At 39.9% G+C, this 70,707-nt stretch overlaps 5 protein-coding genes and 1 non-coding gene across 10 annotated transcripts; 3 read left to right on the top strand and 3 right to left on the bottom strand.

The window, feature by feature from the left end:
- Positions 1–3,602: 3,602 nt before the first annotated feature.
- On the bottom strand, positions 3,603–8,031 carry mettl9 (methyltransferase like 9). Of its 2 annotated transcripts, XM_053640345.1 has the most exons (6): positions 7,910–8,031; positions 7,630–7,791; positions 7,255–7,445; positions 5,091–5,300; positions 4,640–4,824; positions 3,603–4,544 (listed from the first exon to the last, which is right to left on the bottom strand). In XM_053640345.1, the coding sequence occupies exons 2-6, from the start codon at positions 7,789–7,791 to the stop codon at positions 4,336–4,338; spliced, it is 957 nt and encodes a 318-aa protein (XP_053496320.1). In that variant the 5' UTR covers positions 7,910–8,031; the 3' UTR covers positions 3,603–4,335. The 2 variants fall into 2 exon arrangements, with proteins under 2 accessions (XP_053496320.1, XP_053496319.1); XM_053640344.1 differs by lacking the exon at positions 7,910–8,031 and having other exon boundaries at positions 7,630–7,806.
- A 51-nt stretch (positions 8,032–8,082) lies between these two features.
- On the top strand, positions 8,083–14,470 carry cdr2b (cerebellar degeneration-related protein 2b). Its single transcript, XM_053640406.1, has 6 exons — positions 8,083–8,878; positions 10,521–10,915; positions 11,518–11,630; positions 12,292–12,441; positions 12,816–12,820; positions 13,530–14,470. The coding sequence occupies exons 2-6, from the start codon at positions 10,834–10,836 to the stop codon at positions 14,275–14,277; spliced, it is 1,098 nt and encodes a 365-aa protein (XP_053496381.1). The 5' UTR covers positions 8,083–8,878; positions 10,521–10,833; the 3' UTR covers positions 14,278–14,470.
- Positions 14,471–17,887: 3,417 nt separating this feature from the next.
- polr3e (polymerase (RNA) III (DNA directed) polypeptide E) lies at positions 17,888–38,007 on the bottom strand. 2 transcript variants are annotated; one of them, XM_053640099.1, is made up of 21 exons: positions 37,759–38,007; positions 34,781–34,890; positions 34,623–34,673; positions 34,426–34,503; positions 34,205–34,320; positions 34,018–34,100; positions 33,808–33,915; positions 32,838–32,887; positions 32,593–32,712; positions 31,895–31,980; positions 30,417–30,461; positions 30,238–30,329; positions 30,034–30,154; positions 29,767–29,848; positions 29,581–29,640; positions 28,511–28,668; positions 28,332–28,393; positions 27,719–28,203; positions 20,974–21,051; positions 20,660–20,785; positions 17,888–20,389 (listed from the first exon to the last, which is right to left on the bottom strand). In XM_053640099.1, exons 2-21 carry the CDS (start codon positions 34,817–34,819, stop codon positions 20,333–20,335), a joined length of 2,097 nt encoding a protein of 698 aa, XP_053496074.1. In that variant the 5' UTR covers positions 34,820–34,890; positions 37,759–38,007; the 3' UTR covers positions 17,888–20,332. The 2 variants fall into 2 exon arrangements, with proteins under 2 accessions (XP_053496074.1, XP_053496075.1); XM_053640100.1 differs by having other exon boundaries at positions 34,781–34,887; positions 37,759–37,827.
- A 3,095-nt stretch (positions 38,008–41,102) lies between these two features.
- Positions 41,103–47,739, top strand: LOC128617014 (uncharacterized). Its single transcript, XM_053639950.1, has 9 exons — positions 41,103–41,244; positions 41,865–42,017; positions 42,250–42,402; positions 42,642–42,794; positions 43,004–43,156; positions 43,387–43,539; positions 43,779–43,910; positions 44,002–44,062; positions 45,970–47,739. Exons 1-9 carry the CDS (start codon positions 41,242–41,244, stop codon positions 45,987–45,989), a joined length of 981 nt encoding a protein of 326 aa, XP_053495925.1. The 5' UTR covers positions 41,103–41,241; the 3' UTR covers positions 45,990–47,739.
- A 1,276-nt stretch (positions 47,740–49,015) lies between these two features.
- eef2k (eukaryotic elongation factor 2 kinase) lies at positions 49,016–65,852 on the bottom strand. 3 transcript variants are annotated; one of them, XM_053639947.1, is made up of 19 exons: positions 65,593–65,852; positions 64,929–65,186; positions 64,155–64,220; positions 63,095–63,195; positions 62,028–62,088; positions 61,884–61,921; positions 61,375–61,546; positions 61,119–61,268; positions 60,884–61,016; positions 60,082–60,209; positions 59,460–59,658; positions 59,224–59,279; positions 59,047–59,127; positions 57,978–58,034; positions 56,657–56,791; positions 54,975–55,163; positions 54,737–54,861; positions 54,335–54,513; positions 49,016–50,033 (listed from the first exon to the last, which is right to left on the bottom strand). In XM_053639947.1, the coding sequence occupies exons 2-19, from the start codon at positions 65,169–65,171 to the stop codon at positions 49,924–49,926; spliced, it is 2,223 nt and encodes a 740-aa protein (XP_053495922.1). In that variant the 5' UTR covers positions 65,172–65,186; positions 65,593–65,852; the 3' UTR covers positions 49,016–49,923. The 3 variants fall into 3 exon arrangements, with proteins under 3 accessions (XP_053495922.1, XP_053495923.1, XP_053495924.1); XM_053639948.1 differs by having other exon boundaries at positions 59,460–59,655; XM_053639949.1 differs by lacking the exon at positions 57,978–58,034.
- A 4,218-nt stretch (positions 65,853–70,070) lies between these two features.
- trnal-uag (transfer RNA leucine (anticodon UAG)) lies at positions 70,071–70,152 on the top strand. The gene has a single exon. It is a non-coding gene; the product is annotated as a tRNA-Leu (tRNA).
- Positions 70,153–70,707: the final 555 nt, after the last annotated feature.

Raw genomic sequence — 70,707 nt, 5'->3', positions numbered from 1 at the left:
CTCAAAAGTCACAATACCTGGACATATTGATCATATTTCTCCTTTTTTTCCCCTTAGTACAGTTTTTTTTTTTTTTTTAGAAATGCAATTGTGAGATTTGACCATAAACGTGCTCCACTTTAGTTCAGATGTTTAGAGTAAACTAAATCTGATGGTTTTCTGTCCCAACAAGTACACTTTCACTGCAATTTACTGAGAAATGGTCAAAAGAAATTGAAGATAAAAAACAATATCATGCAAGTCTTAACACCACCTCCATCATAGCAAATTTGTCCATAATAGCAGGGGGAACACATCCTGACAGCTGAGAATGGTACTGTCAGATACTGTTCAATAAGAATGAAAGCTTATAAAGATGTGGCCTTTAAGAATGCGCGTTTTTTCACGCGGTATCACGCGATTCGTCACATGTGATCACGTGGTATACTGCAGGCACGGCTCTAAAAATTTTAATTCATTTGTTGTGCTTCACATAATAACCACCAGGTGGCGCATGGAACGACATACTATAGCTTAACACAGTACAATGTAAATGGAATATGTTGTCAAATGGTTCACAAAACAATACTACGTTTCTCATCAAAATTTATGATAAACCTAATTTAAACAAGGGTCTAATTATACAAGATTCTGTAAAATATAAAGTGAGCGTGATCGAGTCTCTTAGTACAGGTACAAGAACTATAGTTTTTAAGGTAAGCAGGTTTTGTATGTGTGCCAGGTTACTATACTAGCTAACGGGGTTCGAGCATCAGTTCAACTAACTGTTTTTTAAATTAGTGGGGGGGGGGGGTTCATTGAGGTATCATTGAAAGAATTCCATGTGAACAACAATCAGAAAGATTCAGGTGATGGACTATTAGCAGGTTATTGTCATTCATTTGTATAATTCCAACAATTATTACATTTTTTCCACTATTTAACTGTCTTTTTATTTTAAGGATCTAATAAATTGCATATATATAACATGATTTTATTTACAACTGTCATGTTTGCCAACTCACTACTGCAGCAGGACCAAGCCAAAGTTTAACTAGCTTACCGTATGGATTATTTAACGACTAACTGAAGTGTGATGGCTAGACCAGTGGTTTTCAAAGTGGGGGCCGCTAGGGGGCACCTCAAAAATTTGGTGTACCCATCCCTCCCACTAGTATGTTTTCTCTTTCTCACTCTCAGACAACCACACACACACACAATCAATTCCTAATGTAATGTAAAGATGTAAGATGTAATTATTAATTAAAAAAAGGGGGGATATATTCAGAAGTCTGTATTTTTAATGTGTTTTAAAGACATCTTGCAAAAGGGGGGCCTCAGTCAAATGTTAATGCCATTTGGGGGGGCTTGCCCTGGAAAAGTTTGGGAACCCCTGGGCTAGACGACTGGGTTGGAGCATCTCCAAAACAGCATGTAATGTGGGCTGTTCCCGGTATGCAGAGGTCAGTACCTACAAAAAGTGGTCCAAGGAAGAACAACCGGTGAACCGGTGACAGGGTCGTGGGTGCCCAAGGCTCACTGATGCACATGGGGAGTGAAGGCTTGTCCGTCTGGTCCAAGAGCTACTGTAGTACCGATTGCTGAAAAAGTTAATGCTGTCTGACAAAAAGATGCCAGAACACAGTGCATCGCAGCTTGCTGCACGAGGCTGCTTAGCTGCAGACCGGTCAGAGTGCTCATGCTGACCCCACCACCGAAAGCACCTACAATGGGCATGTGAGTATCAGAACTGGACCATGGGGCAATGGAAGAAGGTGGCCTTGTCTGATGAATTACGTTTTCTTGTACAACACGTGGACAGCTGACAAATTAAAGGAAAAAACTATAGGAGGTGTTTATTTATTTTTGCTAGCATGGTTTGTGTCCACTTATATGAAAAGGTCACTACAAATTAATAGAGTTATTCCTACTGAACACCTTCATCCTGTGATGAAACATTTCTATCCTGAGGAGAGTTGGTCTCTTCCGTAGTAACAGCATCCCAATCCACAGGGCACGAGCACTCAGTGTTCCCAGGATAGTCTGGATACACAGTGACCCAGATCAAGATAAAGCTAAGAGCTAGACGTGTCACATTGGCATAAGTACTCACCTCCCTTGGACCTGTCCGCATTTTGTAGTGTTTAACCTGCAACTCATATGGACATATTTGGGATTATATGTCAAGAATATACAGGAATTAATCCTAATTTTAAAGTGGGAGGAAATATCAATATAATCTGCAAAATAAAACTCCATTACGTATTCAACCCATTGCTGTGAAACCATTGAATTAGTTCTGGTGCAACCAGTTGCTATTGGAAGTCACATAATTAGCTAAATGGAGGTAATGTGTGTGCAATGAATCGGTCCCATTATTCACCATAAATAGACCTTTCCCTGTAATGGAATTTCAGCTTTGATTTCCATCTAGATGTGTTCAACAACTTGGCACCATTTGTTTGAACGTACCCATTTTTCAAGTGATCAAAAATAACAGAACATTGGACTGACGTGTTTCTTCTTGCCCGGGTGTGCACTGTTAGATTGATTGTTTAAATTAATAAATAGCTCTGAATGTCTACTCTTGTTATGAGTTCTAGGTTTCACCTGTGAAGGCTGCATTTGTTATTAAAAAAGATAAACCAACATGAAGACCAGAGAGCTGTCTATAGGAGAAAAGCAAGCCATTTTGAACAAAAGAGAGAAAATCAATCAGAGCCATTGCACAAGCATTGGGCATAGCCAACACAACTATTTGGAATGTCCTGAAAAGAAAGAAACCACTGGTGTACTAACAACCAGACATGGAACAGGTCAGCTAAGGAAACAGCAGCAGTTCTTGACAATCATTGTGAGAGCTGTGAAGAAAAACCCAAAAAACAACAGTTAGTGACATCAACAGCCTCCACGGGGCAGGGGTGAAGGTCTCACAATCCACCATTCGAAGAAGATGAATATAGAGGCTATACCACAAGATGCAAACCACTCAGCAGCAGTAAGAATCAGAAAGCCAGATTGGAATTCGAAAGAAATACAGAGATGCGATGCACAAAGTCCTGAAATCAATATCAATCTCTACCACAGTGATGGACAGGCCAAAGTGTGGAGAAAGAAATGATCTGCTCATGAACCAAAAGATGCAAGCTCATCCAGTCAAGCACGGTGGAGGTAGTGTCATGGCTTGGGCTTGCACGGCGGCTTCTGGTACGTGCTCGCTAATCTTTATTGATGATGTAACTCATGACGGTAGCATGTTCTAAACTGTTCAACACATCCACATATAAATATCAGGAAATAAATGCTGAAATTCTGATCCATCATCTCACATTCTTCTTTTGATCTCAAACCCAATTATCTTCAGTGCATAGCAAAAATGAAAGAATTGGTCTTGCCGTTCCAGTATTTTCAGAGGGGACTGTACCCAAGTAAACAGTATCGTGAAGACCAACAAGCGATCAACAAGTTCAGGAAAAGTTTTGGAAAAATCAGTCAGGATTCAGTTATATTTAAAAAAAATATATATACATATATCCCAAACGCTGAACATCCTGCGCAAAACCATAAATTCATTATTAAAAATGGATTTAAAATGTCACAACCATGATTAGAAGAGGCCGTCCACCAAAAGTCAGTTGTGAGGTAACTCTCCTTATCAAGACATTGACTTTTGGTGGAATATTCTGCAAGCAGTATTGATTTTTTTTTTTTTTTTTGGGTGGTTCAGGTTCGGATGGATACTTGTGCAAGCCACTTTATGCGAGTCATTTTTTGAGTTTATAAATGTTAAGAGAATATTCAGGAACTATATGGTTTGCCATGCGTTTTTTTTTTTTTTTATTGAAAATACTTCAGACAATACATTATGAACAGGCCTGCCATCATTATTAAATACAGGAGCACCAGTCCAGCACTTGGCTGGAAATTAATATGAATATGAAGTCTGTGTAAACAAATCCTAAAAACTGTGCATCAGTCATACTGTATTGTTCAAATGAGGTCTGGACATAGCTTACCGATCCTTCATCAGAAACACCAGGTAAGTATGCAGGGTAGGCACAACAGGTCAAGTGACCTGGATATCTTTACAAATCTGAGCGTCAAAGTCAGTTCTTAATGTAGCAGTTAATTAATTATTGATCATTTAAAATGTTTTACCAATAAGTCGTATGCTAAACACCAAAATAACATGTAAAGAAAAGTCCTTGCCATGGCTTTAATATCCTCATAATACAATAGAGAAATGTTTAGAATTTTAATTCAGTATACTGTAAAGGATTTATACGCAGATATGATTCTATAAACCTCCAGATGGCCACTTTAGTGAATTCAAGTTTGAATTAGTTAATTAGGATCTCATTCCTGAGGCTTCAGTACAAACACTGCATCATCTAATACATAATAATCCTGGTGCATGTCTCCCTCACATAAATATGGCAGGCGTGTCACTACCTCCACCTCAAGTCCTACACTGTGGAATATGTCATCAGACAGGTTTTTAACTTGCTCCTCCCAAGTCGTGCCTTTCAAGCGGATGTGCTCTGCAGGACGCACCCATCTTCCTCCTAAGCACAAGTGTGGGAATTATTTGTCAGGTCCTGCTGACATACTTTAAAATAGAGCATTTAAAGAAAAAACAGAGAGAGAACAAGGATCGTACTTATTTCAACATAAGGCTGAAAGGGTAGAACTACTGCAAGGATCAGCCTTCCTGTGACAGGTACCAGAGACTTCTTGATGTCCCTGAGCAGCTGGAAAGGTTGGTCACATCGGTCCAAGAGGTTCAGACAGCTGATAATGTCATACTGGAAACCTGTCTTTGGCCACTCATCAATTTCCAACAACCTGACAAAAGAAAAAAAAGATTTCATTTGAATTTTTGCCTCATCTTTAAATGTTAATAGGAGCCTGGATTTAACATGTTTGTCTAGATCACTCATTTGTAATGTATCTGTATCCCTAACGGTTTTCAGAGAAGAAAGGAAAGTTCTCCACATTAATGATCTTAGGTTCACCTGTTTTTAGCCAGACGTCTTTTGTCTTAATGATAATAAATGACAAGTCATCTGCCAACATCAAATCTAAAATGTAAGGGTAGAAGTTAAGCGCACCGGTAGTTCTTTTTTTGGAGCTGCCATCTCATTGGAGGGGACACCTCAGTGGCATAAACCTCTTCAAAATGAGAGCCCATCACTTCAGTGACGCCTCCATCCCCAGCTCCGAGATCCAGTAGTCTTTCTCCTCTCCAGTCCGGACTGATTTGGAGAAGCTGGCGAAATTGGTCCTGTGAGAAAACAAACATGGAGCCTCGGCCCAGAAACCTATTAATAGGCAACAAATAAATAAGTGTCGTTACAACAGTAATGACAACTGTACTTATACCTGTTATAAAGCTGATGTATATAGCCTAAGGTTTACCTACAGTTGCAATCAAAATGATTCGACCCGCATTGTAAATCAGGTTTATTGTCAAAATGTACAGACTTTCAGCTGTTTGCGATGAACAAATCAAACAAAAGCAACTGAAATAGCTCAACACAACGAACGCTTCAAGCGTTTTCCCCAAATTCAATTGAAAATGCAACTTATAATGACTTCTCCAATTTCAAAATTATTCAACCCCTTCATGGCAAGCATCTTCAGTATTTAGTAGAGCACCCTGCAGAGCCAGACACCAGCTTCCTGAGGAATCTTATCCCATTCCTCATGAGCAATGGCCTCCAGTTCAGTAATATTCTTGGGTTTGCGTGCTGCAACCGCCTTCTTCAAATCCCACCAGAGATTTTCTATGGGGTTGAAGTCAGGTGACTGTGATGACCCTGTAGAATCTTCCAGGACTTCCTCTGCAACCAAGCCTTGGTGGAATTTGAGGAATGCTTGGGATCATTGTCCTGTTGGAAGGTCCAGTGATGCCCAAGCTTCAGCTTCATCACAGATGGCATGATGTTTTCTCCTGGATTTCCTGAAAATTCAATGAATCCATCTTGCCTTCCACACGCTGCAGGTTTCCAGTGCCAGAGGATGCAAAGCAGCCCCAGAGCATCACCGAGCCACCACCATGCTTGACTGTGGTCAGAGTGTTCTTTCTTCATTCTTCTTTCTCCAGACATACCGCTGATCCATCGTGCCAAAAAGTTCCAGTTTTATTTCATCGCTCCACAAAACAGACTCCCTAAACTTCTGTGGATTATTTATATGGTTTTGAGCTGACTTTTCTTGTGCTTTTGGGACAGAAGTGGTGAACATCTTGGAGCCTTACTGTGCTCACTGAAACCTCAGTGCCTGTTGCCACAAAATCTTGCTGCAGGTCTTTTGTAGTCACCTGAGGGTTTTTCACAACCTGCCTTCTCAGAAATCTGGTTGCAGGTGTTGATAGCTATCTTTTTCTGCCCCGTCCAAGTACTTCATATGTTTTCTACCCCTAGCCAGTTCAGGTATTTCATGTGTTCCAGCTCAAGCACACCTGCTGCAACTAATGAAGCCCTTGATTAGTTGTATCAGGTGTGCTTGAGACAACACCTGTTTTGCATATTTGTGCTGTTGTGAGGGATTCTATTCAGGGGGTTGAATCATTTTGAACCTGGAGAAGTCATTATAATTTGCATTTTCAGTTGAATTTGGGGAAACCACTTGAAGCATTCGTTGTGTTGAACTATTTCAATTGCTTTTGTTTGATTTGTTCATTTCAAACAGCTGAAAGTCTGTACATTTTGACAATAAACCTGATTTACAATGGGGGTCGAATCATTTTGACTGCAACTGTATATTATATATATTATATATATATATATATATATATATATATATATATATATATATATATATATATAAAAAGGAGGGTTCAATAAGAAATCTCTAATAACTACAGGGTGTCCCAAAAGTCTCCATATATAAGAGAAGTGAACACTTTTCAGCCAAATGTTATCGGATTTTTTTCACACTTAGTTAATATTATATATATTTTCATATAGCCTTTAAGGATGCCTTTGAAAAAGAAAAGAAGAACGTATTGAAATCATTCTCATGGCTGGATCGGGAAGCTGTCGCAAGGTTGCGACAGACTTTAACAGGAAACGTGGCGATCACATCGCACATGACACTGTCGCCAAACTTTTTAACAAATTCAGAAAGAAGTGTATGAAGTGTTGCCGACCAACCGAGAAGGGGACGTCCACGAACATCCAGTGACGAAGACAACAATGTGGTTCTAGCAAACATAGTCCCCTATGTGTGGAGACTTCTGGGACATGCTGTATTAAGAAATAAACTCAGTACCCATTGATGGATGTCCTGGAGACAATGGGGCTGAAGATGGTGGAGAAGAGTGAGTGATAGAGTTGGGTAAAGACCCAACCAGATTTCTCCACACTCCTCTGAAGGAAAGCTTGAGTATCCTCATCTAAATGACTCTGCACAAACAAGGGCTGAATTTTCTCACCTAACAGGTCAGGAGAGCAGCGATACCACTGGGGGAAATAATAATAATAATAATAATAATAATAATAATAATAATAATCTGTCTATTGTCTACTTCTGTAAAGGTTGATGGGATTGCTTGAATGAATAACGAACAATCCAGCAAAGTTAATTTACAAACCAACAAGGAAGAGAATTGAGGATGTAGGATGAAACATTTTAAGAGTTACTTACCTCTTGCACCCCTTGTGCATTCAAATCCGAGCCGGTGAACGCGTTCATGAAAAGCGTCCGGGTAAGTGGACTCCGAGAATACTTTCCAACCCACATCTTTCGAGCTACTAAAAGAACTGAAACGTATAACACCACCCAAGCACCAAAAAGGAGTGTCCTCATCTGTGGAGAACACATTCCAGTAAGAACAGGACAGGTAACAACAGATGACTCTGAGTGCTCTCACAAATATGTGGACTTTCAGGCACCTTCAATCCTACAAACAAACAAACAAACAAACCTGCAGGCGTGGTGCGGCTTTAACAGCCACATCGTTTATCTGAATAATCCTTAAAACAAATAATACAGGACCGAGTTAAATGGCTCCAAACACAGACAGACGAATGGCAAGAAGCCACCTATGAAAGACATTTACTTCCTGTGGTACACGTAAATGCGTCCGTCAAAAACAACTACGACGATCACCGATCCCACCACCAGATGGAGTCGTTTTATTTCTTTTTTTTTTTTTGTATAGGGAAGAGTGGGGTGAGTCGTAACGTCGTTGTACATCTTTATGAGTAAAATATTTTAAAACTCTGTTGTCTTCTTTAAACACGTGACAGAGTTACAGTTTTGTATATTATTAACTAGACATACTCTATATTCTGTATTATCTCTCTCTCTCTCTCTCTCTCTCTATATATATATATAATTGTAAATTCATAGTGTATATCCTAAGTTATCTTAATATAATATCTGCATATTACTTGTATATACACTGTATTTTATCCATGGATTATCTGGGTTCTGTTGTATATACAATGTGCATCCATCCATCCATCCATCCATTTTTTGTAAAGATGTTTCAGAGCTTTTGGTCCTCGCAGTGCTTTTTGGACACAAAATACTATAGTATATCTAGAAACAAAATGAGCAATTAGGTTTAGTTTAAATTTTATAGTTCATCCCTTCTGGGAACATGATTTTTTTTAAATGTAATGAGGTCAACCTGTACTTGCTTTGTGTCCGTCCAATTAAACGTGCTCTAAAATATGTCCCCGCAGGTGGGTTTTGCTCTACGGTAGCAGCTTACAGCGTAGACCATTTCTTTTCTCTTGGTTGCTAGAGAAAAATGGTTGGAGTTTATTCATTTTGGTTAGGGTGGGGTTTGTGCAAGTCTGCAGGTCTAAGAAGTGTATTGCTCCCTCAGAGTGAGCAAGAATGCTTTGCGTTTTTATATACAGTCGGGGCTTCTCCATCAGTAACAGTAAGTAGGCTAATATCATTTTATCTACCACTCAGATGCATCATATACCTACAGGGTTACTATAGAAAGTACTAGGGTTACTACTAGATAGCCTATAGCATAAGTCAAGTGTTATAGCCGCTCAGTTTAATTTTGTTAGAGGTTATATGTCATTAATAATGTCCCATTATTCACATGTAATTTTTGACATGATTCATTTCAGTTTTGGTGTGATTGTTTCATTTGTTTTCGCATGTTGAAATTTTCACACGGAGGGCATGTGGCGTTATCTTTCACATGTAGTTTTCTTTCTCCACATGCTTCATTTATTTTACTGTTCATTTTTCATTATTAATGTATTTTCACATGTCCATTTTTCACATTAAGCACATTTAGTTGTTTTTTTTTGTTTTTTTTTGCTATGGTATGTACCGATTGAAAAATTTGATCAAAGCACACTTAAAGCTAGTTTGAGATTTAAATTTAGATGTGTGATTACAGCGGTCCTTAAACGTCATCACACTGTAAAGTCTTGGCCATATTCTACAACAGATTATGTGATAACATGTGATTCTCCATGTCAGATTATACCAGGGGTTCGCAACCGTTTTTGTGAAGTGACCCACTAAGGTTAAGCTTAATAGTGGGTCACTTCACAAAAACGGTTGCGAACCCCTGGTATAATCTGACATGGAGAATCACATGTTATCACATACATTATCCAACATTATCCAAAAACACTGATAAATGTGTAACTATAAAGAACCATGTGCTAGCTTGGTTCTTTATAGTTACACATTTTACCAAGTTACCAAGCTAGCACATGGTATATATATATATTAAAGAATGAGTGTGTCTATATATGTGTATATATATATATATATATATATATATATATATATATATATATATATATATACACACACACACACACTACCGTTCAAAAGTTTAGACACACTCATTCTTTATTTTAATTCCCCCCCCCCCACATTTTAGAATAATAATAAAGTCATCAAAACTCTGGAGTAACACAAATGGATCTATAGGAATTATATTGTGATATATAATCCAAAATAAATCGAACTAATTCAAGCATCTTCAAAGTAGACACGCTTTTTGCCTAGAATTTCCAGAAATGTATTCTTGGCATTTTCTCAACCGATTTCTTGAGGAATCTCCCTGAGATGCTTTTTAAACAGTATTAAAGGAGCTCCCACCTACGCTGGACACTTACTGGCTGCTTTTCGGTAATATTTCGCTCCAAGTCATCCTTTTAAAAAAATTTTTTTTTGTAAATAAAATGTTAGTTTTCTAATAAAAGAAATGAATATGTTGGCACAATTATATATTTGCCTACAGCACCGATTTCAAACATTTAATCATATACCTTCAGATCAAAAGCTTTTTAAGATCATGAGAAACATTTCAGTCTCCAAACTTTTGTCCAGTAGTGTGTGTGTGTGTGTATATATATATATATATATATATATATATATATATATATATATATATATATAATTTTGTAGTATATATTACCTTGTGTTTCTTTTCTGGCACATCTTATTCCACTATAGTCCCACCTGGCTTACTCTGTTAGTGCCATCACCAAATAAAATAAAAAAATGACATGTTAGATTATACCTGTACTCTGTACTCCTTTCAGGTTCACACATATAATTAGACTAATTAGACTGGTGATAAACTTGGCACGGATTGCGTCACAGCATTATCTGAGGTACAGAGAGCGCGCCACGTTGATCTCCTCCTTCCTGCACTCCTGAGAGAGAGAGAGCGAGAGAGAGCGAGAGAGAGAAATCCAACATCCTGTGTTAAGAGTGAACATAGCGTGACCAAGAGTAAGTAAATGAACATCATAGAGCAAGCAGAAAATTTGCGCAATTAGAAATAGGAGATGCACTACTGTAGCACTTTGCTTTAATATAACACACAAAGTTTTTCTGCTTCTCTGAGTGAAGATGCTTACAGACGTGATAGCAGAGGAGGAATTCGAGATTAAAGAGGAAGAACTGTGGTATGACCACCGAGATCTGGAGAATGGTAAAACAGCTTATATTTCTATTTTCAGCACAGCTTACATTATATTTCTATTTTACGCTCAATTACTATTATTATAAAGAACAATGCAGGCATTCAAACGGCATCTAATAGGCATTTTTTCTTATATTAGTATAAGTATTAAAGGTAATGTTATTTTATCTCCTTGCTTCACTTTTGAAGACACGTTATTTTTACGCTCGGAGAGAACGATATGTTTGAACAAAACTGTAGATATCTGTTACGGAAGCATGGTTTTCTTCCCATGGCAGTTCACATGATTGCACCACATCCTGTGACAAGTCAATTTTCACTACTCATGAAAAAGACTTGAGAGGAAGGTGCACTGATGACAGGTCACTGCTTAAGTGGAGAAACTAAATCACTGAATTACCAAAAAAGACTTGAAAATAAGTTTCACAAAGTACTACAATACTTCCTAATGAGCAAATCTTCTTGTCTCCACGGCAGCATTGGATGTGAAGTTATATGCACCCCATTTAATTTGAATAATCTTGTTGCCATGATGGCCTTGTATCGGCTCTCAACAGAAACATGCTCTTGTATCTCGTTTGTATTGTATGACACTGTCTTTCTATGCACAGATCTTCATTTGGCCGCTGAGCTGGGCAAAAATCTCCTGGAGAGGAATCATGAATTGGAGGAAAGACTTCAGGAGACGTACACCACCAACCAAGAGCAGCTACAGGAAATCGAGGTACTGACAAAGGGCCATGAAGCATCATGAAGCGTGTATGAGTCCTTGTTTTTTACCCTCATGTAGGAGGCTTCCATATGCATTGCACGTTTTTAATTTGATTTATTTTATTTAATTGCCATTAATCCAAAGCGACTTTAAGAGAACACTGATTTCTTTTTATACCAATTACAAAACACTGAACTACCAAGCCATTAATACAAGGAAACAATAACTATGTGGTATCTTTCAAGGGCTGAGCCTGTCACAGTAAACTAATGGTTGTGTACAGTGATTGATTAGTATGTGTTTCTGAAAAATTCGACCTTAACATCACAGGTTTGTAAAGTACTAAGACGGTTTAATGAGGTCAGTCTTTGTTGCTGAGATATGGAGAGTGAGGTGCATAAAAGACTCAGATATACAGACACAGGATGCTTGTTTAGTAACTAGGTTTATTTCATTTTTTCTGTGTGACTTAGCACTACTGATAAGAGTAGCATAATATACCTTATCACACAGTACAGTACAGTAATATAAATGATATTACCACTGGACCCCACAGATAATGTGTATTGTAAATCATTGAGAAACTACACACCTGCAAGAGTCTTTCCCAGATTAAATATCTATTAGTAATAGAATACAAATAGATTTTCTAAGATGTTGTGCTTTTGTTCAGCATCTATCTAAGCAGGTGGAAATGCTCAGGTCAGTGAATGATCAGCATGCGAAAGTCTATGAGCAACTAGATGCGACTGCACGAGACTTGGAAAAGAGCAACCAAAGACTCGCCCTGGAAAACCGCTCAGCCCAGCTTAAGATCGAGGGGTAAGGCAGACTTTCTGTTCTTTTTTTTTTCTTTTTTTTGACATAATTCACATTGAAGTACATCTACATCGAGTGTAAAGAGTATATAATGAAGTTCATCTTTAGCAACTGCTTTATCATGGAGCCCATCATGGGAATACTGGTCTTAATATGGGAACACACACACACACACACACACATTTACACTAGAGGTACACCTACCAGCATGTTTTTTGCAAGGTGGGAGGAAACCAGAGATAACCTGTGAATGGTGTCTTGCTAATCTACATGAGACAAACCTGCAAACCATTAGGGTTATATAGACTCATCAAAACGGGACAGTTGAAGACTGGAAAAAGACCAGATGATTTTTTCCCCTAATCTTCCACTCTCCAGTTTGGGTGAGTCTCTGTCCATGATCGCCTCAGATTCCTGTTCTTTGCTGATAGGAGAGGAACCTGATGTGGTCTACTGCTGTTGTAGCCCATCCACCTTTTTTGGGCTACAACATGATATTTTGTGCATGCTGAGATGCTTTTCTGCTCACCATATTTGTAAAGAGTGATTATATGAGTTCCTATATCCTTCCTGACAGCTCAAACCGATCTGGCCATTTTCTTCTGACCTCTCTTAGCAACAAGGCGTTTCCACCCACAGAACTGTCACTCACTCAGTGGTTTTTGTTTTTCACACCATTCTGTGTAAACTCTAGAGACTCTTGTGTGAGAAAAGATCAGCACTTTCTGAAATACTCAAACTAGTCCATCTGGTACCAACAGCCATGCCACAATCAAAGTCACAGAGATCACATTTGTCCCCCATTTTGATGTTTGATGTGAACATTAACCGAGGCTTTTGACCTGAATCTGCATGATTTAAAGCATTGTGCTGCTGCTACATACTTGGCTGATTGGATAACTGCATACATGTGCAAGTGGTCAGTGACAGAGAATGTTATTTTCCCTTTTGATAGATCTAATTAATCAAAAACCGTTTTTGCTTCGCTGTATTAACACTTTATTGTCATTCTTTACCAGCTAGTTCTCATTATCCAATTCTAATTTGCATTCATTTTTCCATTAGTCTGACATATAGCTCTGTGTATTTCAGGTACACACCCAGTGAGCATGCCGTATCTGCGAACACTCCCTCTCTAGAGAAAGATGAATGGGAAGAGGATGAGCACACAGCCCTTTTGCACTCAGTGCACTCACTGCAGGCCCAGCTGAATTTAGAGCGAACCCTAAGAGAGACTGCTGAGCAGGAGACCGAGGCTCTGGCCCGAGAGATGAGTGAGCTGGAGCCACGTGTGACTCTGCTGGAAGGCTATAAGGCTCGCCTGTCTGAGGTGGAGGTTGAAGTCGAGGAACTACGGCAGCTGTTGCGTTCCAATTCAGTCTCACACATGCTTCCAGGCACTCTGTTCTTCCCTTCAGAGGAGGAAGTGAGTGAGATGTGGGAGACAAGCCAAGTACTGAAGCGCTGCAACAACCACAGGCAGCTGCTTGAGGCTGGCAGCAAGGATGAGGACCTGAGAAATGGAGAACACCCTGATGCCTACAGGGGGCATTTAGTGACCGTGCAGAGCCATGGCGTGTCACTGCTAAATGAGGTGGACGCTCAGTACAACGCTTTACAGAGGAAATACAACGCACTTCTGCGCCGCTGTGAAGATGGGTCGCGGTCACAGTGCGACAAAGCTGTGCAGACAGCCACAGTCAATCAGTGCTCAGTCAAACAGACATGTTCTCAGGACTGTGCTCAGCTGCCTGAATACAAAACGCTCTTCAATGAGATTTTCACTTATATACAGAATAGCAAAAAGGACTTAGAGATGAACAGGGCCAAGTCAAGTTAAATGCAGTTCAATACTGTGCACCTCCCATGTTCAAGTTCCCAAGATTTGTCCTCCAAAAATCTCCCAGCAGGCATCAGGTATAATAAGGCAGTGAGGGGAATTAAGGGTCTGAATTAACTGGAATCGCAAAGGAATACGGATATTTAAAGCACAGCCAAGCTAGAGCTTCAGATCTCACATTTTATTGCAGAGATAGACCTAATTGAGAATTATGATCTCCCTTTAAGTCTTTATGTGCTCTACATGATCTTTTTTGAATCATTTTTGCTCAGTATTATACAGTCAGGTCCATATGTATTTGGACAGCGGCACAACGTTCGCAATTTCGCCTCTGTACACCGCCACAATGGATCTGAAACGATGCTTGAAGTGTAGACTTTCAGCTTTAATTCAAGGGCTTTAACAATAATATCGCATGAACCGTTTAGGAATTACAGTCGCTCCATCTTCACCAGCTCAAAAGTAATTGGACAAACGCATAATAATAAATATTAGAATTATTTTTTTATATTTGGATACATATGCTGGCACCCTGTCCAGGGTGTACCCCGCCTTGTGCCCGATGCTCCCTGGGATAGGTTCCAGGTTCCCCACGACCCTGAAGAAGGAGTAAGCGGTAGAAGATGGATGGATGGATGGATGCTGGCACCCTGTCCAGGGTGTACCCCGCCTTGTGCCCGATGCTTCCTGGGATAGGCTCCAGGTTCCCCGTGACCCTGAAGAAGGAGTAAGCGGTAGAAGATGGATGGATGGATGGATGCTGGCACCCTGTCCAGGGTGTACCCCGCCTTGTGCCCGATGCTTCCTGGGATAGGCTCCAGGTTCCCCGTGACCCTGAAGAAGGAGTAAGCGGTAGAAGATGGATGGATACATATGCTTTGCAGTCAGTCACTGCCTGAAGTCTGGAACCCATGGACATCACCAAATGCTGACTGGACTGTATGTACTGCTGATGTTTTAGTGGTGCTGCCACAAAAAGGTTTATAGAAAACAATAGTTACTCTTTGATTCAGGATTTAAGAAAACCTTTGTCTGGCTTCTTCAAAGAGGTCACAATAACTCTACCTGATCCTCAGATATCAGCGGTGGTCATTATTTTGTAAATTTATCAGGTTTATGGAAACACAATATATTGAGCATGTCCTGACATCACACACACACACACACACACACACACACACACACTTTTCTTCATAGACAATGTGAAACCCAGGACAAGTAATTAATAAAACTCTTTTAGGATTTGCCTTTGTTGTGGATAAAAATGACATGAAATAAACATGAGGGAGACCTAGTATGAGTAATATGTAATTTTATTGATAATTCACAGGACTGGTGGGTGCGTAATCTTGAGGAGAGCGGTAGGGGGAAGAAAATGGGGTGTGTCCTGGGGACATGGGATAGTCAGCAAAGGTGAAATAAGGAGACCACTGAGAGTAGGGCGGACTGACAGGTGAGAAGAGGGAAGAATGGTCAGATTCAAATCCAGCCCCTCCAGTAAAGGAGAGAAGGAAAAATGACGACAGGCACCTAGACACACAGAAGCGGTATTAGGCGGATATTGACGAATTGGATTCACACTTTAAGAGTAACACACTATGGTTTATTAGTCAAAAAGTCAAAAAGAAGTATAAGAGCTGAGGAGTGCAAACACACACACACACACACACTCTTGTACAGTCAAGGGCGGGCATGTAGACATAACACACACACACACTCTCTCTGTCTCTCTCTCTCACACACACATAACATTATAACTTTATAAGAATAATAAAAAGGAGTATTAAGATATTATAAGGGTAATATCTTATAATAATAAAATATATACTCTTTATATATACTCTTTATAAAAATAAAGAGTAGTAGGATATGTAGGATAGTAGAAGGGTAATATGATGATATTATGAAGTAGGAAGTACAGTAAACCATTTTGCAAGCAGTATAACTATATATAAAATAGAGATATAGAGCAAATATGAAAATAAATTATAAACTAGAAATACAGAAAAATGTAACTTACTCATAAGTCAGATGGTGAAGACTCTTGTCTCGCAAGGAAGGCCTTAATTTTAAGAGAAAACCATGAGGAGCCATTTATAAGGGTAGCTGAGTCAAGCTGCCCCCCCGCGAGATAAAAGTGAGACCAAGGTCACTCTAAATTGTTTTGTCTCTCCACTTTTGAACCTAATGGTAAATTGGAAAGGCCTTTTTCAAAACATAATGGTAATGTAGATGAGCTCTTTTTTAACCCTATTGGTATTGATATCATAGTCTTTTTGAAATATATTGGTTATCTACTGTGTAAATACAGTATAAATACTGGAGCTTGAGCTCCGGGTGTCAGATCACTTCTGAGAATTCTCATCGGTGTGGATCTCGTGTGGTGGAACGGAACCAATAAATCTGGACCCTTGCTTCTTCTCACTCACGGCTGGTGTTTTTTTTTTCTATCTCCAACTGGGCTCAGAGGTAGATGTGAGTATTTGCTTCTATGTTGAATTTTAAGTGTTTTTGGGTAATAGGCTAAATTTGAGCCAACACCTTCTATATAAATATTTCCTACTGCTAGTCACCCTGAAATCCATGGCCCAAAAGCACTACAAAGTTAACAGAATAATTAGTAATAATGAGTAGGTATAATGAGTAGAGAAATGTTAATGTTAAATGTGATGCTTGCTTTACAGTAATAATCCGTGTAGCCTTGTATCGAAGTTTTATTTCAAAAAGAAAAAAAAGGCTGTGTGTTAAATATATTTGGAAATGACTAGGTATTCAATGTTTTCAAAGCATGAAAGCACTGGTTTAGCATTATACTAGGCAAACACACCGTATGGCCAAAAGTATGTGGACACCTGACCATACAAGCTTGTTGGACATCCCATTCAAAAACCATGGGTAGTAGTAGTATGGAGAGCCTCCACTCTTCTGGGAAGACGTCTGTGGGGATTTGTGTCCATTCAGTCAAAAGAGCATTTGTGAGGTCAGGAATGTACGTTCTCTATGTTCCATTTCATCCCATAAGTGTTCAGTGGGGTTGAGGTCAGGGTTCTGTGTAGGACCCACTGGAGTTCCTCAACATCAGTCTTGTCAAACCATGTCTTTATGGATGGCTCTTTGTGCACAGGGACACAGACATGCTGGAACAGAAAAGTGCCTTCCCAAATCTTTTGCCACAAACTTAGATGCATACTATAACTGTCTTTGTATGCTGTAGCATCAACTTTAAATTCACTGGAATCCAAACCCATCCGCATTACCCAGATTCGATGATCAGACCGCCAGATAGTGATGCGTGATTCATCAGTCCAGCGAATACGTTTTCACCGTTCCAGAGTCCAGTGGCGCTGTGCTTTACACCACTCCAGCTTGCCATTGAGCGTAGTGATCTTACGCTTGTATGTGCAGCTGCACGGCCATGGACACCCATTTCATGAAGCTCCTGATGTACGTTTCTCGAGCAGGTTGTTTCCAGAGACAGTTTGGAACCATGTAGCGAGTGATCCAACAGAGGATAGTTGCGGGTTTTTAACAAGAATAGCACTTCCTGCTGACGAGGTGGGATTTAGCAGGGCACAACTGTCTTGTGGCAAAGCTTGCATCCTACGAGAGTGTGACGTTTAAAGTTACTGAGCCCTTTGTTACGACCCATTCTACGGCTAGTATCTGTGGAGATTGCATGGCTATGTGCTTGATTTTATGCACCTGATAGCAATGGGCGTGTCTGAAACACGGAAACACAATCATTACGAGGGGTGTCCACATATATTTGGTATATAGTATATACACTATACTTACCATATAGTGTATATACAGACAGGTAACACATTAAAGGAGAACATAAAGTGTCTTAGAACAGCTTTAAGGCACAGATTCAGGTTTCAGGAACTGTACTGGACAAATGAACACTATTCTTCGTAACGATATTCCCTCAGTTGGGTGTTTTGATAATGGAGAGTGCTATAACATGACACTCCAAAATCTCCTATAGGTGGTTAGTTGGGATGAGATCGGATGACTGTAAAGGCCATAAGCATACGATTTACATAATTTTCATCATCATACCATTCAGCAAGGCTTCGTGCACTACTGATGGGGGTGGGGTTATCCTGGAAGAGACCACTCCCATCAGGATAGACATGATTCATCACAGAATAAAGGTGATTAATCAAAAGATCTTTGTACTGATTTGTAGTGGCTCTTCTGTCTGCGGGGATCCCTGCAGGCCCCCGTGGTGGTCCGTGGTTAGCACGTTTGCCTTGCAATTTCCGGGGCTGGGGGTTCGAATCCCACCTCCGGTTTCCTCCCCCAGTCCAAAAACATGTTGTTGGCGGATTGGCATTTCCAAATTGTCCATAGTGCCACCCCAGAGTTCCCTTGGATATGTGAGCCGGTGTTGGATAAGCAGTATGAGAAATGGACAGATGGACCTGTCTGTATTTACAGAAACATAAAAAGCTTACAAAGACACACTGGAAACAATTCTTTCTTTGCAGTGTTTATTGAGCATAATGTTCCAACAAAACAGCCAACTTGCATTTTTAGGTCAAACCCGTTCGATATTTGGTGACGTGTCCATTTATTTATGAATATGTGGAATGATTAAAATGAATTAAACAGGATCCAGGCATATCATAACGTTAGAAAAGAAAAAAAAAATGAGAATGGATATAAAGCAAAAGGTTCTATGAACCACAAGAGTACGTTTAAATATAGGTAATATTTCCCCTGAAAATAAATTAGAGGCACTTTCACATGAAAAATCAGAACATGTAGAACACTCGCTTCATCACTAAAACCAAACCCACACTTGCAGTTCATACAGTCATCAAGCAGCACACTTAACTGCCGGGACATCCACAGGCCCTCCAATGACATACAAGATCACACTGATGAAAAGATTTTACCTTTGAGTCAGTACTGCATACACAAATTACCAAAAAAATAAAAAATAGAAAGAAAAGAAAATCAATCAGGGCATTAGCTCACATATCTAAATAAAGCAACGATTTGAAATGAAATGTATGATGTTTGCCAACTCATCAGTTTTAAACCAACTAGAACAACATCCAGCAGCCTCAATTATATTTAAGAACTACAGTCCGGAAGGCCACAACAGGACGATGCACGTGGTGAGTTCACATTTCCTTTCCATACATGCTTTCAAGGACATCTACTGTAGTTAAATGTTTATCACTGACACCACAGCATATTCCAGGCTTTTTCTGCACTTCATTTTTTTTTTTTTATAACATAAAAGGAAATGAATCTCCATCCACCTTCCATGGCTATTAAAACATGAGGACCGTTTCCCAGCACATCAGAGCTTTGGTGTAGCTGTTACATTGAAGGAAGGGACACTATGGCACGATAGTGCATAGTGTTATTTTAACTTTCCTTTTCAGGCAAATTAATACGATAAAGGAAAGGAAACCACTAGATCCTGTGCTCTACAGATGTTAGAGGGAAAAAAAAAAAAACAACAAAAAAAAAAAAAACCCCAACACAAGTTCTGATTGTAAAATGATTTGGCAGGGGACAAAAACTTAAAACCTCTCATTCAGGTCCTATGAAAAGGCCAATATAATAAGGGCACATCTCTTGGAAAAGCCACACACGAGAAAATTACCATCCAGTCTTCTTTAATACTAATGCGTAAATGCAAGATAAGAAAAGTGTGAACGGTAAATCATGAAACGACAAATTTTCAAAGTAAGCTTTGCATATACATCTCTTTCCTTCCAGTACTTCTTTAACTAGACGCTGTGTAGGATCCGGGGGATCTCAAGCCCTTTTGTATGAAATGGTGAGGTGTCCTGCAAGTTTCCACAAGCTCTGATTTTGGCTACGCTCAGCTACGTGTCCATGAAGGTAAACAAAAGCAATGTCCTGGAGCAGCGATGGGGGGAGGGGCTTTTTGTCCTCCAAAGCCAGTCCTCTCTAGCTGGGGGGCAGTGACTGATTTGTGTGTCGGCTCCATCTCCCCCTTACAGAGAAAAACTCAGAAGTTTTTGTTTTTTTTTGATTGACAGGATCCCTAGGGCTCCTCCTCCTACTGTCACGACTGCACAGTGCCCTTCAGGTACCACATTCCCCCTAGGCTGATGCAACATTCCTAGAGCAAAATAATGAATGCATTTGATAATTCAGCTTATATACACACACACTCACACATATTTTATATATATATATATATATATATATATATATATATATATATATATATATATATATATATATATATATATATATACACACACACACACACACACACACACACACACACACACACACATACATACATACACACACACAGTCAATTTACAAATGGGTGTAGGGGCATGTGGGGCGGGGGGTTTGGGTTTGTCTAATGTTCATTTGATACCTTGAGCAGCCTGTCCACGTCAGCCTTGGTGACAGCATCACCGAGCTCCTGTGTGAGTCGGGTCTGAATAATGTTTCTCCTTACGCGATAGTTCTTCATAAAGATCTCAAACAGAACTTGGCGGTGCTAGATGGGACAAACACGAGTAGGAATTTCAGATCAAAAGCAGAAGTAAACAAAATCAGTGACCAAAAAAAAAAAAGAAGTCATTATCATTGTGCTAAGTAGCAGGTTACACAAATAGCCACAATGGCAAATAATGGCAAAGTGGAGAAGAAAAGAAAAGAAAAAACAACAGTGCTGCAGAGTGTTACCTTATCAAACGTTTCACCATTCTCCCATAAGCCAAAGACTTTCTGTTCGTCTGCACTAGCACTGCTCTGAGGGGGAAACTGGAGAGAAAGAAATCGACATTTTAAAGAAAGAAAAAAAAACAAAACCCAAAACAAACAACTTTATATAGATAGGACAAAAACATGACAGACAAGCTTGCTAGTAAATTAAATGGCTAGAAAACAATAAAGGAAAGAGATATGAAAAAGATACAAGAAAGAAATATGAGCTCTATGGCAGAAAGAGATGAGAGATATGAGAAAGAGGTATGAAAGAGAAACAGGAGATAGAGAGATGAGAGAAAGATATACAAGAGAAAAAGAAATGAGCGAGACAGAGAGCGATATGAGAGATATAAGAGAAAGTGACACAAGTATCAGAAAGACACAGAGAAAGAGATACAAGAGAGATCTAAGAGAGTCAAGAGAAAGAGAGAGATATATAAGAAAGTGATACAAGCACAAGAAAAAGATATGAGAGAAAGAAAGAGATGAGATTAGAGAGATGGGTATAAGAGAAATATGAGAGAAAGCGATGATATATTACAGAGAAACATATGTAAGAGAACGTGATACGAGTGTGAAAAAAACCTGAGAGAGACAAAGGATGTGAGAGATACGAGAGAAAATGATGAGAGATGAGAGAGAAAGATATGAGATTAGACAGAGAGAAAGATGAGCGATATGAGAGAAGTTAGAGCAGAGGAGAGAGAGGAGTGACAGTAGAGCAGGAGAGAGATATGAGAGTGAGAAAGATGAGATATGAGAGAGAGAGAAAGAGATAAGTTACAGTAGAGAGAGAGATGAGAGGGAAAGAGATCTGAGAGAAAGATGTGAGGGCGAGAGAAAGAGATGAGAGAGAGATAAGTTAGAGCAGGAGAGAGAGATACATCAGAGAGAAAGAGATGAGAGTATGCTATGGGAGAGGGAGAGATAAGTTACAGTAGAGCAGGAGAGAGAGATACGAGAAAAAGAGAGGTCAGAGAGATAAGTTAGAGCAGAAGAGAGAGATGAGAGAGAGAGATGAGAAAGATATGAGAGAGAAAGAGATGAGAGAATGCTATGGGAGAGGGAGAGAGAGATAAGTTACAGTAGAGCAGGAGAGAGATGAGAGATAGCGTGAGAAGGATTTCAGAGAGAGAAAGAGATATGAGAGAGAGAGAAAGCAATGAGAGAGGGAGAGAGAGATAAGTTACAGTAGAGAAGGTGAGAGATATGAGAGTGAGAAAGATATGAGAGAGGGAGAGAGAGAGATAAGTTACAGTAGAGCAGGCGAAAGAGAGATACGAGAGAAAGAGATGTGAGAGAAGTTAGAGCAGGAGAAAGAGATGTGAGAGAAAGAGATGAGAGAACACTATGGGAGAGAGAGAGATGAGAGAACACTATGGGAGAGAGAGAGATAAGTTACAGTAGAGCAGGCGAAAGAGAGATACGAGAGAAAGAGATGTGAGAGAAGTTAGAGCAGGAGAAAGAGATGTGAGAGAAAGAGATGTGAGAACACTATGGGAGAGAGAGAGATAAGTTACAGTAGAGCAGGAGAAAGAGAGATACGAGAGAAAGAGTGGTGAGAGAAGTTAGAGCAGGAGAGAGAGAGAGATATGAGAGAAAGAGATGAGAGAACATCTGGTGAGAGAGCAGGAAGGAGAGAGAGAGAGATGAGAGGGAAAGAGGAATGTGAGATATGAGAAAGAGATATGAGAAATAGCTTCACAAAGACAGTAACCCAAGCTCAGGATCCGATAAGGTTTCTCCAGTTACCCTGGAGATAATTTATATAATACACAACATACAAGTCTAATTCAGTGATATTAATCTATTTTTTTTTTTTTTTTTTTTTAAATCCAGGCCAAACAAGACAACACAGTGACACTGAAAATATAAAACACAGAAAAGTGCATTCTAGCTCAGGCCTTCTGCGTTGAGGTTTGTATCTCGGAATAAGCCGAGATAAGCCGTATGCTTTTGGGATGTAATCAGACTGCCGCATCCCAAAAGCACCTTAAACTGATCAACACACACACACACCACGTCAAACGAGCAAGTATGAGCTTGAGGATTACAGTAAAGTCCATGAACACACACAGACAGGAGACTCTGCTCCACTCCCAAAGGCATTAGCTTCAACTTGACTGGTAATGAGCTTTGTCTCCATTAATAGTAAGTATAACTCAAGTCTTCCTGCCCTCCCCTGCACACCCAAAACCCAAAGCAAAGGATGATGCCTAAAACACAAACCTGGATTAGGCTACACAATGTGGACAACCAAAGACAACAGGTGTCAACCTTTTGTAACTAAAGCCCTCCCAAGCCTCCTCTATCATGTGGCACGCCCCCCCACCCCACACATATTGGAGGAGACCAGGTATAATGATCTATTCTATATAAAATCTATCTATATATATATATCCTGTCCTAATCTATAATCTGTTTTTGATAGATAGATTTTTTTTGGTTTTGTACTTTTTTAAAATGACACTTCATAACTTTTACTGATCTTTTTTTAAAATAACTTTTATAAAACTATATAACGGACAGGTCTGGAACACGAATGATGAAAAACGTTTCTGAACACTATGACTACTTTGAACAAGAGAACTAGACTGTAATAACGTGGCCTATTTTACATGTAAAACATGTTGCTTTTCATTCATCTTGAGTTCTAAAAACATTCGTATATGAAGGATGTAAATTGGGACGAAGGGCGCGTCTCGTTATCCATGACGTTGTTAAATCTCCGGCTCTCAGCCTTTCACTGAACAGCGCAGACGCAGAGAGAGGTGAGAGTGCAGCGGGAAAGCAAGACCTCGTGCTTGCAGGACAGTACTGGCGACATTTGGAAAGTTGCTAAGGTTTGTCCAAAAAGTCGCTAGATTTGTCGCTAGGTGCTTTTTTTTTCCCCAAAAAAAAGTTCCTAAAGGGGTCTGAAAAGTGGTTAAGTTGGCAGCACTGGTCTGCACTGACAGCTAGATAAAAGGCAGGATAAGCTCCGCCTCTCCCCAGCAACAAGAAAATACAGAAGGAGAGGGAACGCGGGGTTTTTCATTTATACACATTCTATTTGAAAAGCAATAAAAATACACCGAGTACACAAATGATGCCCTGTCTGTCTTTTTTTTTTCTTTCTTGAAAACAACCTGCGCCCCACTTCCGATCTCTCCGACCCCCCCCTAGTTGAGGACCACTGGTCTACTAGATACAATGAAAATACTAAACACAAAACATCAAAAATACTCCAGCAAACAGCGCAGCACAACTTGCCAACAAATCCACACCCAGGACTGAGTGTATCCAGGCTGACTCTGTGACTCTGTGTCCCATTACACAACGTTACCATGATATAACCCTCACTAGGCTACAAACCAAGTTTAGAGGAAGCTATTTAGATCATTTCAAGGTCCAGAGGTAAGAAATATAAAAATCAAAACTGATTCTAGACATTACTATTTTTAGGCTGTTTTATTTGTGCAGCAAAGAACGAGTTAAACGGCTACACACAGGTCATCAATTTCCATTTCCAGCTTCAGTGCTTTCTTTCTTTTTTTTTTTTTTAAAGCTACACATCAAAAGTAATAAACTGGTACAAGAAACATGCAAAATAATAAATCTGGTGTATGATAGTACACTACTTATACATGTACCAGTTCTTACAATGCACTTCTGTGGACTTGTGTATAAGGAAATTCCTTATAGTTGTAGTTAATGATGGATGGAGGATGCGATGGAGGGTTTATTCCCGCCATGTTCAACTCGGGCCTCGCTAGCGTCTGAACACACTTATCTGACTCTGACCTAGCCGAGTGAGAGCGGCTCCAGAATTTTATTTGCGTTTTATTTCGCTTAAAAGACAACAAAAATCCTGCTGGAGGAATTTCTTAAATAGTGGGCAAACGTAGAATTAAAACATGTATGCCTCACGCTCTTCTCTAATCTACATCTTTCTTTACTGTCTGCCTCACTGTTATTCCACAGCCCTGATTAGTTGAGCTCCCCAGTCTAAGTTATGCAAATTAGGTGAACCACAATACAGTCTATGTAAAAGTCTTCATACAAACACATTACTGGAAGAGTTTCATACTGGCTAGTTTCATGCAAGAGTATCATCTACTGATGGATGATACTCTTAGCGAGTTTCTCTCTCTCTCTCTCACCTTACTGAAATATTTTTCTTCTGTTTTCAGCTTCCTTAAAGAGGACAGCGGGTTGCGCAACGCTCCTCAACAGAACATGGATGAGAAGTGTGTCTCTAAAAGCACGTTCAAAGTGTTGCAGAGTATCATTGTATCGAATTACCTTTATCTATCGGTGGCACTCCGACTCTTCAAACTGTTGCGTGTTTAAAGCAGACTGTTGCTTAAGCGACTTAAAAAAAGAAGAAGGAAACGCTCGAGAAATACAATCTAGTGAGACAAAACAGTCACTAACTATTTCGTTCAGAATCCGTCTTATAAGCAAGACAAAATGTACCGCATCTGTACAACTGGAAACGATTAGCTAGCGACCAATCGCTCAGAGTAATTAACGTGCAAGGATTAACAATAGCAAAAATGTCGCATGTTTATTTCCCCGAGTTTGTTATTGTTGCTCTGCCGGTGGATCTAAATTCATAAATCACAAGATGATGAATAAAAAGAAAGGCTTCATGCTTCCTAAACTGTTCTGCTTGACCTACTACATTTATTTAACTGGAAACACATGACTATAATTCTAGAAATCAAGCAAAAGGAATCAGGATCGTTTCAAATAACTGTGCTTGTACTGCTGAAGCAACAAAAACACTCAGAAGAAACATCACCAAAACAAACACAACAAAAGATACGCTTGTAGGAATTCACAGGAAAGTATTGACCTCTGTTTTGCTCGACATTGACTACGTTTACATGGACAGCATTAATCTAATTATGGACCTTATTCTTAATAAGACAATATTGTGATTAAGGTGTTTACATGAGTCGCTTTTAGAATACTCCTTTCATGTACCCGTTTTACATGTTATAGAACATAGCTCGATTAACGGCTCATGTCATTACGTCACCACGCCACGCCATCCGACGTTCCCTCCAGAATTTCACGTATCGACGTACAGTTGGTCTTCGTTATGGGACCGTATACCGTTTTGGGTGTTTTTATTTTTAATTTGGCGAAAGCTTCAAGTTCAGTTAATTATTTTTCATGATGCACGTGCAAATAGACGACTGCTTGAAGCCGTGGGCTGCGTCCCAAACCGCGTACTTACCTACTATATAGTATATAGAAATACATGCATTCCTTCTACTATATAGTAAGTAAGTACGCGGTTTGGGACGCAGCCGTGCTCTCGTTTGCCGTAAAACGGTTGAGCGCTGCCGTGTGTGATCGTGTCCTGTCGCAAAATGCGGTGAAAACTCTCACACGATGTTAATAGTGTGATTAAGGTGTTTACATGTCTGTAATACACCTCGATAATGCGACTAAAACAGGAATACTCCACACGTCTTAATTCCATTTATGTTTACCTTAATCACACTAAAGTCATCCTCAAAGTAATCAAAAACTGCTGTTTACACGGTAGTTTCTTAAATCAGAGTATTGTCTTAATCGGGTTAATATTGGATTATTGTTGTCCATGTAAACGTACTGATTAGGGCTGCACAATTAATCGAATATCGATCGGGATTACGATTCTGACTGCCCACGATTAAATCAACATGATCGGCTGCGATATTGACGTTTAAAGTTCGTCCTCCGCTGCAGATCAAAACAAGCGCTTCCTAAACTTACAGCCAATCACCATAGAGCGGCGCAGGGAATTTGTAGTGCCAAAACCCAGAAACGAGAGCATTTTAGCGCTCGATCTGCCAGCTTCGCTTCGTGTTCCAGCGCTTTGCGCGAGGGGAAATCATGACGTTAACATGATGCCAAATGGAACTACAGAGGTTGTCGGGGACATTAAACGTCATCACGCCGAACAGGAAAAAACTTTGCAGATAAACTCAGGGCTCTACAGTGAGACCATTTTACTCGCATTTGCGACTGAAAAGTACGTTGTGCGACTGTGAATAAATATTTAGGAGCACCGGTGCGAGTGATCTGTTCGGAGTTGTATAACACAATCGGAATAAAAACTACAGGAAGTCCAAAATGCATCTACACCGGGCAACAGTTACTTTCACACTGCTTTTCATCACCTCAGTCAACCGAACAAGTGTGTAAATACTGCAAAGAAGCCATTATGATGAAAAAAGTAACATTGTAATCATCTGTTTCTCTCAACAAACCGCCTCTCAAACCGCCATCTTTTATTAATCCTGCAAAATGACCTGAACCTGCGACTGTGACATGCTCGTGTAGTCACAGCGGCGTCGGGCGGAGGAAATTAATAACAATGTTAACGCTACAAGGTGGGTTTAATTCAGACTTCTTTATTAAATAATTCCGCACCAATCGAAGGGGCAGTGGAAGCTTGGCAGGTTAAGGCTCTGGGTTACTGATCAGAAGGTCGGGGGTTCAAGCCTCAGCACTGCCAAGCTGCCACTGTTGGGCCCTTGAGCAAGGCCCTTAACCCTCTCTGCTAACCCTCATAAAAATATGTTGTCCCTAAAATCAATTAATAATCGTGATCTCAATATTGATCAAAATAATCGGAATTATCACTATGGCAATAATCGTGCAGTCCTAGTACTGATTGACGCTGCCTTTGAAAGGCACAGTGACGTTTTGAAAGGAGCATCAGGTCTTGAAATGTACTCACAGGCACTAGGATCTGTTTGCAGTGGCTGTGGAGGATCGTGTCCTGGAGCATGCGGTCTGTGACGTGGCCGAACCGGCTGTGTCCTGTAGGAAGGCTGGCCAGGTGCAGGTTGAACAGGCGTTTGACCTCGCTGAGGCACAGCACAAAGTGTTTCCGGAAAGTGCTCCGTACAAAGTCTTGGAGCTCCGGGGTAGGGGACTGCGCTGCCCCGTACTCACTGTGGAGGTCCGTGTTAGGGGAGTCTGATGAGGGATAACCGTTGACCGAACCGTTTGGAACTGAACTGGACGTGTCCATAGGCTCCTCAGAGTCGCTCATGGGTTCTTCTTTAATCTGCACCGTTGTATTAGTTCCACCGGAGCCAGAAGACATGGAGGCTGCTTTCAGTCTTCGGGCGTCCAATTCTTTCTGCAGAGAGGTATGACGCTCCCGTGCATTCTCTCGAGCTGCCTTGAGACGCTGCTCACCGCTAACATGAACCGAGTCTGTAACACACACACACAAATATATATATATGCACTCGTTCGTAAGACAGATCGAGCAAAGACAAAAGGTCTACAAGAACGCAGCACTGAAAGACAAGAAAGATAGTTTACAGAGTTCAGATAAATACCCATTTGCGCATCCTTCTTGTGCAGGAAGTCCTCCTTTGAGAAGTTGAAAACTTTTTCTAACCTGCAAAATCACAAACGTGAATACACTCGTTACACCAAATGAGAAGCATCGCTCGTTCCGTACGCACCATAAACCCATTAACTCGTCAACAAGCAATAGTTTCGCAATTCATTTTACTTGTTCTGGATGCCCAGCCACAGCATGTGCTGTCTCTGAGCCACGTCAGGATGCTTCTTGACAAAATCGTGGTCTGTAGGCAGCAGGAACTCCCAGCCTCTGTTTGCTCTGGGAACAGCCATCTGTTCCAAAAAGTCCTTGACGTCCTCAGGAGGCAGCTGAAAGCACCATAAAAACCATGAGGCCCATTCAAACTCATATTCAAAAGTATTTATCATACAGCTGTCATCAGCGAAATGATTCTGATTCTGATTAACCCCCAAATAAAGACCAGCTGTTTCTGTAGAATCTTCTAGGTTTCATCCTACACCGAAGCCATGGTCCACAAAAAAAAGGTATAATTAATTCAATAATTTCAAAAGGTATGTTTGGGGCAATAAAAGCACATCATCAAAAGAACACAACACCCACGGTGAAGCATGGCGGTGGCAGCATCATGCTTTAGGCCTGCTTTTCTTCAGCCAGAACACCGGGTTTTATTAAGGTGGAGGGAATCATGAATAGCTACAAAAATCCGGTCAAGACGGAGTGCTTCAACAAAAGTATTAGTTTAGGGGTGTGCACACTTACGCAACTAGGTTATTATAAAGTTTTTAATTTTTGTCCCCCCCCGGCAAAACGCCAACAACCCCCACATTATACTTAAATAAATAAATAAATAAATAAATAAATAAATAAATAAATAACCCTTTCTCTGGCACTTACACATCTACTCTGCACACTTTGCTTCTCTAGAACTCAATTGAAAGATCTTGTATGGTAGCACTACTTGTATTGTTCTCCACTTTGCTTGTATTTCCTCATCTGTAAGTCGCTTTGGATAAAAGCGTCTACTAATAAATTAATATATGTAATGTAACGTAAATGTGATTTTGGTTTGTTTTTATAATAAATTTTGAGCCGGGAAAACATCATCACGCATGCCTACCACCCACTCAGCCTCCTTTATTTCTCAAATACATTTTATATCCGACACGAAATATGGACAACATATAAACCGTTTCAACTTAAAGCCCAACAAGCCCTAACAACACTGAGCCGAGCTCCATGCCGAACATCATCCGACCTACCTTTGTGAGAGCAGCGACCTCTTTTCTCATGAGCGACCGCTCGTTTGTGAATCTCCACATCTACAAAAAAAAAATCAGTGCAAACAGACTTTTATTTATGCGATTGCACCGTATGTAATCGGATAAAAGCGAGTCAAATCAGTTTCACGGTGTAGCGTAGCGATTTTGTGTTTTGCGCGAACTCACCACAAAGTCGCGGCCCCTACAGAGCACCTCTGCAGGCACGCCGCTGTGCGGACTGCAGGTGGACTTGGGATACAGAACGTCGCTGAAAAACAATCATTCACAGGAATCGCTATTAAACAAGCCGTCGTACATCAGCGTGATACACGCGTCTACTTAACACCTTATTAAACAAATAGTCGGCAAATAGAGGTGCGTAGATTTATTTTAACATCAATTACTTTATTATACCGAGCGATTTATTATATTTAGGACAAAGACAACACGCACCTCTTGACAACCCAGTTTCCCTGGACGAGCATCGCCACCTGCTGTATGCAGCGCAGTACTGCAGTGGAGTCTGTGCCCGAAGCAAGCAGCCCCATCAGATTGGCAAACGGCATGACCTTGACTGAAGCAGATAATCGAATAAATATCAAATCTTGCAATACGAAAGGTCTTGACGGATTGAAATAGAATATGTACTAAACGTACCGTTCTTCATCAAGGTCTTCACCTGATCTCCAAGTGGCAATGTACGTAGTTGGGCCATAGAAAGCACATTACTAGGTCCCATTGGCTTAACCCTAAAAGACGCAACATTTTTACAAGCTTTTTAAAAAATTACTGAGAGAACCTGAAGGAAATTTAGGGACGGAGGGATTTTTACTTACACTTTTTCTTCCGTCAGTGGAGGCATAAGCATGGCCAGATACTCACTGGTAAAAGAAAAGCCTGATTAGCTTCGCAATCCAACCAACTATATATATGATGCTTGCCTTTATACTGTATGATGACAACTTTACAGGATGCTTTTAATCCCAAAATTAATTCTACTTAGGGTGTTTCCTGGAAAATAAACAGGAATCAAAAACATCCATTCTCCCTGCCAACAATTTTATAATAGATATGAAAATATAGAACGCTTTCCAAAAATATTCCCTTAATATTCGAGGTCAGGTGGGCATCCGCAACAAGATGTCTCCTCTATGATAAAACTCTTGCGTCCGGACGGCTGTAAATTATGACAAGGGCGAGTTGGTATTATTATTTTATTATTTTTTTTTTTTTTTTTGGGGGGGGGGGGGATATTTAATTTCCTGCATTTTATGCTTTCATCACACATGCTGATAAGCTCACGAGTGTATCCGCTACATATTTAAATCAAACTACAACGGTGACACTGTGGTATATAGAGTAAGGCTTTTAGACAGCCTGTAGCAGCCATTTAAACGGCCCGTTTAATCAGGCATCTCTCTTTTTTTTAATCGAAAGGGCTTCCAGATATTTATGTATGTAGTTTTAACACCATGTCAGCAACCAGACTGTTCACATGGCAAAGAAAAGGTACATCCATAAGTATTTATGATATTAAATAAGACACTTAAAATTTATACAAGATAAAAACTGTCAAATCTGTTCAGATGGTACTTTTAAAAAAATATATCTATTAAACAGGTCTCTGAATGAAAATGCTGGCTCTTAATTCCAAAGGATTTACAGTTCAGTAAAATGTGCTTGATGGTCTTCACCAGTCAGTAAAAATGCATAGGTTAGTCTTGAATGGCCCAGTCTGCCTCTGGTAAACACTATTTGGTCATGTCTAGATTAAAAATTGAGAGTAATTTCTTTAGGTCCTGGGGTTTATTTCTAAAAGGGCTTCCCGGGCTTGGAGGCTTAGTGGTTAGCACGCTCGCCTCGCGCCTCCGGGGTTGGAAATTCGAATCCCGTCTCTGCCCTGTGTGTATGGAGCTTGCATGTTCTCTGGGGGAGGTTTCCTCCAGGAACTCTGGTTTCCTCCCACGGTCCAAAGACATGCGTTGTAGGCTGATTGGCATTTCCAAATTGTGTGAATGCGAGTGTGATTGTGACCTGCGATGGGTTGGGTCCAGGGTGTCCCCCGCCTTGTGCCCCGAGTACCCTGTGATAGGCTGCGTAGGATAAGCGGTATGGAAAATGGAAGGATGAATGGGTTTCCAGTGCAACAAAATATAGGTGACAAACCACAGCAACTTATACTTTATATAATAAAAAAATGTATTTAAAAAAATAAAAAAACTTCCAACACATCCATGAGTCCAGGACTGCTGTCTGTTTATTATGATAAATCAAAGGGGATTTTTGCCCTATCGCGAGTTCTTCGAACACTTACCTTGGCGTTTTCACTAACTCCGTGTTCTCGGTGGTATCCATGGCCTGGCAGTAAAGATACTGACGTTCGTGCTCTGAGCGCCCATCCTACAAGTTGAATGACCAAGATCAGAGAAAGCAGCAGTCTAACAAAAGTTATCCAGCTAGCAGCAATCTGAACAGCTTAATCTAATCTAGTAAACCGATTTCACCATGTTTTGGTGAGCGTTATGTCACGTATCCATTAGCTACGTCGTATAGATTTAACTTAAATCAAACAGAACCTTCACCCTGCATATTGATAGCATGCCACCGTATGACGTATGGTTATGTCTCTACAGTACATTTCCTTGCATAATAGTGCATGAAGAATTCATTCACTTTCCTCATTTGAGTTTAGCGCCACAACAGCAAAGGCAATGTCAGAGCGTAAATACAGGCCTAGCCTATACCATTGTTTTGTCGAAGAGTCGTGATTACAACACCTTTAGATTACACACAAGACCAGGAGCACTGATTTAGAACTATGATACAATTCAGAACCTACATCAAAAGCGTTAAAACTGAAGAAAAGTTACAGACACGCTTGCCAGCCAATTAGAAACTAGTATTTTCTGTAACTAGGGTATAATCTATAATAAACAATGATGACAGCCGATTAGGCTCTCGCGCTTTAAACTCCGACTCGGAAACAGGCCGACTTATTTGGGTCACACCTACCTTTAAACCGTGGTAGTGTAAATGAACCCACGGTTCTTCAGCCTGTTTTTTCTGCAGGAACTCGTAGGACTGGATGCGCCGCTGACGGGCCTGCTCGGACTCCGGCCTGGAAAACCTCACCTTAACCAAAGAAAAGGCACGGTTTCTGAGATACCTACGATACAAACCGTCACTGGAAAGCTCAATCAGAAAGGTACAGTTCGCAGACGTGCACTAAATTCATTTAATTTAGCTGAAGCTCTTACGGTGATCTGCTTGGTATCTTCCTCCGCCTCATCCTGAGAAGAGTCTCCAGCTATTAGGATACAATTGCAGGAAAATATCATACTGGTTTACACGTGACAAAAACGTATAGAAATCTTAAATTACGCGCATGTATATAATTATAAGATTTAACATTTTTTAAAAACGTCAGATTTCCTCCTAATGCCGTCATCAATATTTATTTATGTCCAAGTGAATATTGGTTCAACGTAGGGATGGGTGATATGACCAAAATGTGTCACGATGTGTCAAGACATTTCTACAATACCGATATATCATCACAATATACAAGTTTACTTAAAAAAACAAAAAACATTTTGTTAAAATTTTCATTAATAACGCGTTTATATATTGCCTACAAAAATTATGCAACACTGAAGAGGAGGAAAAACTTGTTTAACATTTTACAATTTTAATGACTCAAACATTAGAAAACTTTCGTTTGAATCTTGATTCCCGATGAATCCAGAGCGCGCCAGACCGACAGACAGGCCGAGCGCCAGACAGACCGACAGAGCGTCAGACAGACAGACTGACAGAGCGCGCCAGACAGACGGACAGAGCGCGCCAGACAGGCAGACCGACAGAGCGCCAGAAAGACAGAGTGACAGACAGAGCGCCCGACAGACAGAGCGACCGACAGACAGAGCGACCGACAGACAGAGCGACCGACAGACAGAGCGACAGAGCGCGCCAGACAGCGAGCGAGACAGACAGACAGCGAAAGAGAGCGTGACAAAGAAAGAGAGTGTGAGAGAGAGAGACAGAGAGAATGACTGTTGTCTCTCAGACAGTCCACAACTCTAACTATAAACCACATATTATTTTTGTATAACAGCACGGCCTGTCACAGTGTTATTCCTTACATAATTTCTAACAATATCAATGTCATATCGTCCCCACTTCACAGGATAAACAAATAGAAGATTAAAACCCGAAGCTCTCACTTACCTTCATTGGCTGCCTCCCTTTCCTTGTGTTTACTGTCAGCTTTATCTAGATATGAAAAGCTGGGCCTCATCTGCAGAATGCCCTGTAATGGCGTGAGGTGAAGCTCACCTGCCAACAACAGTCAGTCAGTCAGTCAGACAAATGTCACACTACTCAGCAGTAACAGACGCATTAGAGCAGAGACACACACACACACACACCGTACCTTACCTTTACGAAACACTGCAGCAGCATAGCGACTGGTATTTGTTGTTGCCTGAATCGATGAGAATGTTTGCTTATCCATCATTTTACTTTAGAAAAAGAGAAGAAAAATATTTTTTTTTAAAAACACGGACTCAAGGCTTTGGAAAAAAAGAACTCGAAGGACAAATCTTGCATCAAATAAGTTACAAACATGGAGTAAGTGCTGGAGTCTTCCAGTGACGTGCCGTCCACGTTCAGCGCAATCTGCTCCCCTTTACTGCGGCAGTAGTTCGGACTCATGGTGTCAATCGCCACCTCAATTTCAACCTGAACGTATGAATAAGACGTACAACACGTCACATGATAAAGGAAGTTTATAAAGGGGTGAGGAAAAAAAAAAAAGTGTCTAATACACTACAAAAGTAGCATTACCTTTTGCTGCTTGGGTTTAATTTTTGCTGTTAAATGAGTCATGTCGTCATAGTTCATATTAGCAGGACGCACAGGATACTGTAACAGGAGACATTTGGGATATTGCACAACCACAGTAACCTTACACCGTAAAAAAAACCCACCACAAAAACACACAATAAGCCTTAGACGTAGTGGATGTTAACTGCTATTCCTACCTGGAACAAATACAGCTTGTCTGAAAGACTTTTGGCAAGGTACACATCAATCTTCAAGAAAGGAGGACAAAGCAAATGGAATCGGTGGTTAGTGTTTGTGGCGAGTTTAATAACACCGCTGTCATTCTCTGTAGAAAAACGACGGGTCAGAAACAGACCTCTTGTATAATGGGGTCATCCTCCTCTCCGCTGGCCATCGTGGAGGGACGAGGAGGAAAGTTGCAGCACAGAAACGCTGGAGCGCTCGCAGCACAGCATGCAACAACTTCTGTAGACAAAACGGCAGACGTTAGCACCGCTGTGTCATTCTGATTATCGCAATGTAGTCCCTATGAAAAAGCAGTTATTGTTCACTGTAGAGAGTATTTCGAATGAGTGAACATTGACACTTTAATTTTCCAAGACTACACTTTGGTGTAAATCATACGGTGCGTGTGCTCGGGAACATGGGCTCGAAAATATTTTCGAAAAGAAGCCAAATCTACAGTCAACTACACAACAGTACGCTCGGAAAGGTCTTTTATTCTTTCGCTTTCGAGTCCCTATGATAGCAAAATGGACGTTTTGTGGCTTTTAGTATGAATACGTCAGCCTTAAGGTTATCTATAAGCTAGTGCGCTCCAAAACAAGGACGAAATTCGCGTTTACAAGATGTACGCATTCAAAATTTACAGTCTCTCTCTCTCTACCACTAATACGGATCAACAGTTTTGATGACATCACTCTGCACTTCAGCTTCTCGTCAGATTTTCCGTCCAATCAAATGCTCTCTAAAGTGTGAAGTGTCCTGCCCCCGACATGATAAAAATCCATGGTACTAACTGTTAAATACGGCTTAACTCAGCTGTGAGGTAAGATAAAAAAAACCTCACCTGGCTATTTTAAAAGCCCTGACTTACTGTTTCAGTGGAAAATACGTCAACACGGTGAATAACGCTGCGCGTTTCAAGGCACTTTCAACAGAACTGAACACAGAACTGCTGTCTTGCATTCACGTGCAAGATCTGTGCCACGTCAGTCAACGTCACACATCTTCACGGCACAAATCATGTCAGAGAACCAAACTGGAAAGTGTCATATCTAACATGGGTCCAGCGATTAGGCCAGCAGGGACACATCCCTAACACTAAGCTACTACTCATTCATCCTTCTTCGGTAATACTGTATCCTGATCAAGGCTGCAGTGGATCCAGAGCCTATCCCAGGAACACCGGCCGTGAGCTGGGAATACAACCTGGATGATACACTGGTCCATCTCAGGGTGCCATGCGCATATACACACACTAGATTAACACTTTAGAGTAGCCAGTTAATTAACTACCATGTTTTAAGTTGGTGGGAGGAAACCAGAGAACCTCGAGGAAACCCTTGTGGACACTGGGAGAACACAAAGCTGTAAAAATAAATAAATAAATAAATAAATAGTCCATCCATCTTCTACACCGCTTATCCTTCAGGGTCGTGGGGAACCTAGGGTACTAATCCATCGCAGGGCACAATCACATACACACCTTAATCACATTATTAACGTCGTGTGAGTTTTCACCGCATTTTGCGACAGGACATGTACACACGCGGCAGTGCTCAATCGTTTGACGGCAAACAAGAGAGCACGGCTGCGTCCCAAACCGCGTACTTACCTCCTATATAATAGACGAGATACTGTCTATATAGTAGCTGAAATACGTGCAAGTATATGGTTTGGGACGCAGCCCATGGCTTCAAGCAGTCGTCTATTTGCACGTACAGCACGACAAATAATTAACTGCACTTGAAGCTTTCGTAAAAATAAAAAATAAAAACACCCAGAACTGTATACGGTACCATAACGAAGACCAACTGTATGTCGATATGTGAAATTCTGGAGGGAACGTCGGACGGCGTGGCGCGGAGACATAATGACGTGTGCTGTTAATCGATCTATGTTCTATAACATGTAAAACCTGAACGTGAAAGGAGTATTCGAAAGTGACTCATGTAAACACCTTCATCACAATATTGTCTTATTCAGAATAAGGTCGATAATTAGATTACTGCTGTCCATGTAAACGTAGTCTATAATGCACGTCGATAATGCGACTAAAACAGGAGTACCCCACATGTCTTAATTCAATTTGTGTTTACTTCGAGTAGGACATTAGTCGGATTAAGTTAATCAGAAATCGCTGTTTGCATGCTAGTTTCTTAATCAGAGTATCATCTAAATCGGGTTAACATCGGATTATTGTTGTCCATGTAAACGTACTGATTGTCTAGGATAACCGCTACAGAAGATAGATAGATGGATGGAAGCCACTTTAATATAGCTGATGCAACCATGACGTCATCAGTGTGACTGTCATTCCGTTACAACACCAGCAATGTATCTTAAAGCCAAATTGATCCGTTTATAATGTGAAACTACAGTTCTAGATAGAATAAACCGCTGGAGTCATAAAGTGTAGCTTTTAAAACCCTAAACGCAGCTGTTTTGGGATGAAACACCACCAATGCTAGCACATCGGCCTGAGCACCTTCACTACAGACTGCTCTTTCTTTTTAGAGTATAGGAAAAAAAGATCAAAACACAACAGGATCAGGCCAAAGTCAGACAACTCTGTCAATATAAACATCCCGAAAGGATTTGTAAAGCCTACTGTACAGCTAGCTGGCTGCTAACAAACCACACTAATACTGTCTTCACTTCATCTAGCCGTGTCTTTTATTCTTCTTTCTTCTCTAGATCACTTAACCTGCTCAAAATCCTCCTGCATTTCAGGGTTTATTTACTAGTATTTATTTATTTATTTTTTTTATCCAAGAAGAAGTCTTACTGAAATCTCAGTGCTGCTTTATAAACAGTCGCGCATATATCAGTGTTAAAGCTGTTCAATCCACTACTTATGAGTGAAGATCCTCAGGATAATCCTCCTGGTGGTCCAGATAAAACCCTGAGAACATCCGCGTTGGACCATTATCATGAATGAGAACACTACATGCTATGTGCTACAAACGTTTCCAGCTTATGTATGGAAGTTAGCTAGTTAGCTAGCTAGCTAGCTACATGACGTGATAGCTAAGCAAGCCTCAGCACGTTTTCAGGCCGACATTACTATCCTGGTTCTATTAGATAACAGTTAAAAGTCCACATTCAGACCTGAGGTGTTTAAGACAGACTTGACTCTTCTCTGTCGCAGTGCGTCAACTTTCTCCACTGTCCTCGTCCGTTAACTTCATTGCTGGCAGTGGAGGACTGTGTCGGATACCATGTTTCTGAATCCGGCTCTTCCTACAGACACGTGGGGAGGAGCAGAGCCTAAAGCGGACTGCTTTTTCTACCCACAATGCAGCGCGGTGGAGTGCACTTAGTGTCCACACACACACACACACACACACTCTCGACTTTCCTGTCCAAACAGATCAAAAGTTATCATCATACCAGTGATGTAACTCTTTATTTTCCTCATACTTACTGTATATTGATGTTATGTGGTGTTGTTTCTCCTGTCATTAAAAATAACACCACAGCTCTGATTATGACACTGTTCATCTGTAAAACACCCAAATGAACACTGTGATATGAATAAAACCTATTCACAAATACCACCTGTAGCAATATAATAGATCACTGGAATTGTCACTGGCTTGTCGTTGGACGGTCGATATTCGTAGATATGTGGAAATTAAGGGACCGTCTCTAAAGTTACATAGGACATTGTTATACACGTTTCTAACTTCAATAGCATTTGAAGGGAATGACTTACAGTCATATAACCAACTGGAAAGTGTTCATCTAGGTGTCAGGTATGAGACACGCCTTTTAGATTTTTGATATTTAACCCTACAATGCATGAACCAAAAAAAACCTTCACAAATGCATAAAGGGGGTCAAAATGACCCGTACTGGATTGAATGGTTTTCTTCAAAAAATAGATGTCCTATTAATGAAATTATATATATATATATATATATATATATATATATATATATATATATATATATATATATATATAAAGGTACATCATGTGCACCCTTGATATAGTACCAACACAGCAACATTTGATAGCTATTTCTGGGTGTCTAATGCCATCATCATCATCATCATGTTGCTTTAATTTACTAGTGTCATGGATAAAACTGTTATGGAAGTAAATCCCAAATGTAGACATTAATATTTTTTTGTAGCTGCTGTTATTTCAATTCTTTTAAAAGTGTGTTCGTCATGACATTCCACATGATCAAGCTCTGTTTAATGAATAATGAAAAAGGGCATTATGAAATAAAAAATATTTTATAATATAATATTTTATTATAATAAATCCTGTGTTATTTATTAATTCAATTATTGAACATTTTTAGATTGTACATATATTTTTTTAGCTACATTTACTCATTTCATTATTTATGACCATAGGCATATTTAATGAATTCATTTGAACTAAAGACGTTTTGAATAATGGATGTGATTTCTGCACAGCACAATGTAAGGAGCACCGAATCCCTGTAAAGGCTCTTCACATCACACACCTGTCTGGAGGGAAAACGCACATGAGGTGAGCGGAACGGAGTGAAACAGAGAGTTCAATTCTATTGAGATTTACATTTCTGTAAATACAGTATTATTAGAGGATATCGGTTTGTTGTTTTGTTTAAATACAAGTCAAAGTACATTCACAAATCACTCTTCTTTCTTTTTATTAGCATTTTCCATGCTGTCCCAACTTTTTCGGAATTGGGGCTGTATTATTTTGGCTGGGGTGTCTAGGGCAGCCCATAGAACCATGTGGTAAAAAGATGTGAAATTTGGCACACAGCTTCAGGACACGTTCAGCTACAAATACAATAAATCTGGGCCCAAAGCTCCCAAAGCTCTACTGCCACTAGCTTTATTCTACTCTTCGCTCATGAGTAACAATGAATGAATGTGTCTCTTCTTAGGGTTTGAAATTCTGACCCATGATGCAACTTGCTTCTTACTGATGAGATTTTTAAAAAATCTTTTAGATCTCCATACAGGAAAAGAGTCCTATGACTATGAAAGTAACTTTTGAATAACAATAAACAGCATGTGTATGTAATGCATTCAGCAAAAACTGGTACACACAGTATAGGCTAGTTAGTTCATGTAATAAGTTCATCTGTGTGCAAGTGTCACATAAACTCAGTATAAATACATCTGTTCCTACAGCATCATGGAGACCAAAGAGCTACCAAAAACATGACCTTGGCGTTATTAGCACCAATAGCACCAATTACATCAATACAACTAAACAAATACAAAACAAAATAAACTAAAAAAAAAAACAACAACAACAACAAAAAACAACACAGGTCCTCACTCCTCTGTCCCCTTTAAAAATTAGAAAATAAATTAATCAACCACTTTGTCACTCTTTTTTATTCCCTTTTTCACAGTTAAATCAGATGCATTTATGACAAAGAACCGCACAGATGCAGATGTCACGGCTGTGGATTTGAGAGGAGTTGACTGCTGGAAGTCAAAGATGTCGTATTTAAGTCTATGTTCTGCTTGTTCAACAGCTGTTTGATAAATTGCTATTAAACACATTCGGACAGATTTGAAGAGCTAGTTTTATTCTCAATTCTTATCGTTTTGTTTATGGGGCATCAGAAATTCAGGCAAACTGGTATACCATCTTCTAACAGTAAAACTAATGATGTTTTCTAGCTGTAATTCTAACATGACAAGAAGCCAAGTATAACATGGCAAGCACAACATCACACATGACACTGTTGTCAAACTTATTAATACATTCAAAAATACTGGAAGTGTTTCAGACCAACAGAGAAGTGGACATCCACGAACACCTGGTGCAGGCGTACATGGTCCCCTATGTATGGAGACTTTTGGGACACCCTGTATATTCAAAAACTACTGCTTTTACACTTCACTAATCTGTATACTATATGTGATACCATATGTATCACATGAATGTAATACAGTAAATATGATATAAATGTAATCTGCACTGTTAAATACCATTACAGAAGAGTTATTCTAACTGCTTTGATTAAATGTCATAGGCCAAAATCAATGCACGGTTTAACTGCTGTTTTGCTAAGCAGTTTAGGTTTAATTATCTAGAAAATAACACACTACCGAGTTACCTCCACCAAATTGTTTTGTTTATGTGTGAACACACCTATATGAAATGTGAATATGTTTTCAAAATGATGCATTTTTAAACACATTTGTGTAGTAGCACCACTACTGAAAACTTAATGAATGTGCATCTAAACATTCATAACTTCCTTCATGTCACTATGTTGTGCAGAAAACTGCAGAAAATATGATCTTTCTCACATGATAATGACTTAAATGTCTTGAGTTTACACGAATTGATAGTGAAGTAATGGGGGAGGGGGAGGGGGGATTTGCTAGGTGTTGTTTTTTGAATATTAGAGCAGACAGAATATTATGCTCACACAGTGTTTTTTTTTAAAACAGAGTCCAACCTCTGACGCATTCCAACTCATAACTCGCCTGCGATAGGATACTTTCAGCAAACCTCACATCTCTTAAGCAAATTTTTACACCTCTGAACATCTCTATTCACCTTTTTAACATCTTTACCATTAATCTGAGCATTTCCCTGCACGAATATCATCTTCTGAAGAAATGGTAAGCTTTGAGCAGACATAGTAGTGTTGTGAATCAGCGATTTTGAAACGTCGTTTTGTAAAACTTAACGGTAATTATTCAAATGGAGTTTTATTGTTAGGAAGGACAGGTGTTATTGAAATATTCACTATGTCTGTGACAATATGCGTTCTCTTCGAAAGGGGGCGCCCAAGCCTTAATCACGAATCACGAAGACTGAACATAAACGATACATCCTTGTAGTACACGAAGTAAAATATCTAGACCTGTGTAGAGTGAATCATTTCGGTGGTGACTGTGTACCGTGTGAAAAGGCTATCTGAACATATAGAGCAACTGAGTAAAGGAGATAAGGATTTTCCCCTCAGCACCCCAGCTTTTTAAATGACTGAATCTCTCCCATATCGATTCGTTATCTTTTCTCATTAACATGAGGCCTAAGATGACTGGGATAAACAGCCTGATTTTGTAATCAGACATACAACACACACACACACACAAATATATTTATGGACTTTTCTCTCATGATTTATTACAATACTACATGCCTTCATAAAGAGTTCAGTAAAGGGAATTGATACTCCTATTTATGTCTCTTAAGTGTAACCTACCCCTGTTTATTTCTTCCTCTCCTGCCACAGCCGTATTACACCAGCTGGGATTCGTCCGACTCTGGACCGTGGGTTGAGGATGGTGATGTCCAACACGTTGTCTCTGCGCCCCACGTGTACCACCAGGAGCAGGACTTCACCCCCAGCACTCAGGGCCAGGCATACTACAGCCTGCCTGCCCAGGTATAAGACTGTTGTTGTTTTTTTCTTCTAATTGTAGGACTTTATATTCAGAAATTATGTTTTCATGTCAATATAGAATTTTCATTTAATAACATAATTACTTATGTCTTTTCTCTCATTCTGTATTACATCCCTACATTAAAGAGTTCTACAGAGGGAGTTAATTGAATGTCGTGTTCAGGTCTCTAAAGCCTAACCCAAACCCTGCTTGTTTTTTCTCCTCCTGCCACAGCCGTATTACGCAAGCTGGGATTCGTCCAACTCTGAACCGTGGGTTGAGGATGGTGATGTCCAACACGTTGTCTCTGCGCCCCACGTGTACCACCAGGAACAGGACTTCACCCCCAGCACTCAGGGCCAGGCGTACTACAGCCTGCCTGCCCAGGTATAAGACCGTTTTTATTCTAATTGTAGGACTGTTTATGTTCAGAAATTATGTTTTTATATGAATCTTCAATTTGCATTTAATAACAGAATCATTGATGTCTTTTCTCTCATGCTGTATTACTATACAGTATTACATCTCTACATTAAAGAGTTCTACAGAGGGAGTTAATTGAATGTCGTGTTCAGGTCTCTAAAGCCTAACCCAAACCCTGCTTGTTTCTTCTCCTCCTGCCACAGCCATATTATGCAAGTTGGGATTCGTCGAGCTCTGAACCGTGGGTTGAGGATGGTGACGTCCAGCACCTTGTCCCTGCCCCCCATGTGTACAACCAGGAACAGGACTTCACCCCCAGCACACTGGGCCAGGTGTATTACAGCCTGCCTGCCCAGGTATAAGACCATTTTTATTCTAATTGTAGGACTGTTTAAGTTCAGAAATTATATTTTTATATGAATCTTGAATTCGGATTTAATAACAGAATTATTAATGTCTTTTCTCTCATGGTGCATTACATCTACAGAGGAAGTTAATTGAATGTCATGTTCAGGTCTCTAAAGCCTAACCCAAACCCTGCTTGTTTCTTCCCCTCCTGCCACAGCCATATTGCGCAAGTTGGGATTCGTCGAGCTCTGAACCGTGGTTTGAGGATGGTGATGTCCAGCACCTTGTCCCTGCCCCCCACGTGTACCACCAGGAACAGCAGTTCACCCCCAGCACTCAGGGCCAAGCGTATTACAGCCTGCCTGCCCAGGTACATGTATAAGACCGTTTTTATTCTAATTGTAGGACTGTTTATGTTCAGAAATTATGTTTTATGCCAATCTTGAATTTGCATTTAATAACAGAATTATTTATGTCTTTTTTCTCACCCTGTATTACATCCCTACATTAAAGAGTTCTACAGACTGATATAATTGATTGTTTACTTAGGTCTCTAAAGCGTAACCCAAACCCTATTTATTTCTTCGCCTCCTGCCACAGCCATATTACGCAAGCTGGGATTCGTCCAACTCTGGACCGTGGGCTGAGGTTGGTGACGTCCACCACGTTGTCTCTGCACCCCACGTGTACCACCAGGAACAGGACTTGACCCCCAGCACTCAGGGCCAGGCGTATTACAGCCTGCCTGCCCAGGTATAAGACCGTTTTCATTCTAATTGTAGGACTGTTTATGTTCAGAAATTATGTTTTTATATGAATCTTGAATTTGCATTTAATAACAGAATAATTGATGTCTTTTCTCTCATGCTGTATTACTATACAGTATTACATCTCTACATTAAAGCGTTCTACAGAGGAAGTTAACTGATTATCCTAGTTAGGTCTCTTAAACATAACTCAAACCCTGCTTGTTTCTTCTCCTCCTGCCACAGCCGTATTACCCCAGCTGGGACTCTTTTTCCTGCTCTGGACCGTGTGTTGAAGCTGGTGACCCGCCACACCCTATCCCATCCTCCCACATGTACCACCAGGAGCAGATATTCACTCCCAGCACTCAGGACCAGGTATAACAAGTGTTTAAGTATTATGATGTTGATTCATATACTACCTACACTACACCACAGTGTATCACATTACTGCTTGCTTGATGTTCAGCAGATAGAGCTTCCAGTGATGGCTGCACTTTCAGAGGACCAAAATTGCAGCTCCATGCCTGGTAAGGACCATTTAAATGACAACATCCAACTCCAGTCAGTGTCCCTGTCCTAATAATAATAATAATAATAATAATAATAATAATAATATTTCGCAAGCAGGCAAAATATATCCATGACAGTACTTATAATGATGTCCTAACATGTACTGACATTTCATACTGCCAAACTTACTCTGACATCACACAATGACATTGAGACAATCGAAATATATAATTACCTCTGACTATTCGTATGGTTTTAAGATATTTATAATGCAAATTTACCTCACACTATGTTGAACAGTGTATTTAGAGATGCTTAAGTATGAAGTCAAAGCCAAAGACTAGGTATAAATATATACATGTGACCCCAGTTAGTGTCATGATATCAAAGGTGTAAATATTGTAAGTGAGACATTTTACATTCCAGTTTCAAACCATTTGGTAATTTGGCAGTAGCCATGGCAAAAACTTTCCCTCATGAGAATTGTCCTGTAACAAGCGTTTTGTATTTACTCAGATGCTTTAATATTCTTGACTATATTTTAATTATTGTTCTTTTCGCTTTGTTTACACTTTTAATAATATCCATGTAGTGCCTCTTTATCTCGGAGAGTTTCGCATTGCAATTCTAGTTTAGGCTTTTTAAATATTTTCTAAGGTCTAAATAAAGCAGCTTAATTTGGATTGCTTACTGATAACAAGACAGCAAGGGACATTACGGAGGAAAGTGAAGGAAAAAATACAGCTGTTGCTGTGCCCCAACTTGGTAAGCATGGATTTAAACCTCACGTGTAAGTCACGTGTAAAACAAAACAAAAACAAACAAACAAACAAGCGAAAAAAATAAACCCCACCGACATCATATAGTCTGTAAAATGTGTAACAAAACAATAAAGATGTTCCCTGCACACAATTAGATGGTGCAAATAGTAAAACAATATCGGCATGAATCATGTTTTAATATTTTTGGTTCAGATGAGGGTGTGAAGCCCTCCGGCCCTGCAGCCCTGTCCACTGAGGAGACTTTGCTCCAGGAAATGTTTCATTTCATTTCATTTCATTTCAAATTATTCATTAGTATACAGGTGCATCTCAAAAAATTAGAATATCGTGCAAAAGTTCATTTTATTTTCGTAATTTAATTCAAAAAGTGGAACATTCATATATTCTAGATTCATTACACTTAAAGTGAAATATTTCAAGCCTTTTTTTTTGTTTTAATCTTGACGATTACGGCTTACAGCTCACGGAAATCAAAAATCCAGTATCTCAAAATATTCAAATGAAGAATTTATAATACAGAAACGTCGACGTTCTGAAAAGTATTGTAATTTATGCACTCAATATTTGGTACATACACTTATAGTAGACATTAATGTACTTTTTTTTTGTACCCAGGATTAGGTCTAGAAACCATCCCGATAATTTCTTTCAGAAATTTATATGAAATCTTAGCAGTTCACATCAACCTCCCCATAACTGGGGTGACATTCGGCCTCAGGAGAAAGGGTTGTCCAGAAGGAAGATACTTAGAGGAACTTTAAAATGTTGTATATTTGTATGTAGTACAATTGCATGTAGTATTGCACTTTGCTGTACAACAAATAATTACATTAATACCAACTGGTGAGCCGTTAAGCTTTATTCTAAGTACATGGAGTGTCAATATGTAATTTTAATGAAATGCGGGGGGGCCATGCGCTATTAAACAGCAGCTGCTGTTGCTTCATTGTTTTCTGGCTTTAAACGTGGTCCTATTTGAAATGACAAAATTTAAGCAGATTCTCTGGACTTAAATCAATTTGAAGAAAAAAATAACCAACAACTAGGATTGGTTAGTTTAGATGTATCCTCTTTTGTGTTAGATGTGTTCCTTTTGTGATGTTTCTAATGCTATAAATATGACTCTCTTTTGTGTACAACAGAATATCTGGGGACCAAGTAGAAGACATCAGGACCACAGATCCATAGACCAAGCCCCTACTGAGTTATAATGGACTTTTCAATAAGGATTTACATTGTCAAAACAAAGCTTCCAAGATTTTTCATGCTTACAATACTTTATACTTTTTTTTATATATATATATTTTTAAGAAGAACATATTGAAATCATTCTCACGGCTGGATCGGGAAGCTGTTGCGATGAACTTTAATAGGAAACATGGCAAGCACATCACACACACGAACGACATTGTTGCCAAACTTATTAAGAAATTCAAATAGACTACGGACCAACCGAGAAGTGGACGTCCATGAATATCCACTGACGAAGGCACAACCGACGTGGTGCTGGCAAACATACTCTCTTCTGTATGGAGCCTTTTGGAACACCCTGTGTATTCCCCAAGTAACTGATTTACTACAAATCAAGGACAGACAAACAAACACACAAAATAATAATAATAAAATCTGGATTAAAAAACATCTGGTGTTTCTAATGTTTTTTATGTTTTCTGAAACACTATCCCAGAGGTTAAGAACGAAAATTCTTCATTGTCTGAATTGTGGGTAATCAGGATTAACAGTGTATAAGATGAGTGAAGCGCTCAGGATGGACCAGGATGCTTCAGGACATCAGAAAAATCTTCGAAGCAAAACAATTTGGATCTTTATAAATAAGACTTTGTAGTCAAGCCAAACTTAACGAAAGGCAAACGTAAAGTGTTTTAGTTCATGTAAATGTTGTACTTTCTTTTCTTGGTAAGGAAGGTGAACTAGACAAACTAGGTGAATGTTACATATGAATAGTGTAATCTAGACATTTTAAAAGCAATAGATTCCCAGCATCATGTAGGAATAGTATATGCATTATTTGGTTTTTTTTTTTTCAAATGCATTTGTATGGATAAAAATGTCTGTGTTTTATGTGATAAACCATTGAAGTCCTGGTTTCACTGGAAACGGCCCAATCATTTATTAATTTAAATACCGTGTCAAATAAGAAACTAATGGCTGAAACAAGGGTCTGACGACAATTATTTCGAGATTGTGTCCATGCTTTGAAGAAGACTTGCAGCTTATTTTTGGTCCTCTTAACTCACCTTGTTGAGACATTTGTCCAATTCTTCACTGTACCATAGAACAGATTTTGTAATGATTGTTTTTTTTTTTCATATGACAGAATACATTATGCAAGGTGAAGCTCAGATTTATATTTAACCCATCAGTCATTAGGTCAAGTTGAACTCTGTCTCCTCATGGTACAACGCATAATTCACTTGTGGCAGGTTGTCTATGCTGCAGCTGTGATTGGATCTGTAACGTCCTTGCTCACATTAATGCCAAACCTCAGAATAAATCATGTGTGTGATTAATCCTGTGAGTAGAACCATGGGAATTGAAAATAACATCAATAGACACCAAAACCGATAGATTCTTTTTTTCCAGATTAATGGTATTTATACTTAATACCTGCCATCGACTCCTTGATGATCCTATCCCGTAGCATCCATCTGACTTCCTCCTAAATAGCTTGAAGGCGAGCCTCCGGTACACGGTAGGGCCACTGTCTGACCACCACATCCTGGCGGTGTTTTGATCTCATGCTGGACCAGATGGGTCAGCCCTGGGGTGGACGAGATGATGTCGGCGAACTGGTCCACTACCTCTGTCAGCTCTTGGAGCTGCGTGGGGGTAAGATCTTCTCCTTAATTGACCAAGGTACACTCATTGGGCTCTGAGGGATCAGCAGAGAAGGTTGTAACCGGGCTTATTAAGTGAATTGGCCAATATTAAATTTCCCCTAGGTGTGAATTAGTGTCAGTGTGTGTGCATGATCACTGCTAACTTTGACAAATAGTTCTGAAGCTTTTCTTTTTAATTGTACTGGCAGGATAGGTTACCAACACAAAGAGTCCTGAAGAGACAGGAGCTGAAATCCAGCATGTTCACTCAAAGTCACATGACCTATGGTAGGGTCTGATTGATTTCACCCTGTTTTGAAATCAGACCCTACCCCCACCCACCACCGTACTTTGACTAGTAATTAAATATGCAGTGCTAATGATTAACAGGGAGAAAGCATCAAGCCTTTGTTTTGTTTAATCTCACCAACAGAATGCACATGCTCAGGAATTTGTCACTTATTTATCTCAGAAGTTCAACAAAAGCCATACTTCTACTTCAGAAATCATCGACTGCTGGTATTTCACCCAACCAAAAGTGCTACAGCAGCAAATGCATAATCTGGGCACTGTAAAACATTTTTGCACAAAAGGCAAGACAATCATTAACACAAAAGATACATATGTACATGTGACAAATTAAAAGAAAAAACAACAACAAAAAACCAGTGGAGCTTTTAAACTGTAGGAGGAATTTTGTTTGCATGCTTTGGGTCCACCAGTCCCCTTAGAGAGAAGAGTCAATACTTTAATTTGTCGACACGACCTGGCCAAAAGTATCCGTACACCTGAATGTCTCATTCCAAAAACACTCGCGTGACCTGCACAGAGCCCTGACCTCATCTGCACTGAACACCTTTGGGAAGAACTGGAACAGTGACTGCACCCAATCAGTGTCTATCCTTATTAATATTCTCGTGTGAGCACTGAATGAGCACAAATCCCCAGAGCCACACTCCAAAATCTAGTGGAAAGCCTTCCCAGAAGAGTGGAGGTTATTATACCAGCAAGGGAGGACTAAATCTGGAATGAGATTTTCAAAAGGCAAATACGAGTGTCCACAAACCTTCGGCCATATAGTGCATCACTGCATTATACATTAGATCATGTTAAAATTGCTGTTATTCTGTATATTACTGTATAAAACTGCCAGGCAGTACTTACTTGCCAGTAGACACAGATACACTCATGATACACTGAGATACACTCATTTAATTGCCCTGGTGTTAACTATTTTGTCTTCACTTTAAACTTCTTTATCCTGTAACGTTGATCATGCAAAATTACCACACTCAATAACACTTCTGTAGATGTACACAATACAAGTAGCACTCACACACACAGCATCTGTACCAAACTTGTTCACACTTGTATTTTTATTGTACAAGTTTTTGTTCTTGTAAACAAAATTCACAAATTTGTCTTCAGCGTAAAAGGTAGATAAAAACAAGCTAAATGAACCCAAACCAGTTTTTTTTTGATCAATTAAATGTATTACAATCAAGAAAGGCAGACCACGAGACAGCAATATAGCAAAGACAGTTACATCACTCACTTTACCTCTATCCATTGTCACTAGTGCTTTCCAAGGGGCGTTTTGATTTTGTCAGATATGTCTAAGGGTTTAACTATATAAATAAATCTTAAATCACATAGGCCAATGTGTGTGTGTGTGTGTGTGTGTGTGTGTGTGTGTGTGTGTGTGCTGAATAACACAAATAAAGGGTTGTACAGTCTAGACAATTGGATTTAGGTCATGTTCCTAGTAAAGAAATTGTACTTTGTGAAATACCACAATACTCACGACACACAAACATGCAAATCATCAAATATGAAACTGAAAGAACTAACACACACAGATTTGCAGAGTATACAGTATATAGTTCTGATTCATCATCTTCTCACTATTATTATTATTATCATCATCATAATCATCATACAAGGTATGATACTTTTAGACCATGAAGTGATGTCACTGCCATTGCTAAGAGACATGATGCTAACCTGTAGTCTTGATACCTTTAAATGCAGATATTTTTTCCACTTCCTTTCACTTCTGTATGCAGTGGTATGAACTACTGACCAGCTTATAAGAGAACCCAAATGTTCACGAAGGCATGTGTGCGCATGCTTTAGGACACCCCCATATGAAACCAGATAGCACAGCACACTGAGAGATGCTGTAAAAGAGCATGTAAACATATTTCACGCAGAAATGCACAACGTTAACAGTCCTGCGAGTTAAAATCAATTCCTTTACTCTTCCATTGCAGACCAAGCTTCCTCAGCTTTCATGTAGTACTGATTAGCCAGTCTGCCCTTCATCGCCTCCATGGCGGCATCAGCTGCTTCAGTGAAGAGCTCGCCTACGGAGAAAGGACAGGTCGTTTGGGTGTGTCAAACCTCAGTAGGTTCATCTTTAAATGATCATTAAAAATTTTTTTTTTTTTTTAATTGTTGATTATAATCTCCTTAACTGTCAAATATTATTTATAAATGAAAGTACTGATTCAATTAATTGCAGGTTAAAAAATACCTCAAGAGCTCTTTTATATTTAATGCATGAACTAGAACAAAAAATATCATATTTGACCATGTACAATATTGTCACATTTATCTAGGATTTCCTTTATTAAGATTACAATAAACAACAACAACAAAAAATTATTAAACCTATTCCGAGACATTTTTACTCATATTAAGATTGACATTTTCTATCTATTCTATCTATCTACAGTGAGGGAAAGAAGTATTTGATCCCCTGCTGATTTTGTACGTTTGCCCACTGACAAAGAAATGATCAGTCTATAATTTTAATGGTAGGTTTATTTGAACAGTGAGAGACAAAATAACAACAAGAAAATCCAGAAAAACGCATGTCAAAAATGTTATATATTGATTTGCATTTTAATGAGGGAAATAAATATTTGACCCCCTCTCAATCAGAAAGATTTCTGGCTCCCAGGTGTCTTTTATACAGGTAACGAGCTGAGATCAGGAGCACACTCTTAAAGGGAGTGCTCTTAATCTCAGCTTGTTACCTGTATAAAAGACACCTGTCCACAGAAGCAATCGATCAATCAGATTCCAAACTCTCCACCATGGCCAAGACCAAAGAGCTCTCCAAGGATGTCAGGGACAAGATTGTAGACCTACACAAGTCTGGAATGGGCTACAAGACCATTGCCAAGCAGCTTGGTGAGAAGGTGACAACAGTTGGTGCGATTATTCACAAATGGAAGAAGCACAAAAGAACTGTCAATCTCCCTTGGCCTGGGGCTCCATGCAAGATCTCACCTCGTGGAGTTGCAATGATCATGAGAACAGTGAGGAATCAGCCCAGAACTACACGGGAGGATCTTGTCAATGGTCTCAAGGCAGCTGGGACCATAGTCACCAAGAAAACAATTGGTAACACACTACGCCGTGAAGGAATGAAATCCTGCAGCGCCCGCAAGGTCCCCCTGCTCGAGAAAGCACATATACATGCCCGTCTGAAGTTTGCCAATGAACATCTGAATGATTCAGAGGACAACTGGGCGAAAGTGTTGTGGTCAGATGAGACCAAAATGGAGCTCTTTGGCATCAACTCAACTCGCCGTGTTTGGAGGAGGAGGAATGCTGCCTATGACCCCAAGAACACCATCTCCACCGTCAAACATGGAGGTGGAAACATTATGCTTTGGGGGTGTTTTTCTGCTAAGGGGACAGGACAACTTCACAGCAATAAAGGGACGATGGACGGGGCCATGTACCGTCAAATCTTGGGTGAGAACCTCCTTCCCTCAGCCAGGGCATTGAAAATGGGTCGTGGATGGGTATTCCAGCATGACAATGACCCAAAACACACGGCCAAGGCAACAAAGGAGTGGCTCAAGAAGAAGCACATTAAGGTCCTGAAGTGGCCTAGCCAGTCTCCAGACCTTAATCCCATAGAAAATCTGTGGAGGGAGCTGAAGGTTCGAGTTGCCAAACGTCAGCCTCGAAACCTTAATGACTTGGAGAAGATCTGCAAAGAGGAGTGGGACAAAATCCCTCCTGAGATGTGTGCAAACCTGGTGGCCAACTACAAGAAACGTCTGACCTCTGTGATTGCCAACAAGGGTTTTGCCACCAAGTACTAAGTCATGTTTTGCAGAGGGGTCAAATACATATTTCCCTCATTAAAATGCAAATCAATTTATAACATTTTTGACATGCGTTTTTCTGGATTTTCTTGTTGTTATTCTGTCTCTCACTGTTCAAATAAATCTACCATTAAAATTATAGACTGATCATTTCTTTGTCAGTGGGCAAACGTACAAAATCAGCAAGGGATCAAATACTTTTTTCCCTCACTGTATTCTATCTATCGGCAGATACTGTTGCTTCTTTCTTTAGCATCAAATAAATGCTTAAAAGGAGCAAAACTATCTGCCATTAGAACAAGACTAGTTCGATCCTGAAATTAGTTTACTATATATATATATATATATATATATATATAAAAAATAAAAAAATATAAAAACCAAAAATATTTGGTTTATGGAAATGATATTCAAGATATTTTCCCGTGCTAAGATGTCAGTTTTTGCAGTGTAAGCGTAAGCATTTATGAGTACAAACATCAAGTAATCTTTGACAGTGGCCTTTCTTCACTGAAATGGTATGAACAATGAAAATCATAAATGGAAGAAAAAAGATCTGATTTTTCGGTTTGAAAATACGGACAGAGGCGCAAACAAGAAAACCTTAGCAGGTGGTGCATGTTGATGCATGAGATGGCAATTTTCCCAAAGATATTCACCAAACAACGGTACAAAAAGCTCGGCAAAGTCTGGTGTGGCCACAAATGAATAATAAATAGCTCCTCCGTTATTGTTACCAACCAAAGAGACGATAGTCTCGCCTTCTTGTTGTCTACTGGCTCTGCTCACAAGACTGAGGCCTGGGAATTCACAGGTCAAAGTGCACTTAAATAACGTGGACAGGAATTTAAAGTAACCGCAAATGCGCCTTTCATGTCCCACATCCTTTCCCCTTCAGTGACCAGGCATTTCCGCCGGATTATTTTTTTTCCACCCCCTGTTTTTGTGTTTTCAGGGTGCATGAGCTTAATGCTTTCACGGATGTGCTGACATTTCTTGTTCATTTGGAATTCAGTGGAAATTACCGTCAGAAATTACAATCCATTTGGGCCCTGAAGAAGCGAAACGGTCGGACAGCATTATGCTGCCTCCACCATGCTTACAGTCAGGTTTGGGTTTTGATATGCAGTGTTATAATTTCTCCAAACATAACGCTGAGCACACTGACCACAGTGTGTAGTGCTGTGCAACACCCAGGTGGCCTGGATGGTCAGCCGTGATTTACTTCACGGTACCCTAACCCTGACTTAGTGAACATGCCTGCAGAAGCTTACTTATCAAGCCAGACAGGGTTTTATCTAACTTTCCTTTCTAAGTTGCTGATGAGATCTCACCAAGAGACATCTTGAATGTTTAACGTGAAAAGTACTGCATGCATGTTAAATAAACTTGTCTTTTTAAGATTGTTTATTTTTTCCACATGTAAATATTTACTTCTACATAAATGAACAGAAAAACAAACCGCTGTAAGGATGTTGTTTCTATATCTAGAAAACAGAGATGTCACACCATACATCTCTAAGATCCTTGCACAAAAAGACTGTGCATCTGAATGAATTTCTGTCCACTGGACTGTCAATTTTATCACAGAGGTTCTCAACCCTTTGTAACTACAGCTCCCCCATCATGTGACATGCCCCCCCATATTGGAGGAGACCAGGTATAATGATTATCTATTCTATAATATATATATACCTAATCTATAATCTGTTTTTGATAGACAGCTAGATTTTTTTTGCACTTTTTTAAATGACTTTTCATAACATTTATGATTTTTTTACATTAACTTTTATAAAACTATATAACGGACAGGTCTGGAACATGAATGATGAAAAATGTTTCTGAACACTATGATTACTTTGAACAAGAGAACTAGACTGTAATAATGTGGACTATTTTACATGTAAAACATGTTGCATTCCATTCGTCTTACGTTCTAAAAACATTCGTATATGAAGGATGTAAATTGAAACGAAGGGCGCGTCTCGTTATCCATGACGTTGTTAAAACTCCGGCTCTCAGTCACTCACTGAACAGAGCAGACGCAGAGAGAGGTGAGAGTGCAGCGGGAAAGCAAGACCTCGCGCTTGCAGGACAGTACTGGAGACATTTGGAAAGTTGCTAAGGTTTGTCCAAAAAAAAAATCGCTAGATGCTTCTTTTTTTTTTTGCCAAAAAAAAAAAAAGCTGCTAAAGGGGTCTGAAAAGTCGCTAAGTTGGCAGCACTGGTCTAAACTGACAGCTAGATAAAAGACAGGATAAGCTCCGCCTCTCCCCAGCAACAAGAAAATACAGAGGGAGAGGGAACGCGGGGTTTTTCATTTATACACATTCTATTTGAAAAGCAATAAAATACACCGAGTACACAAATGATGCCCCTTTCTGATCTCTCTGCCCCCCTGGTTGAGACCCACTGTTTTAATAGAAGTTGCTTTTAAGACAGTGAAAGAACACTAAGTCTAAACATCCATCCATTAAGACAGAACAGAATTAAATAATAACAAACCTTAGCTGTTTGTTAAATTGCATTTCCACACATACCCGCTCTCTGAGGATTTGCAGCAAGGCCGAACCTTCCCTCTTGGTACATCTCGGCTAGACGAGCTAGGAGGAGATAGCGTGGTTCGTCCTGCATGCCGTCAAACTCTCCTCCCTCATCATAATCGGTCATGTTTAGTGCACTCTCATACCACTGCAACGCTTCCTCCCAGTCCTGAGTCCTGCACAACGCAAATACAATGAAAGGTAAATCGTCCGCTATTTACAGCTTAAGCCATTCCCTACTTTTTCATTAAACGTGTGGTGGTCTGGGAAAACCTGTCCGATGGCGGTGTGGCTAAACGCATCAAGGCGGAATACAATTCTTCTTCTAATACGAGACTGATTTGATCTTTGGGTGTAGTTAATGTTAGAAATATTAAAATAGACATTATTATTTTGTACCTATTAGGCGGGAGGTTGGCTCCTGTATCAAATGCTCTGGCGACTAAAATCATACTGGGTCTGTCTCCAGCCTCAGCAGCCTGAAGTAACAGATGGAAGCCTTTCTTTCTGTTCTCTTCATTGTCCTGTTTTCCCAGTCCAGTGACGCATACAGAAAGTTATTTCATTTAGAAAGCAAGTTCATTTAGTTAAGAGCTTTAGAGGAATAATAAAATCCGAATGAAACAGCAAACGGTACCTGCAGTTCAATCTCAGGTAGAACGTGATGTGGCAGCTGCAGATATAACTGACCAAGTGCTACAACAGCTTCCAATTCGCCGCACATAGCAGCCCTCTGTAGGTGATACACAGCAGAATCTTGGTCCCATGGGGCATCTTTTTCACAGAACCGACCTCCTTCGTGGTATCGGACCATGGCTAGATGTACCTGATGGTGTGGAAGCAGACTTTAACATCCACTGTAGCTCCAACATGGATTTCCCAACTCGTACGCTATTAACATACATGGTATAAAAATAAAAATCTTGTGATAACCCAAGTAATTCTCTCACAAGCCTACACGCAACTACATAAAAATAGTGTAAAAATGCAGCTATAACTATCAGACTACCTATTTTCTTATTTTCACCAGATAACAAAGCTGTTAAAAAATACAAATAAATAAATAAAAACCCTAACATGCCCACATACATATGGATCGATCTAGTACGGCTGAAAATAACCACTTCAGAGGCACTTATGTCCCGGGTAGGTAGCACACTTCATTTCCCATCAGACTGAGAGAAAACAGTGGGATAAACACATAACTTTATGAATAAACTTAATGTAACTCTCTAGAGAGAGAGAGACGGAGAGAGAGGGTTTGATTTGGGAGATTTGGCATCTTATGTTAAACTCTCTGTGAAAACCCTCGTATTCAATTCTGCACTGAAATTTGACAAATGCAGTAGTTAAATCTAGTTTTTTTGCAGGTTAGGATTCCTACCCAAGGTTAGGAGATTTTTTTTTCCTTTGTAGAGTTTGAGAGAGTGATGCATGCTTTTCTTTCATCTCAACTCGACTACTGCAACTCATTTTATATAATTAATATATATGTAGATAGATAGATAGATAGATAAGCCAATCTTACATTAATACTTCACAAACTGTTCAAAATTCAGCTGCTAGACTTTTGACTCGTACCCATAAATATGAACACATTAGCCGTCGTATTCTCTTTACACTGGCTGACGGTCCGATACAGAATCGATTTTAAATGGGGATTTAAAATTTGCTCAGGTGGTAGAGCGGGTTGTCCACTAATCGTAGGGTTGGCGGTTCGATTCCCGGCCCACGTGACTCCACATACCGAAGTGTCCTTGGGCAAGACACTGAACCCCTTGCTCCTCATGACAAGTTAGCTCTGCTAAAATTGGTGTGTGTGTGTGTGTGTGTGTGTGTGTGTGAGAGAGAGAGAGAATGGGTGAATGAGAAACAGTGAAAAGCGCTTTGTAGAACCGCTAAGGTTAAAAAAGCGCTATATAAGTGCAGACTCTTTACCATTTGAGTGCAAATACGTCTGTTAGATGTCTAAGGTCATCTCAGAGATTGTTCCTAGGTCTAGACTGAGGTCGAAGGGCGACCGAGTTGTGAAATAGTTTACCGATATCCCTTAGAGAAACTGACAGAATCAGAATTGAAATCAAAGTCCAAGCTTACAATTGCTCTTAGAGTCTGAAGGTGTAAATTTGTGCTTTGATGCATCTCTTTATCTTGCATTGCGGTTTGTACAGCAGAGCTGTATTGATGTATTTTTGTGATGTTCCTTTTATTATGGTTGTACAGCACACTGGTCACCCACTGTTGTTTTCATTGTGCTCTATAAATAAATTGATTGATTGATTGATTGATTGATATATAGTGGATGAAAAGGTACTCTACCTTGCCCAGGATGGATTTGCCAATTTTCCTTTCAAGAAACTGCGAATTCAGCCTCTCCACCTCTACTGCCACACACGACGGCCTGTGAACGTGAGCACGGGACGAATGGAAGAAACTCCATTTTTCCTCGGTCAGCTGATGGGTAGAACAAACACATATATAAAAGAACAACGATGGAATAAAGAATAAAAGAAGAGTGCAGAGTTTGGACAGCTTGTGCAATATTTCTGCATTGTTGAAAAGGCAAAAACCATCAACCTCAGTTACTAGACAAAAAAACAAACAAAAAAAAACAACACCACACCACCACCACACCAGCACGTCAGATTGGGAGAAAATAAGCGTAACCTTTTTTGCTCCAGGGATTGTTTTTAATAAGAGTGAGATCTGGCAGTTTAGATAGTTCCTTGGAGATCAAGAGGAGGATTAATGGAAAAAAAAAATCATATCTAAAAATGCTCATTTTGACTATGCTTGCAGAACAACTTCTATATTAACCGTATATGTTTATTTCCCCAAGAGTACTAGCGCTGAAATTATCTGGTCTTTGTAACTAAGATGAGGTTGTTTCCTTTTCAGTTCAAGTTTCAGCCAACTCATCACAACAGGTAAGAACCGATTTGCAATTCCAAGTGGCAGACCTTTTAAGAAGATATTTAGTGTGACCCGGAGACGGAATGATCAGTTCACGGTTTTATAGGAATGCATGCTGATTTCAAACAGACACGGAAGACGAGAACGTGAACATGATTACATTTAGAGAAATAAAGGGAGTGGTGATACACTAGCAAGTCTCTTAATTCTAAAGGCAAACGAGGGCCTCTTTTCAATAAGCAGCAAATTTACATGCAGCACAACAAGATCAAAAATCTTCAAATGTCAAGGACATTTAAACTAAAAACATGGCTATGCTTCTGTCTTTGGGAACTGAATGCTCATGATTTATTCATTTATTAAAAATATCATCTAGGAGCATGCATTGGAGTACCAAGACGCAAGGGAAGACCCGAGGCCAATCTGCCTTATAGGTTCACAAACAATACTGATGTTCAAACCAGACGGCAAGCCTAAACGTGGTGCATGCAGGAAATCACCGTCTGAGATTCAGGGAGGTTTAAAGTAACGGAGAGCTTGCTGGCGTTACCCACCAGTTTATGCTGAGAAAGGTGAGAGGAAGGGGAGAGTGATCAACATTGGAGAGTATTGTAAATGCAGGTTATGGAAAGATGGAGAAAGTGTGAGGTGAGGAACACATAAAGGAGTGTGTTATGTGATTATTTGATTATGACTCGAGTGGGGAACTGAATTAGGTGGTATTTACCCGACGGACACTGTCTTCATCCGATTCAGAGTAATGTCTGTTGTACAAAGGTCGAACCTGCATGGTGACGTATAAAACCCACTATCATAGATGTGAAGAATCCAAAATGGTATCTTTCATTACTAGAGGTGTTTAATACACTTAACCCTCTCCTGCAAGATTTATTACATTCAGATTAAAAAAAGTAATTTTTTTTACTTGAATTAGTTAAAAAAAATTTTGGAGAAGAATAGTAAATAGGTAAATTGTTGCCGTATGGCAACAACGTGCAATGGTGGTCAAAAATGTATGAGATTACAATTCCAATTACTGTATTTTCCAGACTATAGGTTGCAGAGGAGTTTTTTTTTCCCACCACCTAGTAAGCATGTAAATTTATATCTTCTAGAAAGGAATTACAGTAGTGGATTTACTCTCTCAAAATACATTAGATCCATACATGTTTTGGGTGAAGTATCTTTTTACTTCTTTCTCTTGAAACATAAAATGAAAAAAAAAAAAAGTGCAAAGGCAAAATGTTTTTCTTACTTTGAATGTGAAAAAATATAATATTTGAGAAGCCTCGTGTCTTTTTTACTATGTAGGCCCATTTCAATTCATGAATGCACATCCACAGTTCCATTATCGCATGTTGTTGCCATACGGCAACAATTACATTTTACAATTTGACAGAACACTCAAAATATATAAACTTGTTTAAAGGACAAAAATAAATAAATAAATGTTAACAGATAGTGTTTACATTTTTTTCCCCATTTAAGTAGTTTTGCCTAAATATTGAAAAAGTTATCCAATTTTGAGAGCCCTCAAAGTTAAAGATTCATTTTTTTTTTACAATTACATAGAAAAATTGTAGTTTTGTATTAATGCCTATCAAAAAAAATGGAGATAAATTAATTATTGCCATATGGCAACACCATACAGTAAAGGGATGAATATTATTACAAATTAAACATGCCTATTTAAATAAACAAAATCACATCTTCATGAGCTTTCTTTTATTTAGAATGTTAAGTAAATATTGCTTGTATGATGCTGCACAGGTGGAAAACTAAAGAAAAGGAAGTACCCTCATGTCATGGTGTTCTCCGGGGTCTCCTTCGCTGCGTTTTTCACTTGGGTAACCGCTGTCTCCTCCACTCTCTGAGTCCTGGGAATGAAATATGATTTCAGGTCTTATGACTCTACTACACTAATTTGCTTGTTTAAAAATAAACCTTTTTTTTTTATTATTTAAAACCCTAACCTTTCGATTCCAGTTGTTTCTGTCCACATCATCTGTTTCATGCATGCCTGACCAACCTGCAAAGACCAAAACCACCTTTACGGTTTCAATGGTAATAATAGTTTATTCCAGTATTAGGGAACTTTCTAAACAGTGATAGTGAAACCTTGATATACTTAGCAATAAAACAATGCAAGATTAAATGTGTATAACGAGAAGCGCAGACTAATCACACATCCTTTCGTAGGAGACTTTACCCAAGGGGGAGCGGCTTGCAAAGGCGCCCAGGCTCAGGGGTGAACAGGGAACGGAGTCTGCGTCGCTCATGTTCTCGTCAGCAGAAGAAGTCTCCGAGAGACGAGACAGGAGAGGGGGTCCACGGCTGAGAGACGTAGTCCGCACCCTGGGAGAGCCACAGTGCTCCTCGGAGCCACGGAGTACGGTCTTGGCTGACTGCTAACCCGTTAAGAAAACAACACAGCCCGTGAATTTTCATCAAAAGTGAATGAATGAACGAAAATTCAGGTGTCTGTTTCAAAACACGGCTAAAAAAAATTTTTTAAGTAGGTTAGCTAAAGCTAGGTGTTTAAAATCCAGTCAATTCCTTCACAGTTCACTCCAAAGCCACACCCCTGAAATACATGCCAAGATTCATTTGCCTGAAAACTAGTGCAAGATGACGCGTTTAGTTTTTTTGGAATGGACAGACAAGTACTGTACTGGACAAGTACTTCTTGTGACTGGTTTTAGTCCAGGGTCTTGTTTTTCTTTCTCCTGGCTATCTTTAGATGGCTTATCTCTTGAAATTGTTATTAATGATTAAGCTCTCTTAAAGGCTGGACCCTAACAGATGGCACGAACGGTATGCGATAAACTAACCAGAAGCTTGTTGGTGTAGTCCAGCTGAGCGCTTTCTGCAGGAGCCAGGTCAAAAGGTGTGAGGCCCATACTCTTACAGATCTTGTTACACAGATGAGAGTGGAAGAACAGGGCCATGCCCCGTACGCCTTAAAGACAGATACATTGTCATGCTGAGAAAGAGAACATCAGAAACAAGTCCTTGTATACTCCTTTCTGTCAGAAGTGAACCAGATATTAAAGTGCAACTATTGTGGTTTTTCAGATATTACCTTTCATGTAGTGTGTTATAGAGCTGATAGTGAGTCATTGACTCTCAAAAGAAGGAACCGATTCTGAATAGCCGTTCGTAATTCCAGACTTACTTCCTGTACTAACCTACGTAGGTTTGTAACAAAAACCCCGCCTCTGGTCTTCATCGGCTGCTCGCAAACAGACGGAGCTGAAACTCGTTATTGTAGTGGGCGTTTCCTTTTCGACACACACTGACAGCGGTAGACCAATCACAACAGACTTGGAAATCTGACCAATCAGAGCAGAGTATGCTCTCTGAAAGGAGGAGTTTAGAATGAATCCTTTAGAACGGATCATTGAACGAGTCGTTTGTGACATTGAGGGGAAAAAAGGTAACACTGCAGTTTAAATTACGAGCACGTTAAAGTGTTTTTTGACCGCGGATGCGTGTAAATCTATTGTATGAGACCTTTAAAACAAAATTAGGCACGTTGCAAAACCATAATAGGTGCGCTTTAACTCTTTGTTGTAGACTCCAGATAGACCATGCACAAGTGTTTGTACTGAAGAGAAAGATATAGATAATTACCCAAATTTCCATCACCAAAGTCAGTGCCCTTCTCTGTGTGGATCTGAGGGTCTGTGTAGAGGTCTCCAACACCCTGAATGTCCACAACTATCAGCTGGTGTCCTGAGCGCTCAAACGTAAAGTGACTGAAAGCCTAAGTCCACAGAATTGTTGCGTGAACACCGGCTCGTGAGACGTGTGAATTACAGATCACTTTCGGTGGCAGCTATATTTTGTGCGTGATGAGACATTATACCTGAGGTGTAAGACGTATGTTGTCGTCCCTCACGAAGCCAGAGTTCGAGTTGTACTTGATGTACTGGCCTTCGATGTAATGCTCCAGGTGGAAAAGCGGTTTCCCTGGGCGCGAAGATATTTCCACAACACACATCTGCATAATGTCAACCTAACGTGAAGACACACAAACACACCAGCTTGCTTTCTGAAGGGGGGGGGGGGGGGGTGTTCAACAAGAGACTAGGAGCCTAACAAAACAAAAAAGAAAACAGTACCTGCTTTGGTGGCCTGTGGCGATTATACTCCTCACCCCATAATTTGGCCTCCATTTGTAACCGAACATCCTCAAAATAAACATCTCTGTCCACGGTCTCCATGTACCGTTTAGCCACGTAGTTCGATGCTGATTTCCAGTTGAAGCTATGGGAGAAGTTTGACAGCTTTTTTCTGCAAAGCAATGAAACATAGCGTCACACAGTTGCCGAGTGTGAACAACAACTGTAAACCACAGTAATAAGGAAGTCACGCTGTAACCGTGTCTATTTACCCGAGATGAAGATTAACCAGTACAAACTAGCCAAGAACTTTACTCAAGACAGTGTGTTATGAAAGGAGTCATGATACTGCAGCTATTCTGCATTAGATTCTCTGTAACTGTTTCCATGTCACCCAGAACAGGAAGCCATACCCTAATACAAAACCTCCAAAACAGGAATATTGTGCCCTTATCTGCTATGGAAGGAGTGTATGAACATGCTCAAGAGTAAAACTTCACAATACTTACGTTCGGAAACACTCTCTCATGGCGCCTTTTCCAAAGGGCTGTAAAAGAACAACAGTCAGAAACGACAAGTCAACTAATCTCACTAATGTGAAAAGCACACTTCATGGTTAATCTAACAAGCAACTGTGATAGTACTGTTGTTACCTGGGCAGACATCTTGATGAAGACTTGGTCCTGCACCCATTCACCAGTAATGGCATTGTACCTACAGGGTAACCAGGGCAGACTGTTAGGATGGCTGCTTCCACAGAAAAGTGGCATCTCCTTATCTATTTCGTACAAGACCTAAACTAATTTCAGGGACGAACAGAATGCCCGATTACGGAGAACGGTGCCACGATGGAACCTCTATCTCACAATTTGATGTTGTGAGATTTTTTTTATCCTCTATCTACTTCCTACATGTAACCTTGACATCATAAAAACCTTAAACAAACACGTTGATTCAAATAAGAAAAATGTTAAAAGACGCCTGATTAGAAGCGTAACGCTGGTCTCAATATTTTTGCTGCAGCTGCGCTGAATCAAACTAGTATGTTCTGAGCAAAACACGTCCGTTAATGAACATATGGTCGTCTCTGAAAGGAGGCGTGGCCTCTATGCCTCTTGGTCCCAATCAAGGAGGTGTGGCTCTTCTCTCCTCAGATTTTCTTCTCAATCATGTCAAAAAACCTCGTCCTATTTCCTTTTGCTTAGGTAATGATGTGTCAGTCTTTTTTTTTTTTCTCTGGTTCCAACTAAATTATATTGACAGACAATATATTGTTAATTATTTGGTTTCAAAAAATCCCTTTAAACTAGGATCTGCTGAGTCTCTTGCAGAAAAACAGAATTCCCACACAGTATGGTGCACTCCACAAAAAACCCGACCCTGCCAGCATGTGTCTTTTATTTACACAAGTAAACGTGCACAGCGCTCCTCTTAGGCAGAACACTCTGTACCATGGGGAGCATTCCAAGAGGAGCACAACCCCTACTATTGGCTGTACTTCAGCACTGACACGTTGCCACCAGCTGTATATCAAGACTGGAAGTGAAATATTTTACTGCCATGTTAAATTTAGAACACAAATCAGAACATACAACCAACCACGACCCCTTCTGCTTCCCCATGCCTCCGTCACACGCTATTATGATGACAGAACAGCTCATTAAATAATGACAGCATTATTTCACGCGGCGCAACGAACACACTTTTTAGGATTACAGACCTGTATCGAACGCAGGACTCCGTCTCAACATCTTCTAGATGAAACTCAGCCCAGGGGTCCGGCATAGCCCGTGCTTTCTCAATAGCATGTTTCCAAGCAGCCTAGGCACGAAGAAGAAAAACAAAGTTCATTTTTCCTTCCAAACCACTCTTAAACTAATATGTCCAGATTTCTTTCTTTTTCCTGTGTTGATTTAAAATGGACATGCACAAGAATTTATTAGCTAAATGTAGAGAGGAAGAGACAAATACAGGAAGCGAGCGGGGTATGCTACACGATGAAATAGAAACAAAAAAGTTCATGCAAGGATTATTACGTTCGAATAAACAGTGAAATCGATTCACGTATAGAAGCATCTGCATGTTCATCAACACTAAAAATGCTCCAGAAGCTAGCTCGTACTTTACATCATGATTTTGGCTGACCTACATGGCGACGATCCAAGACGACACGAGTGCACAAATATGAATCATCAACAGTGAAACAAGAGAAACACGACGTGACAGATGGTGCATCATATGAACGGTGTTATGGCAGACGTATGAAAAGTAATCTATCGAATAATTGTAACGTTAACATGCTGGATGGTTTTGTTTGCTTTTGCTACCCTAATTCAACTAACTGCACACATGCCACGAATACTGTGGCACTGCAGCCTATAATTAGATTTTTCAAAAGGTTACAGTTCAACAGTGTACACATGTAGTCGTACACGTATGTCCAGATATTTGTGTGTGTAAGAGATAACCATGAGATCTGGACCAACAGTTGAAAGTGGTTTTCCTTTAGGGTTTTATCTGTGAGTGATAATCATGTTTACCAAATTCTTTATGAAGCCATTACTTTTCACAGGGGTTGTTTCCTTGCAGTAAACAGCTGAAACAGCAGGTGATTATGGGGGTGAGAGAGAGAGAGAGAGAGAGAGAGTGAGAACCTAAATTGCAAAATAAGGGCATGCATAATAGACTATGGGAAGCCGCAGGGAGAAAAAAGATTAATGATGAAAGGAAAAGAGAGGAGCAAGGGAAAGAAAAAAAATTCAATTGTTGAATGCACATACCCGACCTTTCTCAGTTAAAGACCCAAACCTGACAGAATGCACCTCTGGGTCGGTTTCGTTTTTGTTCTGAAGGGGAGGAGGTTGGGGAGCAGATACAGCGCACAGTTAGACATAAACTACTACACATTCCCTATTTTGGACAGCATTAGATATGATTCCTCTTCTGCTTCTTCACGTAACAGAAGCACTCACACGCACTAACCACAACCAAGTGAGCTACAGTAAACACGAGTCCCAACTAGAACAGTGCACCAAGGCAAGGCATGCACTGAATATGTTGTTTAAAAAAAACAAAAACAACTTGAACGTTAGTCTTGAATGACGGCGAAATTACGACAACAGATAGAAAAAAGCGTCTGTACTTTCGAAGACGTTTCAGGAAGCAGGTCCTGACCAGCCTCTAAGAATATGCTTCAGACAGGGCTCTTTATCTTTCTCTATATATGGCCATTTATGACTTAGTACTACACGCAAGACGGATTTTGCTGAGCTCCGGCATTTTTAAACTTTATTCAGCAACGGATTGTGTAGTGTTATGCATGATCTAAAAACATTTTTTTGTTTAATAATGTTTACGTGTAAACAGACAGGTAGGTCCGTGCAAGGAAATATTCTCACTACGATATAAAAGATTCATTCATGACACATTCACTTGGTTGTTATTATAGGATTTAGACTTAGATCACCAAGAATAGTCCTAAAGATTCTTGATTAATAATAATAATATTTCATTTGTATAGCGATGAGTAAGACAGCCATAAAAACAGGTGTTACCTTGAAACTGTAAGAGGTTTGGGGTAATGAATTAGAGAGTTGTTTATGGTGGACGAGGCCACTGAGGTAATCACAGATGCCTTTTGTGGGGCTGATGGGGTCATCGGTGATGGGACAGATGTAGAAGTCATCCTCATCATCATCAACCGAGCTGCCAGGTCCAGAAGACACAGTCCTGCTGACAGAAGGTCTTTTCAGACTGTCCACCTCCTCCATACTGAACATGAGCTCCTCTTCAGCCATGCTGATCTTTAAGTGCTGGGAATAAGTAATAAACAGCACGAAATAATAATAAATAAATAAATCACTAAAATAAACAATGACGCTTTGAGATCCAAGAGATCAGTGAGGCAGTTGTGGCTCAGATCACTCTGGTCACTAGTGTTGTGCTAGCACAAGTCAATTATTCACACCAATAGCAAAAGCTTAGCTTCGTTAGCATGCAGCCCACACTGTGTCAACTTAATTCTACGCAACATAAACAATATGTTTTTTTAGGCTAAAAATCATCACAATATACTTTAGTGTGTTCATTTTCCGGGTTTTGAAATGTTTCATACCCAGCTAGCAGCTAGCCTGCAGATATTAAAACACAATCAAGTAGGAGTGCTAGCTAGCAATGAAAAATAAAAAATAAATAAAAAAATAAACATCACTTACACACCTTTCCTTAATATTTAAGGCTTACTTAATACTTAAAAAAAGGCTACTGTCCGGAAGGCATAACATTCACCACGTAGTCTTCTTTTCTGTCCAGTAATTTCCCCAGGTTTGTGCAGCCGGAAGTGCAGCGACGTCTTAATTTGGATGTTTTCAGGGGAAAATTCACCTTTCCTGTCTCAAGTGGAAATGGAAAACACAGTGTGTCCTACTATCAGCTCTGCCCACTTCAGTCCTGTGCTAGAGTGTGACACACACACACACACACACACACACACACACACACACACACACACACACACACACACACACACACACACACACACACACACACACACACACATTGATCGAGCCAGTGCACTCCTTGTCACTACACAGCCTACGTGGCGCCATCTACAGCCAAATCCACATGCCTTAGTTGTTTACCAAGACATACTACCATTTCATTAACCTCATTTCATTCCTCTGTGTGTTTATAAAAAAATGCACACCAGGCTGATTATTTGAACCAAAGATGTAAATCATGCACCAAGATAATCTCTCCATTAAATTGGTACAGGTTAGTTTGGAGATAAATGATATTTAAAGCTACCAGTAGATGTCTCCTTGAGTCTACTAATACCAGAAAATCCTTATAGAGTCATGTGTGTACTGCAAACCTCGCCCACAGCGGCATGACTTCCCTGCACGGATGGCACGTACACACACACCCAGAAAATCCCGGCTCTTTTCAGTGAGTCGATTCATTTGACTCACCAATGAGAACCGACTCCTTGTCCTCGCCATTTTCTTTCACTCTGAACCATAAAAGTTTACGGTGCGATGCTTTTTTTTGTCTAGGGATTGTTCTTCATTTCCGTCCATCCTGGGACGGAAGTTGGTAATACTCCCTGAATGGGTGCAGGGTACCATGTAGCCCCACGTTCACACACTTATTCACACTTAGGATACACAGTTAAGCATAGCCATGGCTGAAACTGTTCCGTGAAATCCATCCATCCATCCATTTTTCCGTGCCGCTTATCCTACACAGGGTTGCGAGGGAGCCTGGAGTCTATACCAGGGAGCTTGGGCACAAGGTGAGAGACACCCTGAATGGGGTGGCAACCCACACTCACACATGAATTCACACTCTATAGGCAATTTGGAAATGCCAATCAGCCTACAAAGCATGTCCTTGGACCGAGGGAGGAAACCAGAGTACCCAGAGGAACATGCAAGCTCCACACACACAGGGAGGATGCAGGATCAGAATCCCCTTACCACTAAGCCACCGTGCCTGCTGTTCCATGAAATTGTATTATTTAATTTACTAAATAACATTTTATAATTGCATTTTATAAAGATCTATTTATACTACAGTTAGTTAGGACGTTTCATTATGTGTACCTCTCCGCTTGTCTGTGTTCGGCACATAAAATTCCACTCCCTAGTTCAAAATTGTTACACAGTGCAGTAATGTTAGCGACATCATCAACAGACTTGGCAAACAATACTTTTCAGAAATATAATGTTTGACTTAAAATATGAAAGCTCTTCAGATGAAGATGAAAATTATTGAAGGGATGCCAATTTCCCCAGAAGGCACCTTTAACGGGAATGTACAAATCATTGTGAGCTAGCTAGCCAGATAGACGACGCACTATAAAGTGAGCGTGGCTTCCTCAGGATCTATTTTCACTCAAGTAGCAAAAATAAACAGTACGTTTGTCCATATTGTGTCCGAAATGTCACTTACTCGAAATTAATTTCTTGTTTACAGAACTGTTGTATTAAAGCAGTATCACACTCTCAAGCATGCTGTTATACTGATATGCTGATCTTGCTTGTGCAATATTGCTTAATTATATGCTTGTAACATCAGCAAGATGCTACAAATGATCAATGACAAATACAGTAAGTATCCCTGCATTGATGTTATTGTGCCTGCTATGTCAGTGCTTCATTCAGAAGGTTCATTTCTGTTATCATAACTGATCGTCTCCACTAATTAAACACATATAGCACATCTTCAATAAGCATCAGTGCTGCAGATCCTCAGTCATTCTGATTCAACAAACTAACAGGTAACATACAGCTCAGATGGTGAAAAGAGGTGTAGATTTAATTATTTTGAGCTTGTTACACTGCAAGGCTCAGTGGTTAAAGGCTCTGATCAGAAAGGTGTGGGTTCAAGCCTCAGTACCATCAAGCTGCCACTGTTGGGCCCTTGAGTAAGTTCCTTAACCCTCTCTGCTCCAGGGATGGTGTATCATGGCTGACTCTGTGCTCTGAATCCAACTTCCCAACAAGTGGAATATGCAACAACAACAGAAAAGAAGAAGAAGAAGGTTTCACTGTACTGTACTGTATTTGTGAAAATAAAGGCTTCTTCTTCTTAAGCGTGACTGCAAAAAAAAGAAGCAAGCCTGACTCATAAATGCAAATCAGCTCTGACCGTTCTCTTAAAAGAACGAGTTTGAACAGCTGACTCATTCGCAAACGACTAACTCACACATGCCCCTGAAATATAGCAATATACAGATTTCTTTTGTGCTCATAAAAATGCATAAAAGTGCACTATTACAATTGTCTGTATAGGATTTGTCTGCTAACTGACAAAACTGTGTACAGATATAGTTCAACTCATTTAATTTTTGGGAAGTGTGCACGTAGAATAAACGGTAGGCCACTCGGGCAGAAACTGAGGTGTACTCCTGACAGAAAACTACAGAAATTGACCAGAATTAAACATTAAACTAGTATGAATATTAACATACAGCGGGCACCACATGAAAAATATCAACTTAAGTTGATAGTTAACTAACAGCACATCTCAGCTATAAAACAGATCTGACAGTTAGCACTTTGATAGGTGAGATTTCAAAGCAACATGAGGCAACTAACAGAGTTTCATAACGGTCAGATAGTGGGTGCCCAAAGTGCAGAGGCATCAGTCACAAAAATGGAAAAGTCTCCTAATGTTATAGCAACGTTTGTCAAATGTGGACAAATGCCACTGGCAAAGAGGAACAGTGGTCTCAATTTGAAGCTTACTGACAGGGCTAGACGAACACTTTACAGGATAGTTCCTAAATGGCCACAAAAGGAAACCACAAAAGAATGAGCAATTTTATGTCCAAATGTACATCAAGAATTTGACAAAACTGGAGTTCATAGCAGACAGGCCATTCAGAAATCTTCTGTATTGAAGGCCAGTGTTTGAGGATCACTTGGTGGAAGGAGCACAAAACTTGGAGTGCTGAGCAACAAACTAAATTAATATGGCTTGATGAGTCAGCTTTCAGCATAAATCTAATGTCTGGTTGGATTTATTTTCAGACCAAGCCAAATAATGCTTCAACTCACAACGTCCAACTGTTAAATAAGCTGGGGATCTATAATGGTTTGGGCAGCCATCTCGTACAAATAATTGAGTCCCGTGATTGCTTTGAAGAGTCATATAATAGTGAACCAGTATGACTCAATTTGACAGGATCAGATTCCCCCTATGGTGCAAATACTCTCACCTAATGACATTCCCGTATTCCAGGGTGATTAATGTTCCCATCCATACTGCTAAAATGATTTAGAAGTGGTTTGATGAACGCCAGGATGAAGTTAAGTGCCTTCAATTGCCTCTCCAATCACCCATTATTAACTTTTAAGGGACGATCTGGAGCATAGACTACAGTGTAGATATCCACCTCCTTCATCTCTCAAAGAACTGGAAAGAAAAAATAAGTCCCATCCAATCACGAACCATTCAGGAATTGTGTGATAGCATTCCAGGGTGGATAAAAGCTGTTCAGATGTCCTTATTGCTATGAATATATTGTTATTGGTTTCCTTTATTGTGTCCACCCCTACATAATTAAACCAGTTTGTTTGTCTGAGGAAATAATAATGTAGGCCCACAGATTAGATGTGTTTGAATAACTGGTTTTGTCTGGGAGATATTCCTCTGTAGGCGTGTTTATTGTATTATCAAGCCAAAATGAATTCTAAGCTGCCATTTTATTACCCTTTTGGTTCATTTCCCTGGTCATATTGTGTCACTGTACAAAAATATCTTATTTTTCTGGAATTATTCATCAAATTTGATGACTGATTTTAACTACTACACCACCATGTGCACACGGATGGGGGGACTTGATGAAATAAACATACACCCAATTATTAAATTCGAAACAAAGCAAATGTTGTGGAACTCAGATGAATATAATGCTAGTTACAGCCAATCTTGTCAAGGGAAACCAAAATCTTTCCATGGACCTCCATTGTCTTGTAATTAAATCTCGCCCCTTCCAATATGGCGGACTCTGGTGCTGTGGTGAATAGCAACAGCGGCTAATACGCCGTGTAATGTTTCCTACATTTGTAAATGCATGCAAGTATAACTAGATAACTAATTTAGCTAACCGCGCATGATTATTACTCGAAAGTCACCGTAGAAGCATATCGAGCTACTTTAGAGCTTTGATTTAACTATTTCGGGAACGTGGTAGCGTGGCCGAGTGGTCTAAGGCGCTGGATTTAGGCTCCAGTCATTTCGATGGCGTGGGTTCGAATCCCACCGCTGCCAGACTCTCTTTTCACCGAAACACACACTCAATGACCACTTTATTAGGAGCACTATACTAATACTAGGTAGTACCTTCATGTGCTCTCAAAACAGCCTAAAATTCTTCGTGGCATGGATTCCACAGCATTACTTTGAGATTTTGGTCCATGTTGGCATGATCACACCACACAATTCCTGCAGGTCCGTTTTCATGCTGTGAACCTACCGTTCTATCACGTCCCATACTGTAGGTGTTCTACTGGATTCAGATCTGTGACTGTGAAGGCCACTGGAGAACATTGAACTAACTGTCATGTTCATGAAACCAGCTTGAATAATATAGTACTGTTTTAAGTAATACTGATTATCATGTTGAGTAATATAGTACTGTAAGCACTTTATTAGGAACACTATACTAATACTGGGTAGAGCCTCCCTTTGCTCTTAAAACAGCCTCAATTCTTCATGGCATGAATTCCACAAGATTTTCTTTTGAGATTCTCGACTTTTGCTTTGTTTCACGCTGCGTTATCATGCTGGAAGTAGCCATTAGAAGATGGGTAAATTGTGGCCATG

The sequence above is a fragment of the Ictalurus furcatus genome, chromosome 13 (assembly GCF_023375685.1).
Source record: "Ictalurus furcatus strain D&B chromosome 13, Billie_1.0, whole genome shotgun sequence".
In the NCBI taxonomy this organism is placed as follows: domain Eukaryota; kingdom Metazoa; phylum Chordata; class Actinopteri; order Siluriformes; family Ictaluridae; genus Ictalurus; species Ictalurus furcatus.
The sequence above is the reverse complement of the archived record's forward strand: the minus strand, read 5'-3'. Positions and strand labels throughout refer to the sequence as shown.

What these genes read in the sequence shown, in the direction of transcription:
- eef2k (XM_053639947.1), bottom strand. Translation starts at nt 65,171, where the DNA reads ATGGCTGAAGAGGAGCTCATGTTCAGTATGGAGGAGGTGGACAGTCTG. An exon ending in CTTTAACTGAGAAAGGTCGG is followed by an intron (nt 63,196 to 64,154) that starts GTATGTGCATTC and finishes CTTCGTGCCTAG; the next exon opens with GCTGCTTGGAAACATGCTAT. An exon ending in CTTTGGTGATGGAAATTTGG is followed by an intron (nt 60,210 to 60,883) that starts GTAATTATCTAT and finishes TCTGTCTTTAAG; the next exon opens with GCGTACGGGGCATGGCCCTG.
- LOC128617014 (XM_053639950.1), top strand. An exon ending in ACTACAGCCTGCCTGCCCAG is followed by an intron (nt 42,403 to 42,641) that starts GTATAAGACCGT and finishes CTCCTGCCACAG; the next exon opens with CCATATTATGCAAGTTGGGA. An exon ending in CTCCCAGCACTCAGGACCAG is followed by an intron (nt 43,911 to 44,001) that starts GTATAACAAGTG and finishes CTTGATGTTCAG; the next exon opens with CAGATAGAGCTTCCAGTGAT.
- polr3e (XM_053640099.1), bottom strand. Translation starts at nt 34,819, where the DNA reads ATGGCCAGCGGAGAGGAGGATGACCCCATTATACAAGAG. An exon ending in ATGACCCCATTATACAAGAG is followed by an intron (nt 34,674 to 34,780) that starts GTCTGTTTCTGA and finishes CCTTTCTTGAAG; the next exon opens with ATTGATGTGTACCTTGCCAA. An exon ending in TGGCTGGGCATCCAGAACAA is followed by an intron (nt 28,394 to 28,510) that starts GTAAAATGAATT and finishes GTGATTTTGCAG; the next exon opens with GTTAGAAAAAGTTTTCAACT.
- mettl9 (XM_053640344.1), bottom strand. Translation starts at nt 7,806, where the DNA reads ATGTGTTCTCCACAGATGAGGACACTCCTTTTTGGTGCTTGGGTGGTG. An exon ending in TCCAGGACATCCATCAATGG is followed by an intron (nt 5,301 to 7,254) that starts GTACTGAGTTTA and finishes GCCTATTAATAG; the next exon opens with GTTTCTGGGCCGAGGCTCCA. An exon ending in CTCCAAAAAAAGAACTACCG is followed by an intron (nt 4,825 to 5,090) that starts GTGCGCTTAACT and finishes TTCTTTTGTCAG; the next exon opens with GTTGTTGGAAATTGATGAGT.
- cdr2b (XM_053640406.1), top strand. Translation starts at nt 10,834, where the DNA reads ATGCTTACAGACGTGATAGCAGAGGAGGAATTCGAGATTAAAGAGGAA. An exon ending in CCACCGAGATCTGGAGAATG is followed by an intron (nt 10,916 to 11,517) that starts GTAAAACAGCTT and finishes TTCTATGCACAG; the next exon opens with ATCTTCATTTGGCCGCTGAG. An exon ending in AGCAGCTACAGGAAATCGAG is followed by an intron (nt 11,631 to 12,291) that starts GTACTGACAAAG and finishes GCTTTTGTTCAG; the next exon opens with CATCTATCTAAGCAGGTGGA.